At 44.8% G+C, this 71,551-nt stretch overlaps 2 protein-coding genes across 4 annotated transcripts; one reads left to right on the forward strand and one right to left on the reverse strand.

Annotated features, from left to right (window-relative positions):
- The first annotated feature begins 3,362 nt into the window (after nt 1-3,362).
- Nucleotides 3,363-5,831, forward strand: PSMB4 (proteasome 20S subunit beta 4). The gene is made up of 7 exons (XM_084865655.1): nt 3,363-3,551; nt 3,784-3,990; nt 4,239-4,385; nt 4,552-4,633; nt 5,044-5,160; nt 5,405-5,493; nt 5,715-5,831. Exons 1-7 carry the CDS (start codon nt 3,412-3,414, stop codon nt 5,725-5,727), a joined length of 795 nt encoding a protein of 264 aa, XP_084721781.1. The 5' UTR covers nt 3,363-3,411; the 3' UTR covers nt 5,728-5,831.
- Nucleotides 5,832-7,411: 1,580 nt separating this feature from the next.
- Nucleotides 7,412-47,331, reverse strand: POGZ (pogo transposable element derived with ZNF domain). 3 transcript variants are annotated; one of them, XM_084865657.1, is made up of 19 exons: nt 46,940-47,331; nt 38,464-38,588; nt 37,067-37,225; nt 27,777-27,952; nt 26,724-26,832; nt 25,296-25,586; nt 24,996-25,187; nt 20,586-20,692; nt 19,246-19,583; nt 18,708-18,862; nt 15,727-15,827; nt 15,111-15,257; nt 13,310-13,444; nt 13,046-13,215; nt 12,781-12,921; nt 11,802-11,858; nt 11,488-11,600; nt 11,211-11,235; nt 7,412-11,081 (listed from the first exon to the last, which is right to left on the reverse strand). In XM_084865657.1, exons 2-19 carry the CDS (start codon nt 38,585-38,587, stop codon nt 9,410-9,412), a joined length of 4,212 nt encoding a protein of 1,403 aa, XP_084721783.1. In that variant the 5' UTR covers nt 38,588; nt 46,940-47,331; the 3' UTR covers nt 7,412-9,409. The 3 variants fall into 3 exon arrangements, with proteins under 3 accessions (XP_084721783.1, XP_084721782.1, XP_084721784.1); XM_084865656.1 differs by having other exon boundaries at nt 24,996-25,214; nt 46,940-47,330; XM_084865658.1 differs by lacking the exon at nt 24,996-25,187 and having other exon boundaries at nt 46,940-47,330.
- Nucleotides 47,332-71,551: the final 24,220 nt, after the last annotated feature.

Below are 71,551 nucleotides of genomic sequence, written 5' to 3' on the forward strand. Positions count from 1 at the left end.
AATAAAAATATATTTTTTTAAAAAGAGAAAAAGATAAAAAAAGAAAAAAGAGCCATCTTAGCCCTGGCTGTATAACTGAGTGGCTTAGAGGCTGAGTTCTGGTGCCAGACTACCTGGGCTCAAATCTGGGCACCAACACATGCATGCCGGGTACCTCTCTGCTTCAGTTTCCACCCCTGTAAAATGCAGATAATAATAGCTCAGACCTCGAGTGGCCATTTGGGAATTATGTTAGTAATACTTGTAAAGCACTTAGGACAGGGTCCGGCATGTAGCAAACACTCTATAAATGTTAGCTATTATTAAGACACGGGAACAAGAGGAAAGTCATAAATACCAGTCAACCGCAGTATCAGGGTCAGTTGCCAGGATGAGAACAGTACACACAAAACCTCGTACGGGAATGCTTACACCACGTTCATTCATGGCAGGCAGAAACTAGAAAGAAACAAGGGTGCTGTCTCTCAACACGTGGATGATTAAACAAACTGTGGTACATCCGCACCATGGTGGTTATCCCGCAATAAACAACAACAACAACAACAACAACAATAACAAACCATCAGCAAAACGATGGGAACAAAAGAAAAATAGATAACTAGGACTATATCAAAATTCAAATCTTCTGTGTATCAAAGGACACGGTCAAAAGACAACCGCAGTTCCTGCCTTTTATTTATTTATTTATTTATTAAATATTTTTTATTGAATTTTTACAGAGAGGAAGAGAGAGGGATAGAGAGAAACATCGATGAGAGAGAATCATCGATCAGCTGCCTCTTGCACACCCCCTACTGGAGATGTGCCTGCAACCAAGGTGCATGCCCTTGACAGAACTCAAACCCGGGACCTTTCAGTCCGCAGGCCGACGCTCTATCCACTGAGCCAAACAGGTTTCGGCCTTGGTGGGTCTTTTAGTTTAGCCAGGCAGACAGTCTGCAGACAGGTGTGACGCATGCTCGGAGAGGATATGGTAAAACTGAATGACAGGATGTGAAACTGCACAGTCCTCAGGGCAGACCCGCAAAGCAGTGCAGCCCTGGGCAAGCTGGACATGTTTTCTCTCTCATCTTTTTGTTAGAGTCCCTGGGGCCAGGCTTCAGCAGTTCGGGGGAAAAGATGCTTCTGTAACTCTTTTGTAGCAAAGATTCATTTTTCACTTCTAAAAAACCCCAAAGAAACGGAGCAGTGGAAATGTTTGTGAGATGGAGGTGATAGTGGTTTAGTTTTCTTTCTTTTCTGAGAAGTTCAGGACATCTCCTATAACCAAAGGCATTCTGCATGTTATAAAACCAGTCCAGTCATTACTGATACAAAAGCTTAAACTGTGGTGGGAGCTAAATGCTAATAAAAATCAAAGTCATAGACAACCACAGGAAACTGAGCACACTTAAAAGTGTTCCTTCATACCGGTAATATCAGACTTGATTTAAAAAGAAAAGAAAAAAGAATATTCCAAAATTTCCCTTGTTGCAAGTTTAAGACTTTTTGAGCTCACCTCAGAACAGAACAGACGCGGGCCACCTTCTGAGTAGTGTGCACCATCAAATGTGAGTGGTTTGCTTTCTGTGCCCTCCTCTTCGGCTGGGTGATTCCAGATCCTTTCACTTTTCTGCTTTCAGACCCTATGGAATGTGGCTACCTGCCAGACCTCTGGAACTAAAACTGGCCCTATCAGAGCCTTAATCTAGAGACTTAAAAAGGAGTGAGACCAGAAACCAGCAACCCACCTCTGGCCACTTCTAAGCAGGGATATCGCCAGTACATTGCTGGCTGATTGATTTAAGTTCATATGATGAGGGCTGTAGTTGGGAAGAGGGAGGTATTTATGGGTTTTTGAGGAATCCCAGGAAGCCCATTGTCATCATATCTGAGCACGTTTTTTGTTCAAGTAAGCCGATGAATGGCCCAAAAGTCACCTGGAATTTGGGGCTTGGGGTGTGAGTGGCTATTAATTAAAGCAAAAAACAAAAACAAAAACAAACAAAAGAAAAAACCCCTGATTTTTCAAGATCAAAAGTTGATATAAAGAGTTGGGTGCCTCTAACATATAAAATTATTTTTTTAAAGAGATTAAAAATATATTTAAAAAAAATTAATTTCAGAGAGGAAGGAAGGGAGAGGTAGAAACATCAATGATAAGAGTGAATCATTGATCAGCTTCCTCCTGCAAGCTCCCCACTTCGGATCAAGCCAGCAACCTGGGTATGTGTCCTTGACCGGAATCGAACTTGGGATCCTTTAGTCCACAGGTTGGCACTCAATCCACTGAGACAAACCAGCTATGACCATACAACATTCTTAACCCTTCCCTTTCCAGGGTTTCATGATCGAAAATATTTTGCTTTTCAATAAGGTTAAAGTGTCATGGATGGCTTTGGTTCAAATCAACTCAGGGAATTAAAAAAAAACAAACTGATTTGGTTTCCTGCGGAGTTTTTTAAAAAAACAAAACCCTGACATTCAAGCTGTGTAGGGAGGACTGTCCAAGTAGTGTTTTAGGTTCTCCAGTTTGATTCCAGACGCTGCTTCCAGCCTAGACCACAGAATCCCAAGCGAAGCCCTGGAATTTAGTTTCACTCCCACAGTCAGTGGAATTTTTCTGCTGCTTAAGCGATGGGCCAGAGCATGTTCTCATAAGAAAACTTGCAGAGCCCAAACCGGTTTGGTTCAGTGGATAGAACGTTAGCCTGTGGACTGAAAGGTCCCAAGTTCGATTCCGGTCAGGGGCATGTATCTTGGTTGCGGGCACATCCCCAATTGGGGGGGGGGGGGGGGAGTGCAGGAGACAGCTGATGGATGTTTCTAACTCTCTCTCCTTTCCTCTCTGTAAAAAATCAATATATTTTTTAAAAATAAAAAAACTTGCAGATTTGCCCAAGGTCCTATGGAGTGAGTAATTCACGAGATATGCATAACTGTCCGGTTCCTTTTTACCTACTGGGTTTGAAGGCCCAGAGCTGCCATCCCTAGCTATGGGACCGGGTAAATCACTACCACCCAAGCCTCGGTCTCTCATCTACAGCATAAGCCGAACATGTCTGCCACATGGGGATGACACTAGTCTCCTGTGGGGCTTTTGATAAGGATCCAACATGGGCAGGAGAAATTCTGCCTCGGCGCTCAGGGGAAGCGTCTTGAAGGCCCCCTAACATCCCTTTACCTGCCTCCCACACCACCCCGTCCTTCCTTAAACCTGGGCTTCCGCAGCCCTGATTTGGTCCACACTCTTCCCGCGGGCTCTGCGGGCGTGGGCGCCGCCCCCGGAAGCGCAGTGGCCCCGAGTGACCTCATCCTCATGGCCGCCGGGAGCAGCTGGCAGGAAGAGGAAAAGTGTGGCACCGGAGGATCAGTTCCACTTCCGCTTCCGCTGGCGCAAGCGCTTTCATTTCTGCTGCTGCCGTGACTAAGATGGAAGCGCTTTGGGAGTCGCGGGCCGGCCTGTGGGCTGGGGGCCCGGCCCCCGGGCAGTTTTATCGCATCCCACCCACTCCCGGCTCCTTGGAGGACCCCGCGGCGGCGCTCCACGGGGGTCCGATCACGCGCACCCAGTAAGCTCGGGGCGCCCCAGCTTCCGCCGCGGTGGGGGTGGGCCTGCTGCGCCCGTGGGCCGAGGGTTCGGAGGGAGCGGGGGGAGGAGAGGGGCGGCGAGGGGCCCGGAGTCCTGGGCAATGAATGGGGCTCCGAGAAGACGAAGGTGAACGGTCCACCGCGCAGGGAGAGGACTCGGGCGCCCCCCGCCCCCGCGCCGCCCTGTAGACCCTCTACCCCCTCTGTCCCCAGGAACCCCATGGTGACCGGGACCTCGGTCCTGGGCGTGAAATTTGACGGCGGAGTGGTGATCGCAGCGGACATGCTGGGTTCCTACGGCTCCTTGGCCCGTTTCCGCAACATCTCCCGCATCATGCGAGTCAATGACTGCACCATGCTGGGTGCCTCCGGAGACTATGCCGATTTCCAGTATGTGAAGCAAGTGCTCGGCCAGATGGTGTAAGTCCTCTTCGTTCCCAAGCTTGGTACCCAGGCGGGCAGGGGAATCGCTGGTGTGTGTGTGTGTGTGTGTGTGTGTGTGTGTGTGTGTGTGTATGTGTATGTGTATGTGTATGTTTTATCTTCTTGAGAAGTTCTGAGATGGACGCACTCCAGGCCGCTGCAGGGGACGGGGAGAATTGTAGGGGTGGAAGATGGGGGATGGAGATCCCGCCTTTAATACTCTCACGCCCGTTTCTGTTTCGAAGGATTGATGAAGAGTTGTTGGGAGACGGGCACAACTATAGCCCAAAAGCTATCCACTCATGGCTGACCAGGGCCATGTACAGCCGCCGCTCCAAGATGAACCCCCTGTGGAACACCATGGTCATTGGAGGCTATTCCGACGGAGAGAGGTTGGTCTGAATACAGATTGCACCCCCAACCTGACCTGCCGTGTCACGTGTTGACATCTTTACCCCCTGAGTAAATCCCAGTTCCCGGGCCCCATGGCCCCGGACTTCAGCCAGGATGCAGAAACGTAAGATGACGTTAGTTCTTTGACCTGTTGTGTCTCTTTAGCTTCCTCGGTTACGTGGACATGCTTGGCGTAGCCTATGAAGCCCCTTCCCTGGCCACGGGCTACGGTTCCTACTTGGCTCAGGTAAGGAGTGAGTTGAGAGGGGGAGGGGGTGCAGAGGGGAAGAGAGCAGGCAATGGGGGCTGGTGGTTGTGTGCTTGCTTTTTATTTTACCTTCCAACTCTGACATGAGGAACAGGCTAAGATCCCTGTTGCTGGGCAGATGGTTGTCTTTGTGGTTCAGAGGCTGTAAGTGTGGCATTTGCATTCCAATGACAAGGCATGTTCAGGAGTTAGTAGGCATGTGCAGAGAGAGGACACTCTAGGACCTCCCCTTCAGGTGGGTCTTAGCACAAGTAAACAGTATTCCGGTGAGGCAGTAGGCGGAATGTTACTTTTCCACTCGTTTGTGCATATTACACCATGGGTTTGAGACAAAGAGCCAGGTGGTCAGCCCCTGATCATCTCCCATGTTTTTCCCCTAATGTCCTCAGCCTCTGCTTCGAGAAGTTCTGGAGAAGCAGCCAGTGCTGAGCCAGGCCGAGGCCCGAGAGCTGGTGGAACGCTGCATGCGAGTGCTGTACTACCGGGATGCCCGCTCTTATAACCGGGTGAGGAGGGGGGTGGATGACGGGTGAGGAGGGGGGTGGATGATGAAGGTGAAGGGATCTCATTGGCAGGGTCTCGATACTCGCCAATGTCAAGGGTTTCCACGCTTTGAAGGGCAGTTTGTCCCATTTCTGTCTCCTGTTTTCATATTTGGGAAAGACCCTCTTCTTGACCTTTGGCCAGGTCCCAGAGATTTCTTTCATGTGGGGTTAGGCATTTTCACTAAAGAGACCTGCTTTCTTTCAGTTTCAAATCGCCACGGTAACCGAGAAAGGTGTTGAAATAGAGGGACCACTTTCAGCAGAAACCAACTGGGATATTGCCCACATGATCAGGTGATTGGAATTGAAATTATAATGGGGAAAATAGGTGCTAGAAGAGTTGGGAGGCCCCGAGGCTTGCACTAAGCTGGGTTTTTTTTTGTTTTTGTTTTTTTTTTAAGTCTCAACCCCAAATTCTCTGGGTGGCATGCATTTTGGTCCAACAGAACTGCTTTTGGTAATTGATTCCTTTCCCTATCACTTCGCAAATCTATTAATGCTCTCTTCCTTTCCAGTGGCTTCGAGTGAAACACAGACGTGTTGTTTAGAAGTGAAGTTGTATTCTTCCGATTGAACTTGGGCTGGTTCAGAGGTAGATTTCCCTTTTGTAAAATAAATCTTTTGAAACACTTGCTGAGTAGTTGTATTTTGTCTGACTAGGTCACACCAAGAACAAAACCACTAAGTACTGCCATATGCCATTTCCTCCCTGATCTGAAACCTTTGGCTCTTAGTTCTTTTTTTTAATATATTTTATTGATTTTTTACAGGGAGGAAGAGAGAGGGATAGTTAGAAACATCGATGAGAGAGAATCATCGGTCAGCTGCCTCTTACACATCCCCCACTGGGGAAGTGCCCACAACCAAGGTACATGCCCTTGACCGGAATCAAACCTACGACCCTTCAGTCTGCAGGCTGCAGCTCTATCCACTGAGCCAAACCGGTTTCGGGGGCTCTTAGTTCTTATAGCAGATAGTTCTCTGCATGACAATACAGAAGACCCACCTGCTGTCTTCAATTGTAGAAGCCAGGCTTATTTAATCCCTGTGGGATAACCTAATTGGCTTTTGTGTTTAATTTTTTTCTTCAACATTTCCACCCATGCACCAGGTTCTCAAATAGTTTCTGGTTAATGTTGGCTGCAAATGTAGTTTTAGTTAAAACACCATTTTAAAGATAAAATGGAGCATCTAATGGAGTTCTTCTGTATAAGGCTACTCCCGAGCTGGAACTGACAGTCTCAACCCTCCCATTCCATTTAAGAAATCTAAGTAGCCCTGTCCGGTTTGACTCAGTGGATGGAGCATCAGCCTGCAGACTCAAGGGTTCCAAGTTCGATTCCGGTCAAGGGCATGTACCTTGGTTGCGGACACATCCCCAGTAGGGGGTGTGCTGGAGGCAGCTGATCGATGTTTCTCTCTCATCAATATTTCTAACTCTATCCCTCTCCCTTCCTCTCTGTAAAAAAAAAAAAAAAAAATCAATAATATATATTAAAAAAAGAAATACTAAGTAATTTCAACATTGAACTTAAATGCCTATTGTTCAAACCTACTACTAATTTCTAGCCCTGCCATAAAACTTATAAGTTTTGTGTGTTTATTAAAAGGTCCTAAGTGTGGCTGTGAGTCCAATCAATTGGGGTAACAGCCAAATTCCATCCCCGGAATGGTGTTAAACTCTTATTTAAAAATGAACACCTCCCAGCCGGCACCGGTTTGGCTCAGTGGATAGAGCGTTGGCTTGGGACTGAAAGGTCCCGGGTTCGATTCCGGTCAAGGGCATGTACCTTGGTTGCGGGCACATCCCCAGTAGGGGGTGTGCAAGAGGCAGCTGGTAGATGACTCTCTCTCATCGATGTTTCTGATTCTCTATCCCTCTCTCTTCCTCTCTGTGAAAAATCAATAAAATATATTTAAAAACAAAAAAAAAACAAAAAACGAACACCTCCCAAATAAAAAACAAAAATATAAAAATGAACACCTTAGGTAATTCTGATGCATATCCTCTCTAAACCTCTTTTTGAGAAAGCAGTACAGACTTACTACAGCAAACCCAAAAACGTACAGAAGTTCAGTGAGGTGAGAAAGGAGGGAGAAATCAAAGCATCGCTCTGCCCATGTCACCCATGATTACAACCAACCAGTATATTAAAGCAAAAGAAAACCATGAGCTTTCAATTTGAATATTCTATAGTCTCAACACAGAAAGTAGGCAATAAATACTTTATTGATTAAACTGAAATATATATAAAAAAAACAAAAACAAAAAACCCCAACCTTGTACTACTAAGCCAAGTGGGCAGAATCCACAATAACTTTCTGGCCAAAACTCAGCTGACCCACTGTTGGAAAAACGGTCTTAAAAAGACTGCCCCTCAGGAAAGTCACTCCACTAAGTTTGGGCTGCTGTGGAGACTACCAAAGAGAAGGATTAGGTCGTTGTAGATGGAGCTGACCATAGTTCTTGATCTTTCTGAAAGGCAAAGGATTGACTCAAAATTCCGTAATTCTGTCGAAATGGTACCAGGCAAAGAGCTGGGGAAGAGAAGCCCGGATGGATCTTCGGTTCAGTGTCTAGATGCCATGGGTTCACAAAGCTGGCCCCGGTGTTTACGGGAGGGATCCCTCCAGATCACTATCTTAGAGCCGTTTGGGGTTAAAAAACGAAAAGGGACAAACAGGGGTAACAAATGTCACACCTGTACCATCAGGCCCACATGCCAGTCTGTGAAAACCATTAGAATAGGGGCACCCAGGAAAAAAAGCATTGTTTATAAACTCATTTCCCTTCATTAAATGTCTCACGTACATTTTAAAGATGAACCAGTCACAGGCCTGTGCAGGTCGCCGTCCTGGCTCTAGGAAGGAAGCGTTGCTGAGACTCAGGGTGGACAGAAGGGGGTAGCTGTGGGAAAGAAAGGTGGGCCTGGATTTTTGCTCCTTTTCTCTGTTACAGTACATTTCAGTTTATAACCATGAGTACATACAACTTTTTAAAAAAAAAACCCTCATGCATCAAAACGTTCTCTTTCCTTGATGCTGGCAGTGAAAAATAAAGATTCGTGTCTTTTTCTCTGTGCACACCCCCATGTATTTCTTCTTCAGGTCAGATTCTTCACTAAGCATTAAGAGAAATAGGAGAAAGCAGGATTTCAGCAAATGGTCTGTCTTTTCTTTTTAAAGTTCAACGCTTAATTTCTTGCACCATTAGCTCCTGGCTGTAGGAATGTGGTCGCTTGGTCAGGCACTGTCCACTTAAGATGAAGTTCAAAGCAGGGACTGCCCTCGGAGGGTGTGCAGGACGAAGACCCCACACCGGGAATGGCTTCCGCCCTAATACTCTGATCGCCTCAGTACCTCTCGCTTGCTAATGACATGTATGATCCTTTGTCCAGAGTGATGGTGTGAGAATGGGAAAAGGGGGCCAGATATCCCAAGTGTTTCAAAGAATATTGGTTTTGTCGTGTTTTTTGTTGGGAGGGTGGTGAGAAAAAAGATCTATTCATCATTCTGGTTGGTTAAAGGTGGTTTCATGCATTTTTTAAAGCCACAATTTTATATCGAGTTGCTGTAGAAACCAACTTCTCTGGAGAGGGAAGGTAAGAAAGGAGAAGGAAGAGAGAGTTCAGTGGGATTTTTTTTTTTTCCATTTTCATTTTTATATAAAAGTGTTAAGACCACAATGAAAAAAGTTTATCCATTATATATAATAAACCAGTTCGTGAGCTACAATTTTTCTTTCCCATCTTCAGAAATGTTCTCAAATTGACAATGGTTGGATGGCACCATGCCCAGACACTGGCCACACAGTAAAACAAACCAGATGTACTATAATACAATTGAGGTAAAAGGGGAAACGAAAAAGGTAACATTCGTCCACAAAGGATTTTTTTTCTTTTCTTGTTTTGTCAGAAAAATACCAAACACAGTGATTTAAGTTTTTTTTTAAAAATCCACAAAAACCTGTTATCATCATAAATGAATGACCAATGGGGCCAGCTCCTCGGCTCAGATGCGATTACTATTGGTTTTCCTAATAATCCACAAATCCACAGGGAAGTATCAGTCAACATCAGGGGCAGTGGTGGCGTCAAATTAAAAAATATAAACCGAATACCCCGCCTGGTACACCCCCTTTCCCCTACGCCCCTCTGCCCTCCCTCACGCTGTCCCACCCCCACTCTATCCGCCCTCCAGACCCCGACACTCAAATCTCCATCAGGTCGAGGTCGGCTTCTTCAAAGCCATAGAAGGACTCGGTCTCGCTCTCCCCCTCGAAGAGCTGGTGGAGGCTCTCGGGGTCGGCTGTCTCTTCGGGGGAGGACCTGGGCCGGGGGGTGGAGGCCGGGTGCTCCTCGGACTGCTCCCCGCTCAGCTTCAGCTGCTCCTCCAGGGAGGCGATGAGCTCCTCCTGCATGTCGGCGTTTCTCGTGGGCGAGTTAATGTTGCCGTCGGGGCCCGGCAGGACGCTGGCCACGAGGAAGGACCGCTGAACCAGCTCCGGGCAGTCCCCGATCACGGCCAGCACCTCGGCCAGCCAGACCACCACCAGGTGCAGCAGGACGCCGGAGTCGCACGCGGCGTCCGCCATCTCCCGGGCCTGCTCCTTCCACTTCTTGTGCAGGAAGTTCTTGACCGTCCGCTTGATGCACACGTCTAAGGGCTGGATCTTGGAGCTGCAGCCTGCCGGGACCACGGCGGGCAGGGTGCTGGAGGCGCTCAGCAGCGCCAGCACCTCCTCGGACAGGTGGGTGCGGTGGCAGTCCATCACCAGCATGCCTTTGCCGCGCTGGCAGGCGGCGTGCTTCTGCCACACCCGGGCGGACCACAGCTCCATGATCTCGTCGTCGCTGTAGCCGCCCTCCTTGGCCTCCAGCAGGATGGAGTCCGGCACGTCGGCGGGCTGGTCCACGTGTCCTCGGTAGAAAACCAGGGTGGGGAGGACGGTGCCGTCGGCCAGGATGGCCAGCACCACGTCGCACCACGGTTCCCCGGTGCCCACCGTCTGCAGGGCGTTCTCCTTCCGGTCGTCGCTGCTCAGCACCTCCGTATCCAGGAACAGGGAGATCTCGTCGACGGCCACGATCATGGACAGGGGCAGGTCCTGGTTGTGGATCTGCCGCTGCACGAATTCGATGAAGAGCCCCGCGTTCTCGGCCACGTCCTTGGGCAGCGCGTGGGCCACGGCGCGCCGGGCGTGGGGAGTCAGGTGGTGCCGCAGCATGAAGCGCACGGCCCACTCGTAGGAGATCTTGAACCCCCCCTCCAGCGAGCGCCCGATCTTCGTGGCCTTCTGGAACAAGGTCTCCTCGTTGACCGGGAGCTGCTGCTCGCGCTGGGTGAGCACCCACTCGGCCAGCTTCTCCTCCGCCTCGAAGCTCAGGTACTTGCCCTCCAGGGCGTCCCACTGGGAGGCCTGGAAGCGCCGGAGCCAGCGGCGGATGCGGCGCTGCGGGTTCCGGAAGTGCTCGGCCGCCTGCTCCGTGTCACAGCACAGGGCGAACAGCACCACGCGCAGCTTCTTCACCGACAGCTGCTCCTTCTTGCCGCCCCCACCGCTGCTCCCGCCCCCGGAGGCGGGCTCGGGCTCCTGGGCGGCGGGGCTTCCTTCGTCCTGGTCATCCACATCCAGACACTCGGCCTCCCCCGCGGCCAGGGGCGGGAGGGCCAGCGGCGGGGGCAGCGTGGGGGTGGGCGGCGGGGTGGCGGTGGAAGCCGGTGACGGGAGAGCCTGGGCCGTGGGCGCCGGGAGCTCTTCAGGCTCGGCGGGGGCGGGCTCGGCGGGTTTCACAGTGGAAGCTTTATTGGACGGGAAGGAAGGAGGAGGGTACGTATTCTTCAAGTTCCGGTCATTCAGCCGGTCCCGAGTCTGGCCATGCCTACAGGGTTCGCAGAGAGAGGAAGGAGAACCTCAGTAAAACCAGGAATACAAAGTAACGGCAGGAATCGTAATAAAAACCAAACACACTGCAGAACAGAAATTAAGTCATAAAGTGAGTTTCTTTTACCTTGAGTGAGACATCCAAGAGAGGCCTATGGAGGAGACAATGAAAAAAAGTTAATCCAGTGAAGAAAAAAGCCTTCTGAAGACAATGTCTTGGGATTTCAATCAAAAAGGCAAATCTACTGCCTACTCAAGTCTTATAGAAACTTCAGGTTAGCATGCTTCCAAACAGTGGAGCAAGCCAAAAACAGTGGATGGGCTAGGGATGCTCCCGATTCATGGAACATCACTTGTATCCCTTTTTTTTTTCTTGTCCTGCTAATCCCATCTCTCCTACTTACCTCGTGGCAGAATGCTGCTGGATCTGTGAGAGGGATTGAATACCAAATGCTTGGCCATGGCATCGCCCACGAAGGTAACGAAGGTACAGGAAGTGCAGTACAGCTTGATTCCGCTGAGAAAGAGAGAGCCAGGAGCACAGAAGTCAAGTACAGCAGTGAACGAGAGAGTTAAGCCTTGAGGCTTAATAAAGGAGTGTCCTTTCTTCTCTCTCTCAAATTAATTCACATACCCACCCATCCCAAAGCAGTTTAAAGGATCTGATGTACCGGTAAAAACGTCTAAATTCAGAGATCATCAGCAAGTGTTTCCTTACCTCACAGAGTTTTTAAATAACGCCAAATACTTGGAGCTCTTCCGTGGAACATGATTGCTGAGAAAGACAGAGAGTGGTATGAGTTACAGGGTTCTGCTGGTGAAACAGATCACCAGCCGCTGACAAGGACCCAACAAAGAAGATGCCTTTTGCCCTGGCCGGTAACTTAGTCAATTGGAGCATCATCCCGGTTGGGGTGCAACTGATATTTCTCTCACATCAATGTTTCTCCCTTTCTCAAAAAAAACAAAACAAAAAAAACCCACCACCACCAAAAAAAAACCCCCAAAAAACCACACACAAAACACACACACACACACACACACACACACACACACACAACCCCTTCAATCCATCCTAAACTCAAATGTGCCAGTTTTCCTATTGGGGGGCGGGGGGGTGGAGGCGGGGAGGGAGGGTAGGAGGTTAGGATTAGGGTCTACGAAAATGCACATAGTGCCGAAACCGGTTTGGCTCAGTGGATAGAGCTTCAGCCTGCGGACTGCAAGGTCCCAGGTTCAATTCCGGTCAAGGGCATGCACCTTGGTTACGGGTACATCCCCAGTAGGGGGTGTGCAAGAGGCAGCTGATCGATGATTCTTTCTCATCGATGTTTCTAACTCTCTATCCCTCTCTCTCTTCCTCTCTGTAAAAAAATCAATAAAATATATATTTAAAAAAAGAAAAAGAAAATGCACATAGAGATCGCGAGGGCCTGGGGCTGGACCCAGAGCTGCAGTTCTAACAAGCTTCCGCATGGTGCTGTCGGTCCTGGAACCACAATTTGAGTGGAAGGTTCCACAAAGTCAGAGCACAGCCCATTGAAGTTAAAAGAACACGGGCTGGCCTCTCACTCTGCAAGAGACGGACGAACAGCTCTAAGAACTGAAGGAATAAACAAACTATGAACAGGGGAGGGGAGAGAGAGTTCTGCGAATCTCAACTCCCAGACAGGAACCGCGGTTTAACTGTGACTTACTTGATCATGTGATTGGCATAAGCTCGAGAACAGCAGGTGCTGTAGCGACACAGAGAGCAGTGGACATACGTAGGAAAATGGTTCGGGAAATCTGGGATCTCGAAGCTGCACTCCAGACACGTCTGCCGGCCCATGACACTCCTGTCGAGAAACAAGGAAGATGATCACAAACTGCCTCTGAGGACAGACCCTACTGAGGGCTGCCGGTCACACGGGGTGAGGGCAGCCGTGCCTCCCGCCCGGGCCTCTAGAGAAGGGCACTGACATTTTCCTAACGGCTCTCTTCTGGATGTTGCGCTGGACGGGGGGGTAGAGGAAGACTGGCAGAGGGTCCGATGACGAGGTCAGGGGTCCTGCCTCCTGCAAGGTGCTGGGCGGAGCGTCACCGGAGACAGGGAGACTTCGCGGCTGCCCTCGGGAAGCCCGGATTGTCACCTGGTGGTCAAGGGGAGGGACACTCAGACATCCGACACTGAAACTCTCTGTTCCTCTCCTGAGTCTGCAAAGGAAATGCTGACCACTCCGTTACCTTGGTGCCTGGTTTCAAGCCTTCCAGCTGCTTGGGTTTCCGGAAGGTCTTATGGTGCTGAAGCTTGTGTTCAATCTTGTCCTTGGCGAAGAGGAACTGCAGCCGGCATTTGTTGCAGTGATACACGTTCCTCTTCTGAGGGGGGAAAAAGAAACTCTTTTACCACCTCCCAGCGAATTTCCTTCCCTGAGGAGAAGGCAGATCAATGCCAACCAGACTACTCTGCTCATCTTTCTGCTGATGCACAATAGGCACAGCCTGCCACTGAGCATCATCACCTCCCGGTCTCCCAAAGAAAGGTGGGCTCCCAGCCAGGGCGCCTGGGTCCTCACACATCTCTCCCCGACATGCTTTAATAACTGGACGAGTGGCTCAGCTCCACTTGTCCACACTTTATAGTTCCAGTGTGGACAGTGCCACCTACTTCTGGGCATTGTTACTTCTTTATTTTTATTCATTTCAGAGAGGAAGGAAGAGGGAGAGAGAAACATCAACGAAGAGAGAGAATCATTGATCAGCTGCCTCCTGCTCAACCCCTGGGCTTGAGCCCGCAACCCAGGCATGTGCCCTGGCCGGGAATCCAACCGGGGACATATTGGGGTTCATGGGTAAATGCTCAACCACTGAGCCACATTGGCTGAGCTCTTTAAAAAAGAAAAAAGAAAAGAAAATGTACATGGTAAAAAAAACAAAACAAAACAAAAAAAACATTTTTTTTTACTCTGTAAGATTGTTTTCAACTCTGATCCTTAGTCCCTGTCCACAAAAACAACTTACCAGCTTCTTGGGTTTCTTTCACGGACAGCCATGCTACAAACACATACCTCTCCAACCACCACCTCCCTGTTTTTCCTTTCTTTGGCAACAAAAACGATAGTACTTTCCTAGACCTTGCTCTTTTTCCTCTTAACACATCACTCTGTACACATATGCCTCCCGGTGAGTCAGACCAGGGTGAGGGATCAGAGTGCTATGTACTGACGTCCTCTGACGACAGGATCCAAGCCTATGATTTTCTCCCCGAGGACAGGAGGCTGGGTAACGTCAGCTGAGTTACCAGTGGCAATCCCCACGCTGCTGTTTGAAAACACATTTGTGGTGGACTCTCAGCAGTCACTGCTGCGCAAACGAATGTCTGGGTCTAACAGGGTATTTACAAGTGAGGGTGTTTGTACACACCCTCATGTTTATACACATGTGTGAACATTTAGCACGGCAGTCCAGGACTGAAAAACCTCTCTGATAGCTTCCCAATGACTTATTTTCATGCTGAAATTCCTTTTCATGGCTTACCAGGTTCTCCATAATCTATCTGTTCCCTACAGCCAACCTTCCTGTCCCTACACTTCACACTGAATTTCTTTCGATCCCCTGACCCTCCAGCCTCTGGCTCTGTGCCTCTGAACACACACACTGTTTAATTCCACTTCACCTGCTCATCCTTCCTCAACCTGCAGGTCTACAAACATGGTAATGATATGCAAAAATATGCACACCCTTCTCCTGGAAGCTTACCAGACTTTCAGAATAGGTACATGCTTTTCTGTGTTCTGTATCTCCTCTAACACAACATTGTTCAGGCTTTACTGTACTGTTTAATTATCTTGTTTGGCAGTAAACTGCCAAGCCCAGTGCAATGTATATAAATGAAATTCGCTAAACTTACACACACAAACACACACACACACACACACACACACACACATTCTTTTCTATAAAAATAATTTGCCTAGCTCAGCTCGGGCCCTAGCAACCATACATTTAAAAAATAAGAGCATGGCAGCTGCTTGGTGCCGAGTACCTGGTGCCTCATGTAGTGCTGCTGGAATGCGTTGCCATTTTTGAAGACCTTCAGGCAGTACGGGCACAGCAGATGCCGAGTATCCTCGTGGATCATCCGGAAATGGACGTCTACCTCGGAGTAGAGTGAGGAGCGGTACTGACACACCTGAGTCACACAAGAGGGAAAGTCAGCTGAGGATGAAGCAAACGACTGGGGCCTCAAAAAAGAGGTGGCAACAAAGACGTTAAAATACGAAAATAAAATTCCTTAAATGTGTAGGTCAAATCGTATTTCTGACTTTCTGATCAATTCAGCCGTGAATTAAGATAAAAATGAGGACGGACAGGAAAGTCTGAGAACTATCTGTGTTCTTTGACTAAGAGGAGCAAGGCTTTCTCTGACAGTCTCCAAAGGGCAAGGTCAGCACCAGACACTCACTTAGTACATGTGTATGTGCCTTTATGCTTTTCTCCCGCATGAAGAATCCCAAAAACAGGACCTGTGTTTACTATTTCTTCTGCATCTCGCAGTGTTCCTAAAACTGAGTGTGTGTGGTGTTCAGCACTGGTCATGAGTGGGTTCTTTGTATTTAGCCTGAGAGCAAAATGGCTAGAACTCTCTACAAAGATAATACCTGGCAAACATAAGGCATTTCTCCAGGCTTATGAGTATCCTTCATATGCTGCAGAAATAGTGGCTCACTCTCAAATGCCCACTCACAGATCTTGCACTTGGCTGTAAGAAGAAAAATAATCAATAAATTTACCTGAAAATAAGACCATGACTTATTCATAAGACCATGATTTAATATAAAATCGTGACTTATTCTATTTTCTGAGTTCTGTATCTTCCTTTTTCCATAGTTAGAAAATCGTTTCTCTTTCTTTAAAATGGTTCCACCTTAATATATGTGTGGCTGATAAAACTAACCATATCTCAAGCTCAGACTTCTTACCAAAGCTCCATTCTAGATTTTGAATTATCTGTTAAGACCTTTCTAATTGGATATTCTAACATCAACTCTAACTTAGAGCAGCATTCTGCTGCTTCCCATTGTTGCCCTTCTCACTACCCCACCTCTTCCTCAGCTCAAAATCCAGGCCCTGGCTGGTTTGGCTCAGTGGACAGAGCATCGGCTTGTGGACTGAGGCTCCCAGGTTGGATTCCGGTCAGGGACACATGCCTGGGTTGCAGGCTCAATCCCCAGTAGGGGGCGTGCAGGAGGCAGCCGATCAACGATTCTCTCTCATCATTGATGTTTCTGTCTCTCTCCCTCTCACTTCCTGTCTGAAATCAATAAAAATGTATTTATTGATTTAAAAATTTAGACACCATCTGACTCTATACTCCTGTTTTCACCATTATTTCAAAATGCATCTAGGAATTGTCACTTCTCCAATCTCATAGGCAAAAACTTGGTAGAAGCCCATATGATTTCCTACACTTATCAGCTAAATTCCAATTTCACCAACAAATACAAGATCTATTTTTGCATATCATTACCAAATCAATTCTTTCAAAATACTACATTACTTAATTATTTTGCACAAGGTTGGACAATGATTATCTCTAATGAATAATTAAACGAACATTTATTGAACATCTTAAATCAGTACAAATAAGAATTTGTCTTAAAAAAAAAAAAAGACTCATGAACAGAGTTCTTAACTTGCTATGAGTTATTATAGTAATAACAAATTTAAGATAACTTTGCAATTGCCCATTTTGTCAGGTTTATAAGGCTGCAATTCCACACCAGCTGGGGCTATTTTACTTCTCTCTTTCGTTTTTTTTTGTTGTTGTTGTTGTTTTTTAATTTAAGTATACTAGGTATACAATATTAGTTTCAGGTGTATCATATAGTGATTCAACATTTATATACCTTACAATGTGATCATCACACTAGATCTAGCAATCATCTGTCATCATGCAAACTTATCAAAATATTAAAAATCTATTCTTTAATAGGAAAAAAGTTACTAACATCTCATTAATTTTAAAATTGTGATTACATGCTTAACTATTTTTGGATATGAGTTAAATAAAATACACTATTAAAATTAATTTTAGGTTTTTAAAACTATTTAAAATGGCTATTAAAAAAAACTTAATTATATGTGTTGTTCACATTATATTTCTTTGACCAGTACTATCTAAGCCACTCATGGCAATCCCATTGTCCTTGCAAATATAACCAAGGCCAAAGAGATATAAGGGAAAGCAATTCTGCCTTGTAAGACATAGATTCAGGGAAGACACAGGAAGATATGGTTTCTTCTTTATCTGCACAATTTGTGTCTGAATGAAACACCTGAGACTAACACAGCCAGAAATAAGAGAAATGTTAAGAAGCAGAACACTCAAGTTCTGGGCCTGCAGTTCTTTCAGTTAAAATGATAGAAAGGATGTCCTTTTTGTTCAATTATTTAAGTCAAGGTTTTTAATTTGTAGCAAAAGCATCCAGATCTTCATGCGTATTTCTGGTCTTTATGCCTTTGCTTGCTTTTCCCATCATGTAAAAGTTTTCCTTACTAATTATCATCAATTTAAATCCTCCTTGTATTTAAAGATCCCAAAAACTTAAGATGACTTTCTGTGATCTGGCCATAAGGATCTATCTGTTCCCTTTTCTGATCTATTTCAGTTACTCTTGATGAAACATATAAAACATATTTATAATAAATATACTATGTTGTGCCCACATTTCCCTATATTTACATAATTTTTATATCTTCAACACATCTAGAAATCCCTTAAAGGATACAGGAAATATTCTAGAAGACTGGGATCAAATTCTCACAATGTCACCTTACTGAGGTGTATGGTCTTCAGTAAATAACTACATTTTTTTTTTTAAATATATATATTTTATTAATTTTTAACAGAGAGAAAGGGAGAGAGATAGAGAGCTAGAAACGTCGATGAGAGAGAAACATTGACCAGCTGCCTCCTGCACACCCCCCACCGGGAATGTGCCCGCAACCAAGGTATTGTACATGCCCTTGACCGGAATCGAACCTGGGACCCTTCAGTCCACAGACTGACGCTCTACCACTGAGCCAAACCGGCTTCGGCAATAACTACATTTTTTAAAAGCACTGTCTCAATTGTAAAGTTCTTTATAATAAACATTATCTTTTATCTTCCGTAAAATCTATCAGGGGACAAACTAAAACGAAGGTTCAAATATAGATGCTCCTTCTATAAAATAAACCCACTACATGTATCTCTCTCCAGTGGTCCTAAGCCAAAGTCCCTAATTGAGGATCTAGCATTGAACTCAATTCATGCTGATCAGAATATAACCCAGGCTTGAAAGAAAACAGGGCAAACAAAGTAATAAAATGACTACAAATATGCAAAGAGCTTCCTCTACCCTGTCACCCACACATAAATAAATATAACCAGCTCCCCCTAGTGCCATCTATAATACTAAAAGCATAATATGCTAATTAGACCAGAAGGCTGAACAACAGAACGACAGTCTGCACACAACCTTCCAGATGAAGCCGGGGCTGAGGGCCGAGCCCCTTGCATGAATTCCGTGCATCGGGCCTCTAGTACAATGATAAAGAGCTAAGTATATCCTTAGGATTGAAGAGTTTCCAAACTTACTAGTTGATTCATAAGGACTATGAACATTTTCCAAGTGGCACTGGAGCTGGAAGGGAGTGGAAAACTGGCGGTAACAGTGTTGGCAGATAGTATGACCATCCACTTCACCATTCTGCTGATCAAGTTCTACATGGTGTTTCATATGGTTCATGAATCTGCAGCACAGCGCAAAGGGAAAGTACAGAAAACATGTGAAACCAGTAAGTAGCCTTGGAGACATGTAACAGCAGAATCACAGCACAGATATTACCTGCTCCTCCTCCCTCCACTTCCTCTGTTAACCCAGAAAAGGGTTCTTGAAATTAAGACTTCTGTCGAAGGAGACACACTGGTCTCCCTTATCTTTTAATTGGTCTCCCAGTTATCTTTTATTTATTACCACAATATGCCCTTCTATAGTATTAGCTCTTGATTTAATGCTAATCCTTAGCCAAGACCGGATAATAGGACAATTCTCCAAAAGAAAAAGACTTGAACATGTAAGAAAATTTCAGTCTTGTCTTGCCCAAGGTAACATCCAAGGCTCTTTAACACCTACCGAATGTTGTTTTTTAGCCTTTTGGTACAATGTGGGCATCGGAAAGATGTGGCGACCTTGGGGAAGTTTGTGAGCTGGGCTACTTTGCCACCGTCCCGTCCGTAGTAGAAGTCATCCACGAGCATAATGAGCTTGGTCTGGACAGCGTCACCCGCGCTCTCATTTGGCTCCGGTCCTTTGGTAGGTGGTGACAGAGCAGGAATTGGTGTTGAAGAGGGTGTGGAAGCAACGGGAACTGTTTTCTCAGGGGATGAGGGCTTGGCTGCGGATGGGGCATTGGGTTCTGAATCCAGAGACTTCCCTTTCTTGTGGAATTCAACCATTTCTGGGCAGCAGTACTATAAAGAAAGAAGACATCTGATCATTCTGGTCATCCAGGGAACAGGGTGTGCGAACTCCCCAACTTCACTAGCAGTCATTGGTAAGCTGGGTTCTAGGTGGTCTCATCCAGCTTTCACCCTCAAGATTTCTATAGCATTTCCCAGTGTCACTCTTTTTCTAGTGTACTAGAGGCCGGGTGCACGGATTTGTGCACCGGTGGGGTACCTTGGTGTGGCCTGGGGGGGGTCGGGCCAAAACCGACAGTCCCAACAGCGCCTGCAGCTCCTGCCTGCTGCTCCCGCTCATCTCAGCCCTGCTGTGCCTGCCAGGGGCTCGCACCCAGTCAGTTCCCACAGCGGCGCTCGCCAGCCATGAGCCCTGCGTCAGTCAGCTGAGCGGTGCCCCCGCTGTGGGAGCACACTGACTACCAGGAGGCAGCTCCTGTGTTGAGTGTCCGCCCCTGATGGTCAGTGCATGTCACAGTGACCAGTCAACTGGTTGTCCGGTCGCTTAGACTTTTACATAGACAGATACGTATTTACAGCCACATGCCGCTCCAAACACCTTATCTTGCACTTCTTCTTGCTTTCGTTTCTTTAAGCACTCACTAACATAACTTGGTCCTAAGCTCTCTGGCAGGAAGATGCTCCGACCTTTCCATCAGGACTAATACAAAAACCCCAGAAAGGTTAGAAATGCGAACTGATTTAACATCTCCTGCTTCATCAATGACACATAAGCAGAAAATGAACCGAGGCCAAGTTGGTTTGAGGTCTGGTTATCTAACAAACCTGACCTGTGCAATTTCAAAATCTAACACAACTAAGGAATTAAGGTTGCATATGTTCGGATCTATTTGAGGGACAATAAATGTATCCTATGACATCCCATAGCATATAACTCTTCTAGAACAGTCCAAAAGACAAAGCAGCACTTTAAAAAGCTTCCAAGTCATTTTAAAATCCCTGCTTCCCAAGCTCCCATTGTGACAGGAGGCGTACAGTGATGATATCACTTACACACATGTGACCTCTCAAAGCTTCAGTTACACGGAATTGAGCATTACACCGTGGACACATTTTGCGGCCACCATCTTGAAGATCAAACGCAGGGATGGAAGAGGTCACTGGAAGAAGAGAGAAGCATTGAAAAGCTTAATCAGATGATACTGAATATTACTGGCCTTTTGGGAAAAGGTTACATCCCCTGAGATGCATAGTAAGGTTGGTAGGCAAGCATGAGAGATCACCATGAGCGTCATTTCTTGTACCATTCTTCTAACTCTAGGTCACGGGTTAGCAAATTATGCCTGGGCTCATAGATCAAATCCAGCCAGCTTTAAGTTTCTATTTGGTCCATGAGCTAAGGATGATTTGTGTGTGTTTTTTCTTGATATGGTAAAAGACACATAACATACAATTTATTTCCTAAGCAATCGTAAGTGTACAGTTGTGTTAAGTACATTCCCAATGTTGTGCAAGCAATCTCCAGAAGTCTTTTCATCTTGCAAAAATAAATCTGTATACCCACCAACTCCCCATTTCCCACTCTGTCTAGTCCCTGGCAACCACCATGAACCTGACTATTCTAAGTAAGCCACGTAAGTGGAATCATACAGTACTTGTCCTTTTGTGACCGGCTCATTTAACATCATGGCCTCAAGGTTCATGAATGTTGTAGCATTTGTCAGAATTTCTTCCTTTTTAAGGCTGACCAATATACCATTTTACATATATACCATATTTTGTTTGTTTATTCATAGGTTGAAAGACATCTGAGTTGCTCCCACCTCTTGGCTATTATAAATAATCTATCTATATAAAAGGTTAATGTCTGTCCTACTGGCACACCTGATGTGCACTGGCGCATGCGCGATACATATAAACCTCTTGCTAGTGCCAATCACATTTCAATGTCATTGTTGATCGCGAACTTGGTTGTTTTTATTGACTTTCAACATAAACCACATCGTGATTTAGTCATCAACCATCACACTGACTGGCTGGTACATACGACACACACTGGTAATTTAACGGGATCAGGCCGAAACTGGCTCTCTGACATCCCCAGAGGGGTCCAAGATTGCAAGAGGGTGCAGGCCAGGCCGAGGGATCCCACTGGTGCATAATCGCATCTGGGGAAGGACACAGGATGTTGGCCAGCCAAGAGAGACCGCAGAGGACTCCAGGGTGTGTCCAGCCCGTCTCACTCAGTCCTGATCAGCTGGACCCCAGCAGCAAGCTAACTTAGCTGTCGGAGTGTATGCCCCCTGGTGGTAAGTGCACATCACAACAAGTGGTTGAGCAGCCTTAGCATATTATTAGCATATTATGCTTTGATTGATTGAACAGGCAACTAGACTACTGAACAGTTAGCATATTAGGTTTTTATTATATACTAGTGGCCCAGTGCACGAATTCCTGCACATTGAAAGAAAACTAATTAGAATAAATATTTTACTATCGCTATTCACCCTTTCTCTGTAATAGAAGTGTCAACCAAATTCAAGATCGACAAGGACAGATCGAAACATATGCATGCGATTGGTGTCAATCAGAGCTTTATATGTATTGTGCATGAACAAGTCAACTTAGCCTTTTATAGATATAAACTTACTTAATTAGACCTGCTTTCTGATTTAGCTAAACTTTTTCCAGCTTAATGAAGCACCCCAACTTCTCTTTCAGGTAATTGTCAGCAACACAGCAGTAAATATTAACATGAAGCAGATTACAGGTCATGCAGGGAGAACAAAGGGTAAAATATTTAGCTACAGCATTTTGACTGTGCAGTGAGAAAACCTGAAGTTATTTTCAAGGCCAACCATTTCTTACTCCTTTTCAATCGGGTCAGGTTTCTAAACTTTCTAAATCTCCGTTTTCTGGCTAATGAAAAGAAAATAGGATTCCACTGAGTCTCCTATCTACCTACTCCAGGACTTCTGTAAGAATCAAATGAGATGAGGCATGGGAAAACGCTTCACAGATATTTGGTTAAAGTGTGAAATGTTTCCACCTTGGTGTTCCTGGGCTGACGAAACTGCAAGGAAGCTAGTCGCTAGGGAGAGAAGCCGGGCACTGCTAAGTGTTGGTCATTACCCGGTGCCCACAGCCACTGTTTCGGGCTGAGCTGGGCTTGGGGCCGCATTTTGCACCATGGCAGTGTTGGCTGCAACTTGGTGGGCTGTCGCTCCGGGGTGGTGGTGGGGACTGTGTCCCACATGGGGGTAGCCGAGTGCTGCTTTGCTGGCGCCAAGTCCGCACTGCTGTTTCTGTGTAAATAGCCAGTGCGTGTCATGGCAACTGGTTGGACGGGCAGAGGGACACTTAGCATACTATATAAATATATATATATATATATATATATATATATATATATATATATATATATATATTTTTTTTTTTTTTTTAACTAGAGGCCTACTTTGTGCACCAGCGGGGTCCCTTGGCCTGGCCTGCGGGATTGGGCCCAAACTGGCTCTTGGGGGGTCCTGGATTGCAAGAGGGTGCAGGCTAGGCCAAGGTACCCCACCGGTGCTCGACGGGGGCCAGGGAGGGACATGGGAGGTTGGCTCCAGAGCATGTCTGCCTCTTCTTGGTCAGTCCTGATTGGCTGAACTCCAGCAGCAAGCTAACCTACCAGTCAGAGTGTCATAGCAACTGGTAGACTGTCTGCCCCAAGGGGTGGCCAGTGCAAGTCATAGCAAGCAGTTTAGTGGCCCTAGCATATCATTAGCATATTACACTTTGATTGGTAGAATGGACGGCCAGACACTTAGCATATTAGGCTTTTATTATATAGAATAGATACTATTTTGACATGTAATTTTTTGCAGTAATATTGTTACTGCATGAATCTTTCTTCTAATTAATTTCCTTTCAATATGCACACATCTGCCCTGGGCCACTAGTGCTGCTATAAAGATGTAGAAATGTCAGTTTGGATCCATGCTTTCAATTCTTTAGATATATTTCCCCATAAGGTAATTTTTTAGTTTTTTACTGATTTTAGAGGGAAAGAGGCAGGAAGAGAGAGAAACATTGGTTTATTTTTCTACTTACTTATGCATTCATTGGTTGGTTCCTGTATGTGCCTTGGCCAGGGATGGAACCTGAAATCTTGGTATATGAGGATGATGCTCTAACCAACTTAGCTGCCTGGCCAGGGCTCATATGGTAATTTTATGTTTCTTTCTTTTTTGTAAATATCAATATCAATAGTAAAAATCACGCTATTTTACATTCCCACCAGCACTGCACAATGGTTCTAATTTTTCCACATCTTCACAAGTACTTATTTTGATTTTTGGATAACAGCCATCCTAATGGCTGTATAGTAGTATTTTACTGTGGTTTTGATTTATATTTCCCTAATTATTAATGATGTTTAGTATTGCTTCATGGGCTTAGTGGCCATTTGTATAGTATATCTTCTTTGGAGAAAGGTCTATCCAACACCTTTGCCCATTTTTTAATTAGGCTGTTTCTTTGTTGTAGTGTTGTTGAAGTTCTTTATATATTCTGAATATTAACCCCTTATTGGATATTTGATTGTAAATATTTCCTCCTATTCAGTGGCTTGTAAGAGTCCTTTGTTGCCCTGAATATTTTAATTTTGATGTTGTTTTACTTATTTTTTCTTTTGTTGCCTATATTTTTGGTATCATATACACAAAATCAATGCTAAATTAAATGTCATAAAGCTTTCCTCTATGTTTTCTTCTTCGAGTTTTATTCTTTTAGCTCTATGTTTAGGTCTTTGAATCACTGAGTTAATTTTTATATATAAGGGTCCAACTTTATTTTTTTGCATGTGGATATTTGTTTTTTTCCAACACTATTTGTTACAGGTTTTTACATTTTTAAATGGTTGAAATAAAGGCAAAAAGAAAGAATAAGATCTTTGGACACATTAAATTTAAAAATTCAGTGTCTGTGGATAATTCTGATGGAGCAGAGTCATGCTCCCTCATTTACATTCTGTCTGTGGCTGCTTTTGCACCACAGCGGTAGAGTTGAGTAGTTGTGACGTAGGTTTAATGCTCAATGTCATTTACAGAAGTTAATTTAGACTATTAAAAACTCTCATATTCATACCCTTCTACACTTGCAAACCTCTCTACCAAATCCTGACTTTAAAACCTTGTTCACAAATCCATCTCATCTATGAAGCCATCTTTTGATTGTCCCACCCAGATCTGATCAATCAATCCATTTCACTAATCCACAAAGCACAATTATAGAATTGCTTGAAGCTGATTCAGTTACACTTCGCACAAGTGGTTATCCCATTTACCACGCTAAAGCTTCTGTGAGAAGGGATTGTAGTAACTATATCCTATTTTACTTCTCTATTTCATAGTATAGAGTTCTGATACAACATCAATGTTTTGAATAATTGGCTGCTCAGAGTCTTTCAGGTTATTGTACCTTTCATTGAAGACTCAGGTCCGCTGGTTCTCTGAGAGCCCTGGGAAGAGTTGTTGTTGGATACCACCACTGGCCCGGGACTCTGGCCCAGGGAAGGGATGGTGTTAAGGGTATTCACCAGTTTGGCCACGTCATTGCTATTTTCACCTGTAACCCCAGGTCGCTTCACAGTGACAAAGCTGGTAATGCTCACTGCAGGTGGAGAGGGGAAGGAGGGAGCTATGTTGGCCATGTGATAATCATCTGTTCTCCACCCGCCTCCCCGTCCCAGCTCTGCCACTTCCTCTTCCCAGACCTCACCTAGCTTGGGATTCGAGGTCTGGTTGGCTTGGCCTGGCGGCTGAACAGCGAGCTGCCCCAGTGAGGCTGGCTGTGTGGCTGTGGGAGTGGTGGAAGTGCTGGGGGTGGACTTGGCCTGCTGGGCCTGGGACTGGGGGACGGTGCTGCGAATGGTGAGCGTGGCCGGGATGACGGTGGTGAAGGTGCTGGTGGTGGGCCGCACGGGCATCGTGGAGCCGGGCCTCACTGGGGTCATCTGGGAGAGCACTTGTGGGACTCCAACTGTCGGCTTAACAAACTGGGTACCCGGGGCTTCAAAAGAGAGACAAAGAAAAGTGCCAAATCTTGGTCAATCAGCTCACTTATAATACACTGCCCCTATCTTTACTGGAAATACTGGAATAGAAAATGATCATTTCTCCAAACTGACTGGTGACCATCAACGGTTACCAAGAATAGTATAGATTCTAATATCTAAGAAGGCAATATGCATGCAAACCGATAAACAGAAATTGGTCTAGGTAATCAGCCCTAAAAAGATTAAACTGAAGAAAAAGGATTCCTATCAACTCCTCCCCACTTTACCACTGGCCTTGGTACTGGAAGAGAAAGAATGGGAACAGAGTGAGAGGCAGAATGGGTATTAGAGGCCCCAGGGGCAGATTTGGAGCTGAAAATAAAAACCTTTCATTCTCAGAATACTAAAGGAGCCTTCCTTTCTCTTATATAAAACTCAAATAGAGGACCAACTATGCCAATCTACCAGGATGTCCCAAAGACGAGAGTCTCCTGGCTCCGCCATAGACAATTCTGCTGACATATGTTTAAGAAATATCAGAGAGTTGATAAACTCAACAGACTGAAGGCCAAAAACACTCTGTGGGCTCCGAGAACAACAACAAAAAGTTAGGCCACAGAGATACCTTTAAAACAACTCAATTAAGATATTCTTTGTTGGCCTTTATTACAGCAAAGTTAGATACTGAGTAAAGAACTAATCATTGGCAATATTCATCCTCAAAGGATATGTAATTTGTTTAATTTATATCCAAAAAAATCTATACTATAAAATTAAAGCAAAACAGTTTATAATCCCACCATGTGTGTGAACAGAATTATAAAAAATATGGAACTGGGAGTTTGCGTTAGGAATAATCTTCCAGAACAAATTTCATAGCTGACTAAAACATAAGAAACATAAAAATGACTGTATAAACCCTCTTTCACTACTTCATAATGGGTGGTAAAAAGTTAATAAGAAAAATAAATAAAACCACTACCCAGGCCAAAGGTTAGAAATAGTTTTTAAAAAAATGGTCTTAAATCAAAATGGTTTTATTTTTACATTTTCCTTAAATACACTTTTAAATGACTCACAGTGTTTTGAGACAATAAAAACAAATCTTGAGGATGCAAGCTTATTCCACATGGACAAACATGTTTCCTTACCTGGGACTAGTGTAATTGGTCTAACCGTTTGGCCTTGCTGTACGTTCAGCACAATCCCAACCTGATTCATTGCATTTTGTACAGGCCGAACATTTCTTACAGGAAATCCCTGTATTAAAAAGCAAAATGATCTTTAACATGGAGATCAGCTAACACTGGCAGAGATTGCAGTAAGGCCTAGATCCAAAAAAATTCCCACACTCCTACCTAACAGTTCTCTCTCTCTAGAGTTTGAGTTTTTAAATGACTAAGATGGAGAAACTTAGGAATATTGGCAAACTTTTGAGTGACAAAATATCAAAACTGAAGAATAAGCTTTGGTACACAGGAGCAAAATGAAAACCTACTTCCTGTCTTAAGAAAATCTCAGCTTAAAAAAATTCAACCAAAGATTGGCTCCTAAACTGCTAAAGGCATAGAAGGGGGGGAGGGGAGAAGATACTAAGAGTATTCGCTAGAGTGATTCAACAAACAATTGTACGAAATTGTTCCCAAAGTCCATTTCAAAGGCCATAATCCCTAGCAAATTTCTAAGAAAAGAGTTTGTAACTCAGGAAGTCAAAGTCAAAGAGGAGGATTTGTCTTTACATCCCATATTCAGCATTAGGCTTTCAACTTTGACCACATTACATAACAAATAAGTCATGTTATTCTCTTCCAAAGATCTGCCCGCACTTCACCAATTGCACATATAAGACTTCCAAAAATCAACTTACCCCATTTTAAGAGCAGCCCAAGCAAAAAAGGCCAAGAAGCCTTGAGGGCCATGTGTTAAGGTTTCTGAATCCAATATTTCCCACTAATTTCTGCCCAGACCTCAAATCACTTAATAGCCCTCTAAGGGGTTTGAAGTGAAATTAACCAGCTGTAAGCTTGTTAGGCTTTTTACAAAAGTCAGCATTATATTACAAAACAGCAAATGAGAAAACCCGGTTAAAAAATAGGACTTCAGGCCATTTCTAACGATGCTAAAGGCCTAAGGTGGAGCCTCCAAAAGTTCACATGGTCTTTCCCTCCTCTCTACCGGTCCCAGAATTCAGAGTCCCTACTCACCTGAGTAGTGATGAAAATTGGTTGTGAGGCCACAGGAGAACTAGTCACATGATTGGCATTCTGCATGACCTGGACAGGCCTCAGTACTGGTTGACTGACCATCGTGCCCAGACCTGGGGCTGGATTCTGGGTTAGGATGAGCGGCTGTCCACCTTGTTGGACCAAAGAATTGCCAGCTAAAGTGTAAAAGGGAGGGAGAAATATGAATGCAATAGAAAACAAACCCACATCTTATAAGATTGTGATTTAAATCAGAAATGGTATCCTAGGTATCAAAATATCCAAGACTGTCCCACGGTTCAGGTTTAATGTCACCAAACTCACCAAAAATTTAAGCTTCACCCAAATCTACAACTAACAGAAAAAACAAGGAGATAGGGAAGTTCAGTAACATCTACCTTAGACATCTTAACTAGGGATGTCTCAACACATTATGACTTCTATATGTCTATACTTCTACTCATTAAGTGACAACACAATCTCCCCCTACCAAATCAGCAAAACAAAGTAACATCTTTCTTTTTCTTACAAATAAAATAACATGTTTTCCTTAAAACAAAAATCAAGAACACCATATTTTAACTAGGCAACACCTATTTTGTCAGAATGCAATTTGCTGCTAACCCACCTTACTTAAAAAAAAAAAAAAAATCTTTATTGTTGAAAGTATTACATATATTCCTCCTTTCCCCCACTGATCCCTTGTAGCCCGAGCCTACTACCTAATTTTTTTTTTAAATAAGATGAATATTCATCAATAAGCATTAACTCAGCAAGTACAGAGACTTTCAAGGATGGCATCTCACCCGGCTGGAGCGGCTCAGGGGTTAAGCATCGACTTATGAACCAAGAGTCACGCATGGTTCAACTCCCCGGTAAGGACACAAGCCTGGGTTGCGGACTTAATCCTTATGTGGGGCACGCAGGAGGCAGCCAAACAATGATTCTTTCTCATCATTGATTGTGCATGCGCTCTCTCTCTTCCTCCCTCCCTTCCTCTCTGAAATCAATAAAAAAGTTTTGTTTTTTTTTAAATGGCATCTCTTCCTAGGGAGTCAAATATCAGAAATGCAAAAGGATGCCGGGACCGGTTTGGCTCAATGGATAGAGCGTCGGCCTGCGGACTGATGGCTCCTGGGTTCGATTCCAGTCAAGGGCATGTACCTTGTTTGCAGGCACATCCCCAGTGGGGGGTGTGCAAGAGACAGCTGGTCACTGTTTCTCTCTCATCGATGTTTTTAAGTCTCTATCCCTCTCAATTCCTCTGTGTAAAATCAATAAAAATATATATATATATTTAAAAAGAAAAAAGAAAAAAAAAGAAATACAACAGGCTTTCTGAACAACCATAGCATTCAGTATGGAAACATGGAGACTGACAGGCTGCCTTCTTTCGCTTTATGTCATCAAGGCGGATACACAAAAGACCTGGTCAAAAACTAAACAATATTAAGTAAAAATGTTAGCTTAATAAGGCAATGATTCATTCATGAATCAATATTAATAAACACATACTAATAAACTGGGCTAACTGTTATTGAGTTATTTTATATTCCTTTTTATCTGTGAGAAAAGCAATTTTTAAATGTTTTTAAGTCCTCTAGATACTACACTTGGCCAAAATAATTCTCATTACTATATTTTCTAATTCAGAAATATTCTAATACCACACAGAAAACTTGGGAAAGCCAATATACCTAAGTCAAAGATAAAATCAAAATATTGCCTCAACCTTTTTACCTCAAATCACCAGAATAAGATGGACTCCTCTGAAATGAATATTCACTGCAGTTAGCTACAAAGCGAAACCAGCAGAGTGGGTAGACAGGGGGCTGTTCATGGGCCAGCAGTGGTTTGTGCCAGTCTCCGAGAAACTGAGAGCCCAGCGGTGGACTAGACCCTGACAGCTACCAGGCCAGCAGAGTAGTGATTATAGAGGTTGACAGGTAAAAAACTCCAACAAGTTATATCTAGGATAACTATACTGGCAACTTACTGACTGTACATATTTTAAATTTAAATGTTTGATTATGGGAAAGTTAAAATATATATAAAAATGGAACATTATAATGAATACCATGTACCATCACTGAGTTTCAATGATTAGCCAATCATGTTTCATCTATACCTTTCACCCACTTACCGGCGCCCTTATCATTCTGAAACAAGTTCTAGATCATATCTTTTCACCTATAAGTATTCAATACTAGTGGCCGGGTGCACGGATCCGTGCACATAGGAAGGATATTATTAGAATAAATATTTTAATATTGCTATTCACCCTTTCTCTGTGTGTGTCAGAATCGAAAGAAAATTAGTGCTTTTCCGTCGGCAACAGACAGAGGAGTCCGCGCGCGAGCTACCGTGAGCCACGCGGTTACCATGGTGGCCAGGGTGCAGCGCCCACGGGCGTGTCCCCAGGTTTTCCCAGACGCGACAGAGCCTATGAGTTGAAGATGAATAAAGGTGATGATGAATGTTTTCCAAAAACTTATAACAGGATGACCAAAACCCCAGGAGCCCTAATGCATGTAATAAGCATATAGGTAACTGCAAGTGAATGAACGTTCAAGTTCTTAGCTGTGTTGTTTAAAAATTCTTCACTGCCTCCGGTGTGGCATATGACATTTTTGGGAGGAAAAACAAAGAACTGATCAAGAAGACATGAATTGAAGCGAATGAAAAGTAATATTTTATTTAACAGTGATCAACGAAATTATATAGAAAAAAAGAAAATTAGTAAAATGTACATGAAAATTATAAAGTGAATAAATAAACAATAACAACAAAGACATATGAAAACAACCAAAAGATGATCTAAACCCAACAAAAACATGATATAAAAACAACACGGAAAAAAAAAAAAAAAACACGGATAAAAACAAAGACTGATAAGTTGATTGAACTTATTCTAACATCTCCCCGTAGACCACAGGAGGAGTAAAAACGCTTTCAGAGTCCTTGTGATGAGGTATTTAGAACTTGAACATCGCACGCTCTTTGAAGTGCAGAGAGAGTTAACATGGAACTCCATTCCATCGGACACATGGAGGGCCGGGTGGAACTGACATGTGACGCCACACGCGTTACATTCCACCACCACCACCGGGTTGGGTGATCGCGTCCTCGTTCACTTCGTTTCGCTAGGAAGGCGGTTCCTACCAGGCCTGGCAGCGCTGGCGGACGCCTGTTCGTACATCCTCTGCCGCCGGCGCCGCTTCCTCTCGGCCTCGTAGGTGCGCTGGGCCAGCAGCTGCGCCTCCGACATGCTCTGCCGCCGCCGCCGGCTCCGCTCGGCCTCGCAGACCCGCTGCGCCAGCCGCTCCTCCTCGGACATGTTCTGCCGGCGGATCCGCTTCCTTTCGTTCGCAGTGACCCGGTACGCCACTCGCTCCTCCTCGGACATGTTCTGCCGGCGCCGCCGCATCCTCTCGGCGTCGAGGATGCGCTGCGCCAGCCGCTGCTCCTCCGACATGTTCTGGCGGCGGCGCCGGCTCCTCTCGGCTTCGGAGATGCGCGGCGGCGGCGCTGGCCGGTCTTCAGACTTGTTCTGTCGAGGGGGACGCGGCTTTCTTCCAGCTTCAGAATGTCAACAGAAACAACCACATTTACGATCGGCAGTGACAGATGGAAACGCACGCGTGCGGTTGGCGCCGGCGAGGATTGTGAAAGAGACAGGTTTAAAAAATTTTAGAAATTAAGGGGGCCGTGGAGGAAGCACGGGGCTGCAGGGCGGCAGAGGTATGTTTCCACAGAACAGGCAGCTGAAAAGCTGTGACAGGCACATTCCCATAGCATGAGGGAGCCGGGAACAGCAGAAGGTCTGTATTTACTAAGTAAAGGGAAGGAGCCTCTCATTCAGAGGATGGACGAGGAGGCCTTAAAGGGGATGGGAAAACACTAAGGGAGAAGGGGAGGAAAACCTCACAGGTCCCACGTGAGGTTTGACCTTGAAACTCAAAAGTTTCTGTAGTAACCGGTCTAAGGAAACAGTGACAATCAGAAGGGATATCAAGGCACAGAAACAGGGAAGCTCAGGGGGACCCTTTCCCTCTCCCCACGTGGGAATCTGTACTTGTTCTTCAGTCAATTTCCAGCTTTGCTCTACCATCTTCCGTCCGTGGATTCATTCTTCGACTCCGACGGACAGAGAACCCGGGAACCATGTGTTTCAGTCCAAAAATCCCGCTTCAGCTTTATATGTATCACACATGTGCGAGTCAACTTAGCCGTTTACATCTATACTAGAGGCCCCCGCGCACGGATTCGTGCACTGGTGGGTCCCTTGGCCGGGCCTGCAGGGATCGGGCTGAAACCAGCTCTCTGACATCCCCCGAGGGGTCCCGGAATGTGAGAGGGCGATTCTTGGGTGAGGCACCGCAGACCTGGGCTCCCTCATCTCTGTGTCACCGGAGAACCACAGCTGCCAAGTCACTGAACCACAGCTGCCAAGTCACTGCAGCTAGCTGCGTTGAGCATCTCCCCCTGGTGGTCAGTGTGCATCACAGCGACCAGTCAGAGGGAAGGACTGACACTTAGCCTTTTATATATATAAGTAACTTTAAAAAAAAGAGTGAATATCCACACCATTATCACTCCAAAAAATATAAGTCTCTGACTATAGTTGATAAATATAATTGAAGTTTGCTTGGAGCAGAACTTAAATGTTCTCACTCATTCCCCTCCAAGAGATAAATATATAAAGTGATGGATGTGTTAATTAACTAGATAGTGGAAATCCTTTCACAAATGTATGTCTAATCACCAGGATGTACATTTAAATATGTTGCAATTATATTTGTCAGTTATACTAAAGTTAAATATGTAATACTTAAATATCAAATACCAAGTCAGAATACAAACTGATGATTGTAACTTTTTTTTAAAGAGTTTGTTTAAATCAGGTTACAAAAGGGTTCTCATAAAGTCTAACTGATGGACATAAGCCTCAGTCTCTTTTAATCCATACATTCCGCATCTATCTCTTTTATGCCTTTCCAATTTATAGTTGAAGAATATTGGCTAAACAAAATCATGTATTTTCTATTTATTATTTTCACTACTAGGGTTAAAGAAAATAAAGTGTTATTTATTTAAGCCCACTTAAGATAATGACTGAACTCTACATTCCAACTAAATACAGGAAGGAAATGATGGAAATGTTTTGCATTTATGTGAAATCAACTGGTATTTGCAAGTCTCATAAAATCTGCACAAGCTCTACTGCTATAAAGAGTGCTGTCCTGGCTGAACAGCTCAGTTGATTAGAGTGTCCTCTTGATACAACAAGGTTGCCAGTTTGATTCCTGGTCAGGGCACATACAAGAAGCAACCAGTGAGCCGGGCCAGCATGGCTCAGTGTTATGCATCGATCTATGAAATAGAAGGTCAATGATTCCCTCTCATCATTGATGTTTCTGTCTCTGCCTCTTCCTTCCTCTCTCAGAAATCAATAAAAACATATTTTAAAAAATAAAAAAGAGCCGAAACCGGTTTGGCTCAGTGGATAGAGCATCAGCCTGCGGACTGAAAGGTCCAGGGTTTGATTCCGATCAAGGGCATGTACCTTGGTTGCAGGCACATCCCCGGTAGGGGGTGTGCAAGAGGCAGCTGATCGATGATTCTCTCTCATCGATGTTTCTAACTCTCTATCCCTCTCTCTTCCTCTCTGTGGAAAATCAATTTAAAAAAATTTCAAATAAATAAATAAATAAATAAAAAGAGCCAAAACCGGTTTGGCTCAGTGGATAGAGCGTCAGCCTGCGGACTGAAAGGTCTCAGGTTCAATTCCAGTCAAAGGCATGTACCTTGGTTGCGGGCACATCCCCCATAGGGGGTGTGCAGGAGGCAGCTGATCGATGTTTCTCTGTCATCGATGTTTCTAACTATCCCTCTCTCTTCCTCTCTATAAAAAAAAAATCAAAAAATATTTTTTAAAAATAAATAAAAATAAAAAAGATCTAGAGTGAAGATTAACAAAAAAACCTTTATTTTAATTATAATTTAATATTTGATCCACATAAAATCTACTGTAATAAAAGCACAATATGCTAATTAGACCAGATAGCCAGATGACCTTCCGGAAGACCTTCTAGACGAAGCCGGGGCTGCGAGGGCCGAGCCCCTTGTATGAATTTTGTGACCGGGCCTCCAGTATTACGTATATTTAAGTTATAAAGTATAATGTTAAAACAAACAAAACCCAGTTTAGGACTAGAGCATTATAAATACTATTAATGTTCTCCTACTCTTCCAAACCCTGGCTTCCCTCCCACACGTATATAAATGTTTCTTAAAGTCAAGAGTCAAGTAAATGCTTCTTTATGAAGAGAGAGCAAGGAAAATAAGAGAAACAGTAAATTATACAGGTCAATCAATGCCCCCTAAAGGGACAGCCTTTTAAAACATAATTACTGGAGAAGGTGGATGTTGATAAGTAGGAGCCAGAATGGTTTTAAAACTGGTCTAAAAGGAGGGTGCAGAGTAGGAAAACAAACATTTTTTTAGCTTTCTAAAGAACCTGGTACACTATGTGAAACAATATTAAATTGCTTAAAAGTTATTCTTTGCTATGTTAACAATGTAATAAGTAGACAATATACCAATATAATTAAACTGAAGGCTAATGGGAACTGGGTTGCTAGGAGGGAACATTTTTTATCCACTCTACTGTGATGACTAATCCCTAACTCATGCTACCATTCTACGAGTATCTGATAAAAAGGGTACAGAAAAAAGGAAAGACAAATTGGACCCATTAATGGGCACTTATCCATGCATGAACAGTTTTTGGAAGAATACACAGATATGTAACTATGGTTTCCAGTCTATACCCATTTTTTTTAAACCGTAAACTTGGATTATTTTATTTATAATACTAGAGGCTTCTGAAATAAATAAAATCAATTTATATATGTTGTATATTTATAATTTTGTACACAGGCCCTAGGTGGGCTCAGAATGGAGCCCATTCAAGGAGTCAAGGAGACTAGATTATGAGATGCTTATCAGGGGCCTTGGAACGCTCGGATGAAAGTAAAATTTAGCTAAACTGATTGCTAACAGAACTTGGACAATTATGATGAGAGAAAACTAGAAAAGCAGTAAAATACAGGGGAAAGGCCACAGGCTTTGAAAGCTAGATAAGTCAAATCTAGTTTAGTCACTTACCAACTATTTGACCTTAAGCAAATTATTTAGACCAGCAGTTGCCAACCAGTGGTCTGTGAGGTCCAAACGGTTGGCGATCGCTGATTTAGACTATTTTCTAGGTAATGGTTCCTCGTCTTTATTTGAGAATCCCTATATATAAGTTAGGGGGGGGAAGCAATGGATTTTCCACATGATAGAAATAAATTTTCAGTACCCAAAGATTGAAAAAATACCTATGGAAATTATAAAGATTTCAGTTGAATAACATTTAAAGTTGGCAGTCACATGGGGAAAGAGCTACTGGTGGGCACTTTTTTTTTTAATTGATTTTTGATAGAGAGGAAGAGAGAGTGATAGAGAGCTAGAAACATCAATGAGAGAGAATCATCAATCAGCTGCCTCCTGCACACCCCCCACCAGGAACGTGCCCGCAACCAAGGTACATGCCCTTGACCAGAATTGAACCTGGGACTCCTCAGTCCGCAGGCCAACGCTCTATCCATTGAGCCAAACCGGTATCGGCTAGTGGGCACTTTTTTAAAGCCACAAATTAGGGCAACTTGACACTGTCCACCAAATCTGAAATGCCTGATCTAGCAATCTCACTTTATACTGCAGATATGTTTATATAGTGAGTGATATAATGCCTGAGAATGTTCACCATAGTCACTGTAATCACAAAAAAATTAGAACTGTAATAAACATTAGGGAAATAAATGATTATATCCAAAAGTAAGGATGCTAAATGCACTTCTAATGGAAGTATTAACTGACACAACATTTCCAACCCAGGAAAAAGAATTGACCAAAATCCTTAAAATTGTGACGATCTTTGACATTTAGTTCTGTATTCTCAGAACTAATGATGTGAGAATAGAAAGACAGAGATGTTTACAATAGCTCTTTAAAAGAACAATAAATCCTCTTCTAACCTATTGTTAATAAAAGTTAACCTTGCAAAAGAAAATAGTCATCAAAAATATGTCAGATAAATATTAAGTAAAATGAGAAGACATTTATTACATACTGAAGAAAAAAAAAGCAGACAAAGAGTAATATAGAGTCTGTATGTTCCATTTTTGTAAAAAAGTAAGTCACTACATATAGCATATGGAAGTATACAAAAAAAATACATATATATATATATATATATATATACAGAAAAAGTTACAAATTGTTATATCCAGAAAGTGGGATTACAGTTTTAAAATGTTTCTTTCTTTATTTTTTTTCAGCCCACTTTTTCTATAATTCACATACTATTCTTATATAAATAAAGCTATTTTATTTTAAAATAAAATAAAATAAAATAATTGAGAACAAAATCCTTGCATATTAGCATAACCAATGGATACGGACTCTAGGGTGGTGGAAGCTTGTCCAGGGGAGTGGGAGTGGCCACGGAGGGGGGGTTTATGGGGGGGGGGGGAAGGAGACATACGTAATACTTTAAATAAAAAATACAAAGAATAAAGTCCTTTGCAGCAATGCAATGATCCTATGAAGTTGCTTATTCTAGTTTTTAATCTTGAGCTGTAACTTGCCAATAACTCATCTTCAGAGTATAGAAACAGTTACCAGAAATGAAATAAAAACCAACACTATATAGTCTCTCTAGTTAATAAATATACTGAAAACACTACTCTTTCACCATTTCCTTCCGGTAGACAACAGTCCTGTCCTATTTTCCATGCCCAGGACCCAATAACAAAATGAATCTACCAGAGAAAAAGACAAAACCAATCTGCTCTGGGAGGATTCTTAACCAACTAGTGGGACTCTTCTCGTTAAAAAACAACAAACAATCAAACTATAACAACAACAAAAACTCAGCCCACATCTTTTCAACGGTTACACATTTTGAGTTTATTTTACATCTTCTCTCCTAGAAATGTTTAGCAGCAAGAATCGGCTGCACTCGGGCTGGAAACGCCGTCGTCAGTTCAGCACTAACTCAGAGGGAACAGCACCACCTACTGAGTCACTTGCCCAACGGAAAACCGTGACTAAATTCACTCTCCAACTACTAACACCACTTCAGTACCTCAAGCTACACAGGTAGAGCTAGCTGTTCCTAAGACTTTTTACATCCTCTCTTCCCTCTGACCCAGGAAGAACTCCCCAATAATCCCACTTACCATTGTTGTTGGCAATTAGTGTGACAAGAGTCTTCTTGGTGCTGTCGCTGTTCTGTGCCCCGCTGCTGCTGACGGTGGTGGGTGTGGAGAGGTGCCCAGCGACAGAGGCATGGGCAGCGATGGGCACTGGAGCTGAGACTGGCTGCTGGCTCGCAGAAACTGTGGGGAAGGCAGGCACAGTCACTCGAAGGCAGGGACAGCTGACACGAAAGGATACTGTTCTAATCTTCCCCTTTCATCTTATTGCAGGTGGCTATGCCCAAAAGCTTTCCTGCTTTATTTGAAAATCCAACTGTTAATCTATTTCTCCTCCTATTTGTCCTTCACTCTACCAATAAGACACAAGGCCACCTTTTCTGTATCTCATTTCCTAATTGATAAAGTTAAATCACAAGCTCCCTGAACCGGGATTTAAAAATATATATATATATATATTATTGATTTTTTTTTTTTTTTTTTTTTTAACAGAGAAGAAGGGAGAGGGATAGAGAGTTAGAAACATCGATGAGAGAGAAACATCGATTAGCTGCCTCCTGCACAGCCCGCAATGGGGATGTGCCCGCAACCAAGGTACATGCCCTTGACCGGAATCGAACCTGGGACCTTTCAGTCCAAAAGCCGAAGCTCTATCCACTGCGCCAAACCGGTTTTGGCTGAACTGGGATTTTAATGTGCTGCTTATACAGGTCAAGCAAACCTCTAGGACACAAAGCTTTACTAGCACCACAACCAGTATTCATAACCACGCACAGAAAGTCATCCACAAGATGCTAAACTGTGTCCTGTTTCAGCCCAAATCAATGCTATCTTCAGCTCCCAAGGCAAGGAAGATAAAAATAAAGAGAGCAACAGGCACAATCTGGCAGAGGAGGTGTGGGGAGGACTACCACCCACTTTCTGAATTCAAGGCTAAAACTTGACCTTGCAACACCACCTTTTTGAAAGAGAAGCTAATAAGCCTAAGTTTGTAAACTGTCCTTGAAGGTAGATACAAAGTGAATTCTACTCAGCTCACAAGTGAAACTAAATTCAAGTAAAAGAGAAAAAAGCCAATACCGTGTGAACTTGTTTCTGGACTGCATGCATAAATGGGCACTGACATACATCATTAACTCTGCATTCTTGTTTATACATCATTTGGTAAGAGGACTGCTAGATGTTTGGTAAATATTGGTTAATACAACTCTCAATGTTTTTAATGACTTACATACAGTGTGTCTAACTTTAAGCACGAGGAAATGGCAGCACATTCAAATTAGACACTGGGAAATAAAGGAAGCATCCGTGCCACAAGGAAGCGTTCCTGGATTATTAAATCCTTCCCTACCTCACACTTGCTTAACAAAAATGTCCTTCAATTAAGACAACTTAATGTGAGATCAAAGCGTTTCTGTTACCTGTAGTCGTTTTATCCACTGAATTATAATCTTCAACTACAGAATCCTCAATGACATCGCTGATTTTCTGCCATGGCTCCAGCTCCTCCTCCTCACATTCCATAAACAGGTCGGTGTCCGCCATGCTACAAAAAAAACAAAACAAACAAACAAAAAAAGTCGAGTAAGATATTGACCCCAGAATGGAAAAAAGGTGTTTTATACAGAACACTGAATCTGACTGTTGAATCCATTGGTAACATATCCCCTTGTACTACTCTCTACCATGTCCTCTAACCTCCCCTATTTCCAAGGGTCCAAATTATTATACATTAAATACTACTTTCTTTATTACTGGGCCTTTTTGCAAACTCTTAAATTTTGAACCCAAGATGAGAATCTCATTTGTCTCACACTAGTCCCAGCCCTACTACTGTTTAGTACTCCCCCACAGTCAGCTAGCTACATGCTTCATTTTAATTTTCCTTTTTTGTAAATATATTTTTATAGATTCCAGGGAGGAAGGGAGAGGGAGAGATAGAAACATCAATGAGAGAAAATCATTGGTCGGCTGCCTCCTACACATGCCCTATTGGGGATTGAGCCCACAACCCGGGCATGTGCCCTGACTAGGATTTGAACTGTGACCTCCTGGTTCATAAGTTGTTCATAGGTCGACACTCAACCACTGAGCCACACGGACCAGGCATCAGCTATGAGCTTTTTTTAAAAACAAAGTCTACTGTTACATCTCTGCAATGTAAACAAAGAGTGATTGCTATTTTTCTGCCCTCCGATATTAGTTGACTAAAGGTCAATTTCTCTGACTGGGAATGATGGGAGTAGCATTACTGCTCAATGTTCAAACAAAGCCTTCAATGCAAAGGTTCTCAAGCCCTTGGTATCTCAGTAGAAATTTCACCACATCCCCAAGCCAAAAATGAAACAAAGCAAAACCACCAGCCTGAGTTAAGTAGTGAGGTCCATACAGTAAAATAGCATTAGTTTTCGAGATGCCCAACTAGATGGCATTGTTCTCGAAATTTTAAAAAATCCAGGCAATGCCTCAGGGGTTACCTAGCTACCGCCAAGTGCCCAGGTTTAATGGGTAAAGTGCTTACTAATTTGCTTCTAAGTAGTCTAATATTCTTTTAAATTATGTTTCCCCAAAACCACAAAAGGGAGAAGGAATGAGCAAGAAAAGAAAAAGATCTAAGATACCAACTTAAATTTTATTAGTTTCATATTTAATTTACATATATTAAAGACAATGCTAGCCATAAACTGAATTAAAAAGAAACCAAGGCCATATCAGTCATTCTTTGAGCCAAGACTATACACAGCTGTATTTTCCAGTCTAGTAATTCCACTGAGAAAGGTAACACTCTAAACTTGCCCCCCCCACGACTTTTTTTTTTTTTTTTTTTTTTAACACACCCTATTGATTTTTTACAGAGAGGAAGGGAGAGAGACAGAGAGCTAGAAAGGTCAATGAGAGAGAAACATCGACCAGCTGCCTCCTGCACACCCCCACAGGGGATGTGCCTGCAACCAATGTACATGCCCTTGACCGGAATCGAACCCGGGACCCCTCAGTCCCCAGGCCGACGCTCCACCACTGAGCCAAACCGGCTTCGGCACTCCCCCACCAACTACTTTTATTTGTTTTGTTAATCCTCACCTCAGGATATTTTTTTCTACTGATTTTTAGAGACTGTAGGGGGGGTGGGGGGAGGAAGGGGGAGAGAGAGAACGTAACAGAGACACACTGATTGGTTGCCTTGCGAATGCTTCCCCTGCAACCCAGGTCTGTGCCTTTGACCAGGAATTAAACCTGGCCCCCTTCAGTGCACAGGCTGGCGCTCTAATCACTGGGCACACTGGCTATGGCCCTAACTACAGTACTTAATTTTATACATAGTTCCTTACCGTATAACTTTCTGAGGGCCACAGGCAATAGATGATTAACCAGGTGGATAACCTCTATAGATGGTTTTAAAGAATCTTCTTTCATGCCCTAACCCGTTTGGCTCAGTGGCTAGAACCTAAGGGCAGTCAATTAGCATATTCCCTCCTTGTCGTCTGTGGGTGCTACCATCTTTGAGGGTGGGACAGACAATTGGCATATTCGGCTGTGGCACCACCTTATCGGCTGTGGGCACCACCATCTTTGGGACAGTGTGAGGGTCAATTAGCATATTCCCTCTTTATTAGATAGGACAGTCTGTCATCTTTTTGCCATTTACTAAGTCTAACTGGTAGCTTTGTTGGTTGGATTTTCTGTTAACCTGTTCTTATTTGTAGAAGCAATTTTCATACAGATTACATGCACATTTCTTAAGATATAGCACAATAATTAACATTAGAAAAAAGAAATTAATCTAGCCAAAACCGGTTTGGCTCAGTTGATAGAGCATCAGCCTGCGGACTGAAAGGTCCCAGGTTCGATTCCAGTCAAGGGCATGTACTTTGATTGCGGGCACATCCCTAGTAGGAAGTGTGCAAGAGGCAGCTGATCGATGTTTCTCTCTCATCAATGTTTCTAACTCTCTATCCCTCTCTGTAAAAAAGTCAATAAAATATATTTAAAAAATGAAATTAATCTAAGTTTTGTCAGAGGTAGGGTAAAATGAGATGAACATTGCCATGTCCCATTAACCCAATTCCCCCCATCATTTTGTTGTTGTTAATAATCACCCAATAAAATTTATCCATTGATTCTTTAGAGTAGAAAGGAGAGGAGAGACAGAGGGAGAGAAACATCAATGTGAGAAAGACACATTGATTGGCTGTCTCCAGCACGTGCCCCGACCAGGGATGGGGATTGAGCCTGCAACCGAGGTACATGCCCTTGACTGGAATCATACCCACAACCCTTTAGCCCAACACTCTATCCACTGAGCCAAACCGGCTAGGGCCATTCATTATTCGACATCTTGGTAACATATATGGTTTCTGTGGTTTACAGAGGCCCGGTACACAGATTCATGCACATTGAAAGGAAATTAATTAGAAGAAATTTTAGAGGCCAGGGAGGGACTGCGGAAGGTTGGCTCCAGGGCATGGCTGTCCTGTCTTGCCCAGTCCCAATCGGCCGGACACCAGCAGCAAGCTAACCTACCGATTGGAGCGTCTACTCCCTAGGGGTCATTGTGCATCATAGCACCCAGTTGAACAGTTGGACAATTAGCATATTAGGCTTTTACATATATATATATATATATATATATATATATATATATAGAGAGAGAGAGAGAGAGAGAGAGAGAGAGAGAGAGAGAGAGAGAGAGAGACACACACACACACACACACACACACACAAAAGGTCAGGTGCACAAAATTCGTACATGGGTGGGGTCCCTAGGCCAGGCTGCCGATCAGGGCCAATCAGGTTCCCCACCTTCTCCTTCTCTAGCTGCCTGCATTTGCCACCACTCAACTCCGGTTCCCGTCCCAGCCCAGGGGCCTGGCGCTGATTGGCAATCAGGGCCTGTGTGCAGCTCCTGTGCTGAGCGTCTTGCCCTCTGGTAGTCAGTGCGAGTCATAGCAACCCGTCATTCCGTTGTAATGGTCGCCTAGGCTTATACATAGAGATTGTACTAGCAAACGTGATTTTGGGGCACTACGGAAGCTTTACTCAGCACTGCAACTCACACAGGACTATCAGCAATTCCTGCAGTCTTTCAACACGTTAAGCGCCATGCCAGTCACCGGTGATTGACACCATACTTTCCGTCCGGACCACGGCAGTCTCCAGCGGCCAGCATATAGGTGAAAATGGATATCATGGGCTAACCAGAAAGAGGACAAAACAGGCTTGGTGCTTAACGTGTTAGTATTTGGAATTCTTCCTTCCATCCATATGTGGGTTTACCAGGTACAGACCTTTCGAGGGAGGAGTAAGGCATATATGGCATTCTATTTTATATTCAGGTCCTATATAATCAACTCATCAGTAAAAGCTTACATAATTGAAAAGGCAAGGTACAAAGGTCCTATTTATAAGTGAAGTTATTTAAAGCAGCAAAACGAATCCTGCAGATATATACCTGTTAGTCTACCTCTGAGGTATTTAACGGACAGCAAATGTTTACCTATCTTCATCTCCAATAAGATTAGAAAAACACCTGTTTTCTACCAAAGCTCCCCAGACAGATTTGGTTCTGAAACTTCAAATTCCTTTAATTTGTTTGGTTTTCCCCCCCCCCTCATAGCTGTAAAGTCAATTCCAGGAACAAAGAATACAGAATCTAAATTTTCAATTCACTGCTAGTACACACTAGCTCATAAATCAATATACAAAGAACATTTGGAACAGAAAAAATGTCTTAATTAACAAAATAGTTTAAGACCATCACTACTCTCTTCCTGTAGGACGAGAAATAAACAAGTTACCTCAATTTGGAGCTTTAAAAAGGACTCACTACCGAAAACCTACAGGGCTGACTCCTTAAGATGGCTATAAAATGAATTATTGTTAAACCTGTAATAAGCTTTTATTTATTCAATCCTTTGCATGGCCCATTTTATCCCTCAAAGGATCTGTTACATGTAGTCTTCACAACAGATTCTTAAATAGTTTTAATAATCTGTCTACTGTTCCCAAACATAAAATGCTTTCACCTTTTGTGACAACAAATCTCCTATCAATAAGCACCCAAATATTAAGTTATATGTAAGCATATAAATTCCCTATTATCAAAGGGTTTAATGTTCAGGAGTCCCTCTGGCAATAAAAGTTTTTCTTCACGGACAGTTGTATGTGGTCTAAATTTCATTTTTGGCCCCTCAACTGCATTTAACTCTGTTAAATATTAGCAAAACATTAGTCTATTTCCCTCCCCGTCTCCTCCCCAGAGTTCCATGTAAAAATGTTTTTGTGGCTATGCCTTAATATCAGAAACTGAATGCCAAAGGATCTATCAAATTTGTACCATTTTAATGTGACAAAGCACCAACCCGCTCTAGGGTTTGTAATTTAAATCAGAGGTCTCCACCTTCAACAAAAACATATATGGAGAATAAAGAGGCATTGTCTGGAAATATGTTTTATTTTACTGTGACATAGCCAGGTATTATGCACTTTACATTCATTATCTCTGTGATTCTCACAATTTTTTTGTCCTAAGTAACTACATTTTACAGATGAGGTCAAAACGGAAGTTTAGTGAGATTAAATAACTCACACATGGTTCCAATTAGTAAATATCCCTCCTACATACCCCCTAACTGGGTGTAAGCACAAAACTCGGATATATGTCCTGATGGGAAACTGAACCATGACTTCCATTCATAGGTCAACACTCAACCACTGAGCCACACCAGCTGGGCAAGCTGTCGACATTTGAGAATTCTAATTTCACTTTCAAATTTTTATCACTGTTAACAAATGATGTCAACTGTTTCCCTCTGACAAGCTCACTTCAAGAAAACATCCACCGCCAAAACCGGTTTGGCTCAGTGGACAGAGCGTCAGTCTAAGGACTGAAGGGTCCCAGGTTCAATTCTGGTCAAGGGCATGTACATTGGTTGTGGGCGCATCCCCGGTTGGGGGTGTGCAGTAGGCAGCTGGTCGATGTTTCTCTCTCATCGATGCTTCTAGCTTTCTATCCCTCTCCCTTCCTCTCTGTAAAAAAATCAATAAAATATATTTTTAAAAAAGAAAAAGAAAACATCCACCAAACACTCAAGTATAAAACACGAATCTGTCAGTCATTCTTTCAATGCTGTTCCATGAAACAATGCTGCTCCACAACTCAATCTCACAAGTACTTTTCCTTACGACACGGATCAGACCTTGTTAGGCAATAAGTACTTTAAGCATACTTCCCATTTGGTCACAGATACTGAAAAATTAAAAAGACTTGAACTCAATGGCTGATATAAATTTTTTAATCTTTATTGTTGAGAGTATTACATAAGTCCCCCTTTTTTTCCCATTGACCCCCTCTGGCCCGCCTCTGCTCCCTGCCCCAGGCCTTCACCACCCCACTGTGTCCACAGGTTATACATAGATTAGAGGCCTGGTGCACGAAATTAGTACACTTGAGGGGGAGGGTGCTTTAGCCCTACCTGCACCCTCTCGCAGTCCAGTCCGGGAGCCCAGTGATTGATCGCCCCACAGAAGGAGGTCCCGCCCACCACCACCTGGGCCTCCCTCTGCGGGGCGATTGTGGGGCAATGGCGGGGGTCCCCTCAACCAATCGCATCGCACACACCTCGGCTGCGGCAACCTGGCGTTCGGTTGTCCATTCTGTCGTTTTGGATGTCACGGACCCTGGCTCTTTATATATTAGGATGCATACAAGTTCTTTGGTTGATTACTTCCCACCCACCCACCCACCCATCCCCTCCTTCCCTCAGATTCTTCACTCTGTTTCATGCTTCCATGTCTCTGGATCGATTTCCTTCATCAGTTTATTGTTAGATTCCACAGGAGTGAATCAACCCCAGGCTTCAGATCGCCTTGTCTTTCTCTGACTGACTTATTTCATTTAGTGTGATACTCCCTCGGTCTTAAGGTCTGAGATTTAACCATTTTTATTGCTTCATCAAAGACATTCTCAAGTAAGGATTGTAGTGTTTCACTCAACTTCTTTGCTTTGTGCTAAAACACCAACAGCAGTTTTACCCACCCTTGCTTTTGGAAGAGTGCAAACGTCAGTGAAGAAGATAAACAGCATTTTGGTGTTATTTTGGAAATAGTTATAACCTCTTTAAGGGTCTGAGGAGATCCCCATGTATCAGTGGATCATACTTTCTGAACCGCTTTCCTAGATTATACCGCCGGTTCAAGGTGGGGTGAAAACACTAACAAAACCCTGTTCACCCCCAGAGTCTTCCTTCTGTTGGTTCATTTAGTCTGAGATACACACCAACACAGGCAAGGAGCAGGAAACCAAGGACACAGATTGCAATTTTGTTTTAAGGTTTTATTCTGAGCACCTTCATGCTGGACCAACCATTCTCAAGGAGGAAGTTACCTTAATCAGTCTCAACTGAGGACAGCAGTGAAACATGTACAGAGGACGCCTGCCTCGCCATCAGGCTTGGGGATGAGACCCTACCAGATTGCACTTCTAGCAATTTCCAAGTTACATTTCATGAACTCCAAGAACTGCACTAAGTGGATCAAATGTAGAGTCCAAAGCCCAGTCAGTCCCAAGAGCAAGGGCGAGAGGGGTGTCGCAAAACTCAAAGCGGCCTTCCCTACTCCTTTGTCATTGGTTCATTTCTCCAGTTTGGTTTGAGCTAACAACCCCATCAGAGCTGGCATGTGGGTTTTGAGCTGCGGTGGTAGGCGTCAACACCAGAACTGTAGAGAGCTGGGCCCTCCAGTCCGCAGCAGGAGGGCTGGGACAGGACTACTGTCCCTCCATCTCCATCTCCAAAAGCCAGACTGGGCCCTTTGCAGCTCTCCCTTTTTGAGCTAAGACGGTTCAGGACTCAGTGAGCAGAGGAACGTCTAGGGAAGGGGAGGGAACCCCGCGTCTAACGGGAGCAGCCACCAGGAAAACTCCCAGAAAAAAGGAGAGGGAAGAAAGCAGGTGCATCTAACGAAAATCCACTCCTTTTCAGAGTGGGCGCTGAGGACCCAGAGAAAAATAGTCCCTGGGATAAATATGGCGCCCACCGCGGCGTAATCTGTAATCGCCAGAAAATATTTCTCCGCCCCGTCCCATTTTATTCTAAGTCTCCTTCCCAAAGAAGATGTGGGGCCGCGGGAGGGGACTTGACCAACTCCCTGCAGAAGAGCGCGGAGGCTCGGGATGCGCTCCTGGACCAAGGGGGGGATTACATAACCCGGGGGGAGGCCGGGCCATCCCCCCCTTCGCCTCCCCGCACTCAAAAGGGGCGCCCGGCTCTCTGCTCTTTCCCGGGAGCGCGGGGAGCGGGGCAGGCCCAGCACCCCCAACCCGCACCCCGGGGACGTCACCCCGCCCGCCTCCCCCAGCGCAGCCTCGCCCCCTGCCCCGCGCCCGCCCCTCCCGCCGCCGCCCGCACCCCCGCCACCTCCCCCGCGGGCCGCTGCCCGCACCCGCGCCGCCCGCCCGCCCACTCCTCCGAGACGCCGCGCGCCGCGCCGTGCGTGGGGACGTCGGGTGCGCGGGGCCGTGGGGCCCGAGTGCGCGCGCGCGCGCCACGGCGGCGGCCGCCGGGGGGCGGGGGCGCCGGCGCCAGCAGGCAGGGGCCTCCCCCGGCCCGGCCGCCGCCGCGCGGCTCCGGCGGGGCGCACGCCCTCCGGTTCGCGCCCGCGCGCCGCGCCCCACGCCCGCTGCCGCCGCGGGCAGTGCCCCGACTCGCCACCCGTGGGGGGGCGGGGGGGTCCGGGGGGCGCGCGCCACCGCCCCGGCCCCCTCCCCCGCCTCCAGCCTGCGTACTCGCCCATCCCCCCCTCCTCTCATTGTCTCGCCGCCGAACGCCCCGCCGAACGGAAAGATAACGGAACCCCCGGGGGAAGGGGGTGGGGAGAGGGGAGGCTCGCCCGCTCACTCACCTCCCGTGGTCGTCGCCGCCGCCGGTAGTCTGACCCGGAGAAGGCGCCGTCGCCTTAAAGGGACCTGCACTCGGCGGCGCCGGGGAGAAGGGGGTGGGTGCAGAGGGGAGGGGACGGGGGCTTTGGCGGGGGTGGGGGGTGGGGGGAGACGGCGGAGAAGGGGGAGCCGTGGAAAGCTCGTCTCCCTGAGGGTGCGAGGAAACCTCCCTCGTGTTCGAGTGATTGGGGATGGATTTTTTTTTTTTTCTCCCCGAGGGGGGCGGGGGGGCGCCCCGAGGGAGGGGGGTGGGAGGGCCGAGGAATGCGGCTCCGTGTACAGGAGCTGGCGCGGGGGAGAGAGGCGCCGACTCCCCCCTCCGGCCCTCTCGCCCCGCGCGGAGGGATACGGCTCGTCACTTCCGCCCTCCCCCTCTCGCCGCCTCGCCATTGGCTGGGCGTGGGGCGCGTCATGGGCTCAGCCTAACCCCCCGCCTGGGCTTCTTTTTTTTTTTTTTTTTTTCCTAATCAAGTTCGTCTGGGCCTGCAAATAAATAAATAAATAAATAAAAACAGTTATTATTTTTAAAAATGTGAAATAAAGAATAATGCACTCCAGAAGCAGGCTTCTAAAGAGTATAAGTTCTGGTGGGTGAGGGAAATGGAATTGCCAAAGGAAATGATCCCCCAATTCACTTGCCTGGACTTTGGAGGACAATTTTTGAGGGAAATGTCCCCACTTTGCACTCAAGGCTTCCAAACCTCATCAGGAGGAAGGGAAGCTCCTGTCACAGGCCAGATGGTGAGGCCCAGGGACCCCAACCACTGTCATGGGAACAAAGGCAGCAAAATGACCCTCTTTCCTCAAGAGACAGTCAGCCAAATAGCCTCATGGCACAGTCTTAAGTGGAGAACTTTTAAAAGCCATTTTACTCCGAATCCTTGTGGATTCTGAGAATCGCCCATGATTGCTTATCAGGGGGCTTCACCTATGAAAATGGCTTTGAAATCACTGTGAAGACACTCAGTCAAGACACTCAATTCTAAGAAGCCATAGACTCCATAACTCTGCTTTTTGCTGCAATCATGGCTGAAATGGTTTTGGCTCAAAAATATTGGTTAGTCCATTGAAGAGCATCCACTTGTTATTTCCCCCCCCCCCCCACCCCAAATAAAAACGAACCTCTTTTCCAGGACGCTAAGAAATTGTGTCCTTTATCATCTCCCAGGAGGATGAAATGTTAATATTTTCTTGAGATATTTGAGGATATTTGTTGTCATTTAGCTCCATAACTGTGGGAGCTTCTGATATATCCACAGCGTGGGTCACCTCAAGAGGCCATTACTGAAATATTTGGAAAGTCAACAGGCGTACCGTGTTTCCCCGAAAATAAAACATCCTCCGAAAATAAGACCTACTTACAGGTTTCCTTCTGAGTGAAATATAAGGCATCCCCCCAAAAATAAGGCCTCCCCTTATTGAGAGATTTGGTCCACTGATTCTGAAAGAAATGGAGTCACAAGAAATTCACCAGGAAATTGAAGAATTGGATTGTTATGATGATGTTCCAGAAGATGATGACATGATTGTCATTGAATAAATGAGTAAATTCTTGATACTGTGTCTGGTTTGTGTTAACTACCGTACTACTGTACCATATACAGGTAATAAATTTCCTTTATTTTCATTTAATGATAAATGTGTACTATATTCTTCTTCATGGAAAAATAAGACATCCCCTGAAAAAGAGACCTAGCGCATCTTTGGGAGCAAAAATAAATATAAGACACTGTCTTATTTTCGGGGAAACAGGGTAGATGAGGAGACTGGGGAGGAGATAGGTACCCCACCCAACCACCTCTCCCTTGGCTTCCGTGGCCCCCGTTGCTGCTTCCTCAACAAGGGTGTGCTCTCCCAGCCATGGCCTGATGACCAGCTCCCCTCAGTAGCCCATCTCCAGCCCAGTGGTCCCTAACCCCCCAGTTACAACCCTCCCAACGGGGTACTTAGAAGATGAGTGTGGCCACTCAATGGATATATATTGTATCTCCAGATCCTGATTAGCTGCCTCCCCACCCCTGACTCCAGAATGTTTGGGGGTGGTGTGTGGAGGATGATGGGAAGCAGATGACTAAGGAAAGGATGGACTTTTGGTAGTGTTTCTTTAAAAAACAAACAAACAAAAAAAAACACCACACACATCCAGCTGGCATGGCTCAGTGGTTGAGCATGGACCTATGAACTAGAAGGTCACGGTCCAATCAATGATTCCCTCTCATCATTTATGTTTCTATCTCCCTCTCTCTTCCTCTCTGAAATCAATAAAAATTTGTATTTTTTAAAAACACTTTAAGGCCCTGACTGGTTTGGCTCAGTGGATAGAGTGTCGGCCTAGGGACTGGAGGGTCCCAGGTTTGATTCCAGTCAAGGGCATGTACCTTGGTTGCGGGCACATCCCCAGTAGGGAGTGTGCAGAAGGCAGCTGAATCAATGTTTCTCTCTCATTGATGTTTCTAATTTTCCATCCCTCTTCCTCTGTCTTCCTCTCAAAAAAAGTCAATAAAAATATATTTTAAAAAAATAAACACTTTAAGTTTTACACAAAACAATAAAGTTCCTATTTTTTTTTTTCTTCATCCCAAATGCTAAATCAAGAATTTGGTGCAAGATTGGGGAGATTCAGAATCATATTTATTCTTCCTCTTTATATACACACTCCATTCAAACGGCCAGACTATGAAAATAGGCAGTGGAAGTATGCATTCCAAATTGTGTACTCCTATACCACCACCCATTTTCATCCCACTTCATCCCATTTCATAGCAAAAATGTGATTTCAAGTAGTCATTCTTAGAAGAATTTCATTATTTGAATTGGGAGAATCACTAATCCTTTTTAAAACCCTTCTGAAGTCTTTCCAGACCAGATCGGGAAAAGCCCATGGTGAGTTTATGGAATCAATCAGCAGAAAACAAATTCCACATGAAGTTCTAATCCTATTTTATGCTTTCCTGCAATAATTATTGTAATTTATTTAATGTTATTTGCCTCCAAAGTGTTCTTGTTGAATCATATATTTTGCCATGCTGCAAGTGCCAACTGTGCTCTCTGCCAATGAGGTGTAGACCACATACTGTTGACCAATAATCATTGCCATTCCATACTGAACATGCATCTTGCATCCATTCATTCAAAATATATTTATTGAGTGCTTGCTATAGGCCAAGCACTGCTTTCGATGCTGGGAATACAGCAACAAAGAACACAAAATCCCTAAACTTGTGAAGCATTCACTGGAGGGAAGAGATGCATACAGTATACACATACACAAATTGTCCCAACATCTATTGTTAAGTAACAAGTAGCTCCAAAACTTAGTGGCTTAGAACAATAACCATTTTATTATCTCTCAAGGTTCTAGGAGTTGATTAGGCTAAACCAGTGGTCGGCCAACTCATTAGTCAACAGAGCCAAATAGCAACAGTACAACGATTGAAATTTCTTTTGAGAGCCACATTTTTTAAACTTAAACTTCTTCTAACGCCACTTCTTCAAAATAGACTCGCCCAGGCCGTAGTGTTTTGTGGAAGAGCCACACTCAAGGGGTCAAAGAACTGCATGTGGCTCACGAGCCGCAGTTTGCCGACCACACATGAGGCTGAAGTAAACAGTTCTCACCTAGAGTCTCATGTGGTGGCTGAGGCTGACATCAAGGCTGAAAGTGGATGAATGTTGGTTTGCACAGCAGCTGGGACTGTTGGCCAGAACTGCTGGCTGTGGACCGACCACTCAGTGTGGCCTGGGCTGCCTCCTATCATAATAGCTTAGTCCCAAGATTGCCTGCTCCAAGAAGACCAGGCAGAGGTTGTATGGCTCTTTGTGACCTAACTCAGAGGTCCCATAGCATCCGTCCACCACAATTACAGGCGCACCTCAATTCAGGGTGGGTGGGATGGGGAACATCTCTCAAAGGGAGTAGGAGGAACATCCCACTGTAAGAAAAGTACGTGGAATGGAAAATCTTGTTGTGGCCATCTTGGAAATAAGACCTGCCACACCTTACAGAAAGAGATATATAATACTATAAGCCCAGTGCATGAAATTAGTGCACTGGTAGGGTCCCTAGGCCTGGCTGGCAATCAGGGCCGATCTGTGGGGTTGACCAGCAGGGTGACCAGTGAGTCCCCACTGGAACCCACTTTGGCCAGCCTGGTGCCATTCACTCACCGGCCCTCCCACCCCTGCTGGCCAGTCACCTCCCTCTGCTGGGGGTGGGAGGGGAAGTCAGGACCCCTGCTGGTACCTGCCTTGGCTGACCTGGGGCCTGCAGGCTGGGGGCAGCTCCTGCATTGAGTGTTTGTCCCCTGGTGGTCAGTGCATGTCATGCAACTGGTTGTTCTGCCTTTCAGTCAATTTGCATATTAGGCTTTTCTTATATAGGATGTGATATGGTGTGTGGTGCTATGGATGGGGAAAAGAGCAGGATGGGGGAATTGGGAGTGTGGTGCAGAGGTGGGGGTGGTTGGAGGAGGCTTCATCCTTAAGGTGACATTTGAGCACAGACCTGAAGACAGGGAAGCCAAGTTGCAATAATCCAGGTGAGAGGTGATAGGGGCCTGGACCAGGGTGAGAGCTGGAGAGCTGCCACCTCAGCTACCTGAGTTCTTCAGTGTGTTGTTTACTTCTCTTTGACCTATTTTTCGGTAATTTAGTTTGTGTTCTGGGAGATTTGGCTCATGATTGACAGCAAAATGTGTATGAGTGATAGTGCCGTGCCTGCCCTCAAAGAAATAAAGGAAGCATATCAGGCTGAATGTTAAAATGGGAATTTTGTGGGATCCCGGGTTCGATTCCGGTCAAGGGCATGTACCTTGGTTGCGGCCATGTCCCCAGTGGAGGTTGTGCAGGAGACAGCTGATGGATGTTTCTCTCATTGGTGTTTCTAACTCTCTATCCCTCTCTCTTCCTCTCTGTGAAAAAATCAATAAAATATATATATTAAAAAAAAAAAAAAAAAAAAACCAATATTACTTGTGGCCTGGCTGGTGTGGCTCAACGGTTGAGCATCGACCTAGGAACCAGGAGGTCCCGGTCAGGGCACATGCCCAGATTGTGAGCTCGATCCCCAGTAAGGGGGCGTGCAGGAGGCAGCTGATCCATGATTCTCTCTCATGGTTGATGTTTCTCTCTCTCTTTGAAACCAATAAAAATATTTTTGAAAAAAGGAATATTATTTGCGGCCCTAAGCGGTTTGGCTCAGTGGATAGAGTGTTGGCCTGCAGACTGAAGGGTCCCATGTTTGATTACGGTCAAGGGCATGTAACTTGGTTTCAGGCACATCTCCAGTAGGGGATGTGCAAGAGGCAGCTGATTGAGGTTTCTCTCTCATCAATGTTTCTAGCTCTTTATGCCTCTGCCTTCCTCTCTGTAAAAAAAAATCAATAAAATATATTTTTAAAGAATATTATTTGCTATCTCCTAATGTTTAGAGGAGCTAAGGACTTTGCTGGGGGGCTCAGAAAATTTTCAGGAGCCAAAGAAAGTTCCAGACTGGGTATCTAAAAGAAGAGTTCCTCATTCGTTTCCAGGAAGAGGCAATTAAAGGTTTCTGTCTTCAAAATTTATTTTGTAAGAAATGCAGAGCAACTATTTCATCAGTCATCAAGACTTCTGTGTGAGCTTCTGTGTGATTTCACAGAAGATAATAATTTAGTTAAACTTTGAATTAAATTAATATTATTTAAGAGACACTCATTAGCAAAGCTGTACTTGTTTTATCTAGGTTGTTGCTACAGGGTTGAGCAGGTATAATTACAAAGTAACTGAATTGATTCTATAAAGCTTCATGGAAAAATGAGTTGGATTACTTTACAGACACACTTGTTATGTGGCTTGTTCATTATAATGAATTGCAAAATAAAATTTAATTAAAACTTCCTTTTTTTCCTCTAGGATTCATTCTTTTCTAATTTAGCGGTGTTTGTATTTCATTATAGTCATGGATAATCTCCAGAACAAAACTGTGGACATTAACTTACTGATCCATTCTTTTTGAGGACATGAGAATTAATATAATTATTTTACAGATGAGGAGACTGGGGTATTCTCCTGAATTACGTTTTAAAGATTTCTGGTGTAGATAAGTGGTAAGATCCTTTTGGGTCTTTTATTTTTATTTTTTAATCCTCATCTGAGGATATATTTTTTAGATTGATTTTGAGAGAGAGAGAGAGAGAGAGAGAGAGGGAAACGTTGTTGTAACAGAGAAATAGCTATCTGTTGCCTCCCATACACGCCCCAAATGGGCATGGAACCCACAACCTAGGAACCTAGTTATGTGCCTTGACCAGGAATTGAACTCACAACCTATTGGGTGCACGGATGACACTGGGTCAGGACTGGGTCTCTTCTTATTGTGGGGCCTGTACGGTAAGAGTGAGAAGTAGCAAGGAGGCTATCTCCTATGATAGTCAGGATTCATGTTTAGTGCCTTTACTATCGCCTGAAACATAAAGGCAATAAAATCTGAAAATGTGCAGGTGCCAAGATTCAACAATTTAAAGTCATTTTATAGGAGGAAAATGATTTAACCTTCACTTATCCAGGTAATAATTCACATTTCTGCTATTCAGTCGTTTTGCATTTTAGCCTTTTATTATATAGGATCATTAAAGTACTGATTGATGTTATTATTACTATTATGTATTCTTATTCTTATTATTAAGGTACTAATTGTTATTGCTATTATTATTTTATATCTTCCTTTATCTTTGCCCAAGATGTTCTTCAATATCTGGGATAGTTCAGGAACCTCTAAAACCAGGAAGACAGACAGCTACCTTGCCTAGTTGAATTGATACTACTGGAATTGAGTTTATCTCTGATTCTCAAATCCTGAAAAAGAGAGACCCTCCTGGCCCTACTTCACCTGATTCATTAGCTGTGGCTCATTGAATATTCATGGCTCTCTACATTTCCCAGCCTCCTCTGCAGCTATTTTTGTTAGGTAGGGCCTCAAGATGGAATCCTGGAAAATGGGAAAACACAAGTGCCAGTGAGCGTTACTTCCGCCCTCCCTTCCCATTTAGGGAGATTTTAGAATCACAAGATGGGGTGGATCCCTGAGTCACCCCAGGGAGGAGAACTGAAGTAGTGAGTTGCCCACTATCCAATGGACTTTACCAGAACAACAACAACAACAAACCTTTATTATGCGAAGCCACTGAAACTGCTTAATTTGTTAATTCAACATAGCTTAACTATGCCAATACATTGGTATAAAGATTGGATTAAAAAAATTTCTGCACGCCGAAACCGGTTTGGCTCAGTGGATAGTGCGTCGGCCTGAGGACTGAAAGGTCCCAGGTTCGATTCTGGTCAGGGGCATGTACATTGGTTGCGGGCACATCCCCAGTAGGAGGTGTGCAGGAGGCGGGCTGGTCGATGTTTCTCTCTCATTGATGTTTCTGGCTCTCTGTCCCTCTCCTTTCCTCTCTGTAAAAATTCAATAAAATATTTTTTTTAAAGAAAAAAAATTATTGCACAACCCTTTCATGGTAAAGAGTGGGAGGTGGTATGGCTAACTGGGTAGAGCTTGATATTGCCTACATTGTATTACAAATATAATACATAAAATGCATAGGACAGAACCTGACTTATATTAGTTACTCCTTAAATGGTGGCTTTTATTATTAGCTCTTAAGCTATCCTAAATTATAATGTAAGTATTTTATGGGTCATGATAAAATTTGACTATACTCATGAATGACAAGCTTCCTATTCTCATTCTTTCCCAGATTTCTCACCTGAGCATAGCTCTTCTAAATCATTTGAGTCTTGGAGTCAAACATCTTTTATGAAATTTCTAGCAGTAATAACTTCCAATAAATAAGTAGTTTATTGTATTTAATCAGACAAACACTTAATAAAAGCCCATTATTTCTTCTACATGGTAATTAACAAAATAACAGGTAACATAACATTGCTAAGTGGTAATTTAAGAGATCCAGACAATTAAAGGATATGACATACAAAATGATGCTGTGTGAGACAGATAGCACGTTCTGGAAAGAGAAAGGAAAGCTCTATGCAGGCTCAAGTCTTCAGTGAGAACTTCTAGCGGGGAGTGGAGTTCGGGTCTTGTCTTGAAGCTTGGGTAGGATGTGGGAAAAGGAGGGAGAGGAAGGAAGGCACTCCAGGTGGACGACAGAATGATCAAAGGACTGATCAAAAGAAAATATTAGGTTCTCTCGGGTCCTCATTTCCAAGATGACCAAGAAAAGAAGGCATAACGGTCGTGCCAAAAAAAGCCAAGGCCGTGTGTAGCCTATTTGTTGCACCAACTGCACCCACCCAGTGCATTCCCGAGGACAAGGCCATTAAGAAGTTTGTCAGAGATGGTCGGACCTGCATCACCACCATTTGTCCACCATCCAGAACTGAAATATCATGGCTGACATGTACACATAAGAAACTGTTTGACATTGAAATTGGGACTCAAAAGAACTGTTGGCCCAGAAAGAATCTCACTACAGACGGATTCATTTGCCTCTCAGCATAACCATTATGGCTTGTCTCGTTTTCGGTTCTTATAAGTGTATTTCTGGTATCACATGATCTCACTCATCCAGGGGAAATAATAAACAATATAAACTGATGAACAAAAACAGACCCAGAGACGGAAGCATCGATCAGACTGTCAAACCTCAGAGGGAAGGTAGGAGAGGGTGAGGGTAAGAGGGAGAGATCAACCAAAGGACTTGTATGCATTCATATAAGCCTAACTAGTGGACACAAACAACAGGGGGGTGAGGGCATGCGTGGGGAGGGATTTGGGATGAGAATGGGGGGATAAGGACAAATATGTGATACCTTAATCAATAAAGAAATTTTAAAAAATAAATATAAATTTAAAAAAATAAGTTTGTCTTCGAAACATAGCAGAGGCCGCAGCCCTTAGGGACATCTCCGAAGCGAGTGTCTTCGAGGCCTATGTGCTTCCCAAGCCGTATGTAAAGCTGTGTTACCGTGTGAGCCGTGCCACTCATAGCAAGGTGGTCAGCAACGGTTCTCATGAAGCCCAGAAGGACCCAACACCCCCACCCTGATGTAGACCTACAGGTGCTGCCCCAGGACCTCCACCCAAGCCCACGGAAGGAGCTAAGGGTGAAAAGCTCTAACCGGTGTGGCTCAATGGATAGAGCATCAGCCTGTGGACTGAAAGGTCCCAGGTTTGATTCCGGTCAAGGGCATGCACGTTGATTCAGGAGGCAGCTGATTGATGTTTCTTTCTCATCAATGTTTCTAACTCTCTATTCTTCTCCCTTCCTTGTCGTAAAAAATCAATAAAATATTTAAAAATAAATAAATAAAGAGTGAAGAAAAGTTCTCTGGGGGAAAAATAAATGGAAATTGTACTTTCTAAAACAGAAAATATTAGGTTCGATCATGTAAAATTGTTGGGGGCAGGTGGTAGGTCAAAAAATCTAATATTGGCAATTTTGTGTTCAGCCTAATAAGAGTGGTATTTGTGGATTGATAGCCTGGTAGTTTCAACTGTATTGATGAGGTTTTATTTTTTTTATACTGAGTGGGAGGTACATAGGTTCCTTGTATTACTCCTTATTTCTGTAGTTCTTACATATTTCATAATCATCTCTAAGAAATAATGTTTTTAAAAATATTGTTTTATTGATTTCAGAGAGGAAGGAAGAGGGAAGGAGAGATAGAAACATCAATGATGAGAGAGAATCATTGACCGGCAGCCTCCTGAACTCCCCACACTGGGAATCGAGCCCGAAAATGGGGCACGTGCCCTTGACTGGAATCGAACCCAGGACCCTTCAGGCCCCAGGCCGACACTCCATCCACTGAGCCAAACCAGCTAGGGCTAAGAAATCATTTTTTAAAAAGCAAAAAAAAAAAGGGGGGGGTTAAGTTTCATCAAATAATATAAACAACCCATTCAAGTAACGCTCGTTCTCTGTAGGAAAGTAATGCTTGTTTTTCTCAGCATTTTCAGACGTTCACCCTTTTCCCCAGCAGCCGTGTGACAAGAGAGAGCCAGAGCCCCTAGCGCAGGATTCTTGGGCTCCTCTGGCCTTCGGGGCAATGGCTTCTCCACCCCCTGGCCCTGCTGGTATTTGCAGCTGAAGTTTGTGGTTCCAGACCGTGTGGATGTAACTTGTGAGTTGGCCTCCCTTAGGTTGTCCAGGCCTCCTGGCTCTTCCTCAGACTCCTGTTAGCTTTCTGGCCCTGAAGATCCCATGATGGTGTCTAAAAGGCCTATGTGACCTGGGAAGGTGGTATGGGTGGTCCACTCTGCAGTCCTCACCACTGTGCCACCTTGCCCCTCTAAGGTGACTCCTCCAGCCAGCTCCTCTGCCAGTCATTCACCGTTGTGGCCTCCCTGACAGCGCCCGGGAAAGCCAGACCTCAGGCCCCCTGCCTGACTACAGGGTGCTTGTGCTTTCACGCCAGAGGAGGATACAGAGCATCCGGTGCCTCCTCCCCGGAGCCCAAACGGGAGCAGGTCCCCACTGCTCCTCATCGGATGCCTCTCATCATCTCCAGACCGAAGCCCGAGAAGAGAAATCAGGACCCACATCTAACAGTCCTCCCTTTCCTCCTCTCTCTCCCCCTCGACTTCCCGTTACCTCCAGGACCAGAAAACAAAGGCTTCCTCCACTCCACGTCTCTCTCCCTGGCAGCCGCAGGCTCTGAGGCCTGGCAGCCCCATCAAATAAGAACTTTCTGCGTTAAGTCCTCCACGCTGGACGCTTGAGGGAGTTACAGAAATGCTTTTACATCTGAAAAGGAATTTAGGAAATCTTTCAAGCCACTTAACCTGGCTTAGGAAATGCTTGTCTTGCGGTAAAATCCTATTTTGAATGCCAGAAGCTAAATATCTCTGTATCTTCCTCCCTCCCCCTCCTCCCACCCCTCCCCGCCCCATTCCTTCGGTAACAAATCCTTATCTTCCTCTCAGGCAGGTGGAAGCCAAGGGCCAGCTAAGGATAAAGTCCTATTTAGAGAAGGTAAACACGAAAGCATGCCATTTTACAAAATAGTACCTTTCTCGCTGCATTAAAATGCGCCCCCTCCCCTGTTCCCCCTTCCATAGAGCTGCGACAACGGCCCCTAACCCCCCACGGGTCAAACTCCAAGACTTATTGCCAGGTTGATACTCAACATGCAGAACAGCCCAGCTGCATCGCAGCCCTGACCCACGGTGAACACGCCGAGGAGATCAAACCAGTTCAGTCAGTTCTCGGTGTTTGCGTTTGCTCTCTCCCAGGGCACATGTGTGTCCAGCCTTGTGAGCATTTTACCTCCTCAGTCCACCTTGGCCATGACCCCTCCCGCCTGCTAGGGCGACCTGTGCAGTGTGCCCGGTGCACCTGCACCGCCAGCCAGCAAGGCATGACTTCATGAACAGAAACCTTCTCATTGCTTTCACAACTGCCTTGTAGGCAGGAGGTCTTTGGGGGGAAATGCTCGGGCCTAATACTCGGGGAGCGAGTGAACAACCTGAGGGAGAGCCTGGTAGCCCATGAAGAGTCCCGCCACGCATTCACTAGTACATTATTATTATTATTATTATTATTATGTGTTATTGATTTTTTTACAGAGAGGGAGGGGGAAACATCCATGAAAGAGAAACATCCATCAGCTGCCTCCTGCACACCCACTACTAGGGACGTGACCGCAACTATGGTACATACCCTTGATCAGAATCGAACCCGGGACCTTTCAGTCCACAGGCCAACACTCTATCCACTGAGCCAAACCGGTCAGGGCCACTAGCACATTACTGAACCTCGTCTAAGCTCAGTTTCTTCCGTTATGAGACAGCGTTATGAGGAGACTTCACTGACCTAATTAATGCATGTAGGATGTCTAGCACAGGAAAGGGTTGAGCAAATATTATTCACAGTTGATTAATAATACTGTGAATAATAGCTATACTGTTGTTTTTTGTGGGGCCTGTGGCCCACTATTGACAATGAGGACTAGTTCCCCTGCTATTAGCAGAGACCTCGCCCGCACATACACTTGGGCCTTCTGATCTGGGTGTTGAGCTAAGGAAACTCACAAGAACGAAGTTAATGCGGGCAGTTGGAGCACAGGGGGCATACAGACAGAAAATTCAGTCAAAGGCGGCAGCTCTGGTTAGAATCAAAGAGAGCTTCCCCGGCGGAGAAGGGACAAAGTAAAACCCAAGCATTTCAGGCCTTCGTGGTATCTATACAGGAGGATAAAACATTTAAAATAAGGGAAAAGAGAAATATAAATTTTACAATTGACCCTTGAAAACACAGGTTAGAACTACATGGCTCCACTTATAAGCAGATTTTTGTTTTGTTTTTCCTCAGTTGGCCCTCAGTATTTGAGGGTTTCTCATCTGTGGCTTCAACCAACTACGGATCCAAAACGGTATTTTCTCGGTTGAGAATCTGACTGTGTGTGTTGTTCTCTGCCACTTTAGTAAAGGGACTTGAGCGTATACAGATTTTGGTATCCACGGAGGTCCTGGAACCACTTCCCCAGGATACGAAGGACACCTGGGGAGTCAAAAGGTAGGAGGCATGAGTTTCCCACTGAGACAGGGTCGGTGCTCCTCACCTCTCCCTTGTTCAAGGGCCAACGAAATAAAAACCCAGTAGATCCACGGGGATGCTAGGTCACATGATACTGCAGCAACCCAGGCTTCCCGGACCGCACCGGAGACAGCTCTTTTGGACACATTTGAGATGTGCCTGTGGCCCCAGGGACCCGGGGTAGAACGGGAGCCATTGGGGGGGAAAAGAGGGGTGGGGGTGTTTGAAAGATTTGCCTTCATACTTTACACTATAGCTTTATTAAATTCATAGCTTTAATGAGATAAATTATTCACTAATCATTACTAGCAGATGTTGAGACAGGAAGATGATAAGCAAAAAAGATAATTAAAAGCCTGCCCTGTGTTTAAAATGACATGTACGTAGAGAGGAATACATTAGATGACTTTTCAAACCTTCCCAAACCTAAAATAATTCCACGGTTTAGTGTAGTGGTTTTCAAACATTTTTTTTTTTTTTACAGCAACCTACAGTAAGAAATATATTCTACATCTCAACTCGGTACATGCAAGCACTCATATCCCTCCTGACACCGAGAGAATATTCATGAAAGAACATTCTTTACTATAAAATATTTTTCTATCCTTTTATTCTCCCTTTCCTTCCTTCCTTCCTTCCTTCCTTCCTTCCTTCCTTCCTTCCTTCCTCCCTCCCTCCCTCCCTCCCTCCCTCCCTCCCTTCCTTCCTTCCTTCCTTCCTTCCTTCCTTCCTTCTTTCCATTTTTCCTCCTTCCCTCCCTCCCTCCCTCTCTCTCCCTCCAGCTCCTTGTCAAGCTGATTTTTGCCATTCGCAATTTGAAAAGTGCAGGTCCAGAGGGTTTTTTCCTAATTATTAAATATTTCTGCAGGCCAGTTTACCCATTCTGAAAACGGACAGAATTCAGCAAACCACCCCCCAAAAAGCTATTCCCTGGGTTGACTTTGTCTGCAGGATTGAAGAAGTCATTTCCAGGGGGCCCTGTGCTCCCACCGCTGAGCGCAGGGCCGGGGAGCTGCAGGAGGAGGAGGAGGAGGGAGGGAGGGAGGGACAGATAACGCGAGAGCCTGCAGGACGAACCATTCATTTCGGAAGACAAGAACCATTTTCTTAGGGCAATCGTTTCTATTGCAATTTAAAAAAAAAAAAAAAATCTCCATCTTAAATACTTAGCATCACCATGCACCTTTTACCCTGTAAAAAATCAATAAAATATATATATTTAAAAATCCAAACACTCTAACTGGGGGAGCCCGATGGCTCCTCTGCAGGGGAGAGACCTCCCCGAAAAGCGGGCTCCCCCGGGGGCCCCCTCCGGCCCCGGGTAACTTTTCCCTCCAGTTTGGTGGAAGGTTACGTTAAGCAGAAAATAGTCCCTACAGTCTGGAAACTTTTGGGGGGGCGGGGGGAGCGGGGACGAGGGCGTTTGACGTCTGGGCGGGTGGGCAGTCCCGGCCGGGGCTGCGGCGGCCGCCGGTGCCCCGGGCAGCGGCGCGTGGGTGCGGAGGCTGGGGGGTGGGGGTGGCGGGGGCGGGACGAGGCGGGAAGGAGGAGGGAGGGAGGGAGGGAGGAGGAGGAGGAGGAGGAGAAGGAGGAGGAGGAGAGAGCCCCGGAGTCTTGGGAAGAGCCCTGGGGGCCCGCGATCCCCTGTTGTGCGCCCGCCGCCCGGGAGGGGGCGCTGGCGGCCGGGGAGTTGAGGACGGGGCTTTGAGGGCTCCCGCACCCAGGAACGGGCTTGGGTGGACTGTAGAGCCTCCTTTTCCTCCTGCATTGATGACTTCTTTTGTCATCATGGCCTATTATTGGGCTCCGGCTGCGTTCGGGGAGCCATATTAGGAGCGCAGGAATTGAGGTGGACCTGGAGAAAAATATGAAATGCGATCTAAAGAAAGAGAGACAATTTTTGCTGACTTTTTTTTTTTTTTTTTTGATCTGAAATGAATCCGAGATGTAAAAGGCCCCAAGATCAGGCTCCAAGGCTCTTGTCTTCTGCCAGGCTCTTAGAATCAGGGTTTGGTGGGATGATGGTTTTTGCCAAGGGGAGGTCGATCACCCTGGTGAGTGGTGAACATTTCCAAGGTGATGTTCATTCTCATACATGTTTCTGCTTCAGGTGGGTAAGATGATACCTGGCTCGGTCCAGGTTTCATTCAGATTATTATTTTTCAAAGATCTCAGTGGTGGGTAACTTACCTAGTTCCTGCCCATTCAGATGCAGGGATATTTACTTTCTTGCTACATGTATGGGAGGTTATCTTCTGCCATGCTGATCTTAGGGTAGAGAGAAAGCAGCCCGTCTATCTCCCCCTCTCTCCTGATTGGCACGGTCGGCAAAATATCTGGGGAGGGCTTAGTGTAGGATGCTGTTGGGCACTGCAGATGAAACCATCGGTCATACCTGTTAATGTAATCAGAAACAGCATTTTGGATGCCATAGACATACAGTCTATACCCTGCTATATCCCAGAAGTCTTCGTGAAATGTAAACTGTGAGGACCTACTGTTTTCTTCAGTGAAACAGAGTAATTTCCTTGCACTATCGTGCATTTTAAATGCTCTAGGATAGAAACTAATCACATTAAATCATAATTATTAATATTATTTATCTTGCCCTAACCAGTTTGGCTCAGTGGCAAAAGAGCCTCGGCCTGCAGACTGAAGGGTCCCACGTTTGATTCCGGTCAAGGGCATGTACCTTGGTTGCAGTCACATCCTCAGGAGGGGGTGTGCAGGAGGCAGCTGAACCAGTGTTTCTAACTCTCTATATCTCTTGCTCTCCCTTCCTCTCTGTAAAAAAAATAAAAATAAATCAATAAAATATATTTTTAAAGTATTATTTATCTTGATATCCTCCAAAGTGATAACCTCCAAAGTGCTTTCCACATGGCAAACACTCAATAAATATTGGTTAAATGAATGCACATGCCACATCCCATACAATACACAGGGGAAATACCAGGATGGGGACCCTGTGGCAAAATGACTTCCTTTCATCCATAAATAAAGCTCCCTGTGGAGTTCTCTGTCCTAGGGCCCTTTTACCAGCTGTAGGCTGGCTCTCTTGACCTTGGAATGTGGACAGTTACAATTTAAGGGGTGCAGGGGTGGGGGGCTGTGGGGGGGGGGGGGAGAAGAGTGCTTAATTTAACTGGTAGGGCCTCACCTCTTGTCAATATGGAACTTGAGACGTTGGTTTAAATATAGAAAGCTAAGCTCACTTGACACCGATCAGGGGAAAAAAGGTTTCTACACATTATTCAAGTTGCTCGTGTCTAACGCGATTGGCGGGCCCAGCTTCCATTACATCATTCCGTGGGGGGGGGTGCGGGGGGGGGGGGAGCTCCAAGCCATATAATTTGATGAAGGAATTAAGATTGAATTTCCTTTGTGTTTCTGCCCGTAGCCATGTTTGGTTTTTCGTATGTTTGGGGAAAAACTAACGCAGAACATGAAGATCTAGTTTATGTTAATGCTGCCAGACTGCTAAACGGTGGAAACTTTTTGGAGAATTTTTAAAATATATATATTTCATTGATTTTTTTTTTTACAGAGAGGAAGAGAGAGGGATAGAGAGTTAGAAACATCGATGAGAGAGAATCACCCATCAGCTGCCTCCTGCACAACCTCTACTGGGGATGTGCCTGCAACCAAGGTACATGCCCTTGACCAGAATCAAACCTGGGGCCTTTCAGTCCACAAGCTGAAGCTCTATCCACTGAGCCAAACCGGTTTTGGCAACTTTTTGGAGAAATTTGCTGAGCTGTTTCCTTAAAGACCTCGGCGAATTGATTAAAAGGGTCATACAATTGTTCTTCCTGACCGATGTGATAGGGAGCACCGTGCAGGCAAGGCCGCAAGAGCTGTGCTGATGTGTTTCAAGACATGACAGCGTTTGGCTGCCACGGGCTGTGACCTGCCAGACTTCCTTTTCCTCAAGTGCCTGTGCTCAGTGGGAGTGCAGACTTTGGCCAGGTGCGAAAGCGAAGCCAGAACTTCAGAAGAGCTCCGCAGAGGCTGAGGTGTGGGCGTTATGGTTCATGTGTTAGTTGTTGCTAAGTGCTCACACCTTAAGATGGTCCTCAATGACGGAGCCATATCTGTGCCACTCAGTCTCCGGAGCCATTGACTGAGCGGAATGTTTACTATGTCTATTTGCTGTCTAAATGTTCGTGTTTCTTTACACACAGAGCCCTTATATATTTTTTTCTTATATATGTGTATTGATTTCAGAGAGGAAGAAAGAGAGAGAGAGAGAGGGAGGGAGGGAGGGAGAGAGAGAGAGAGAGAGAGAGAGAGAGAGAGAGAAAACATCAATGATGAGAAAGAATCATTGATTGCCTCCTGCACGGCCCCTACTGGGGATCGAGCCTGCAATCCAGGCATGTGCCCTTGACTGGAATCAAACCTGAGACCATTCAGTCCACAGGCCAATGCTCTATCTACTGAGCCAAACCGGCTAGGCAAACTCTTATAATTTTGATAGTAGTGATGTGCCGAGCTGAAAACCACATCTTTTACACCCCACTGTAGATGGGAGAAGCAATGAGCTATGGGTGGGAACATTTAGATAAGGCATGATTAAGTCTGGGAGGAGAGGCTGGCTTTAGAATAAAGGGCAGATGATCATCTCTTTGAGACCACAAGGAAGCGTGAGGAGCTAGAGGTGGGGAAGGAACTCAGGCCTGAAGCCCGAGGCTGAACGAGTAGCCAGGGAGAATGAACGTCAGGAAGACAGGCCTGGGGGGAACTGAGGGCCCCAACCCCCTGCTGCCCCATACAGGGCAGCCAGGAGCTGGCGAAGACACCACTGGGGCATGTTCCCAGCACTTCGCATTCCAGCTGAGCCTTGTGCACAATGAAGAAAGGGAATGGAAGAATGCAGTGACATGATTTAGGTTAATGAACTACTGATCACCTGCCAAGTGTGTGGGAAGTTGTGTTTCATTCTTCCCACGTTTGTACAAAAATTTTTTATGAATGATTCATCTTGTCTCATTACTCAGAATACAAATTTGTGAGCTGGTAACAAGAAGTTAAAACCTAGGGAGAGCACATCCATATAAAAATATACATATATGCCGAAACTGGTTTGGCTCAGTGGTAGAGCCTCGGTCTGCGGACTGAAAGGTCCTGGGTTTGATTCCGGTCAAGGGCATGTATGTTGGCTGCAGGCACATCGGGGATGTGCAGGAGGCGGCTGGTTGATGTTTCTCTCTCATCGACATTACTGGCTCTCTATCACTCTCCCTTCCTCTCTGTAAAAATCAATAAAATATATATTTTTAAAAAAATATATACATATAGCTGAAACCGGTTTGGCTCAATGGATAGAGCATCGGCTTGGGGACTGAAGGGTCCCGGGTTCGATTCCGGTCAAGGGCATGTACCTTGGTTGCGGGTATATCCCCAGTAGGGGGTGTGCAAGAGGCAGCTGATCGATGACTCTCTCTCATCGATGTTTCTAACTCTCTATCTCTCTCCCTTCCTCTCTGTACAAAATCAATAAAATATATTAAAAAAAATATATATATACATATATATTTGTATACATATACAAATATATTGTATATATTTATATATATATTCACACATTGAGTTTGGCTCAATACAAATATATATATATTTGTATTGATTTCATAGAGAAAGGGAGAGGAAGAGAGAGATAGAAACATCAATGATGAGAGGGAACCATTGACTGGCTGCCTCCTGCACATTGGACCGAGCTCGAAATCCAGGCATGTGCCCTTGACCTGAATCGATCCTGGGACCCTTCGGTCCACAGGCCGACACAACACTCTATCCACTGAGCCAAACCAGCTAGGGCCTGGCCTCGTCTTTAATCAATAAAGTTTGGGTCTAAAAACTGACTCAGGCTGGGGGACTGCCTCAGGATAAAGGATCATGATTTTTTACGAGGAATCCATCCTTGGGTTCCTGCTCCTCTATCTTTGCTTTCTGTTGGTCACATATATTCAGCAACACTCCGGTTTTTGTTGTTGGTTTGCTTCTTCATTTGTTTTGTTTTAGCAAAACTCTTGTTTTGACTGGGCATCCATTTTGCCCTGAGGCATTCCATGTTCTACTAACCATCTACACAGCTCTTTGTGTCAAGCTCCCTGGGCTGCACTCTGACCTTGCTAGTTATTATGATCATTGTTAACCCTCAGGCTCCTGGCAGCGAAGTGCTGCCACCTGGCCTCTATTGCCACTTATCCCCGTTGCTATAATAGCGCCAAGCTGTGGCAGCATCTCCTCTCATGGTTAGCTCTGGCTTACAGAAGAAACTTTCTCAGCAGCACATTCCTGATGGCCTTGGTAAATGGGGTTCCTCTAGATCAGTGTTTCCCAAACTTCTCTCATGATGAGAATCACCTGGTGGAGTTGTTAAAACACAGATTCCTGAATCCCAACTAAGAAGTGCTAAACTAGAATTTTTGGGAACATACAGGTAAAATTGTATACTTAACTAGTGCTCTAAGACCTTTTGTGGAGCGTCCTTTGATAGGGTTTCTGGCCCCTTATAACTGACGTTAGCTTGCCTACGTCACTGAGCCATTCAATCCTTTCTTTCCCCAGTTGCCTGGGCAATTCAGGTAGTTGAACTTCACTCAGCAAAGGTTATCATTTCCTCCATGTTTTAGGAGCCACTGCGGCAGGTCCTTACCGGGAGATAAATTCTATTCCTAGACAGGGAGCCCCCGTCAATAAACTCTCCCTTACCCAGTCCTGTATTTCTGCCCCTTGATGAAGCGCCATCATAATCCAATCCCACAGTTACTCCCCCAACTCTCACCAGTACATGTTGGTTAGTTCTTGTAGCTACTTTGGGTCCCTCATCAGGACCAACACATTTTCTCTGGACTCTGCTGCAACTTAACCCTGATTAAGATCCTAGCAGGCCCGGCCAGCAAGGTTCAGAGACTGAGTGTTGACATATAAACCAGGAGACCATGGTTCGATTCCTGGCTGGGGCACATACCTGGGTTCTGGGCTTGATCCCCACTGTAGGGTGGGGCGTGTGGGGCATGTGGAAGGCAGGTGATTGGGATTCTCTCTCATCGTTGATGTTTCTCTCTTTCTCTCTCTCTCTCTCTTCCTCTTCCTCCCTCTAAAAAAAAAAAAAAAAAAAAAAAAAAAAGATCCTGGCAATCAGGAGAGGGGTGAAGGCAGATTCTGAGGGGGAGAGGCCCCTAGAGCAGTGGTTGGCAAACTACGGCTTGCGAGCCACATGCGGCTCTTTGGCCTCTTGAGAGTGGCTCTTCCACAAAATACCACAGCCTGGGCGAGTCTGTTTTGAAGAAGTGGCATTAGAAGAAGTTTAAGTTTAAAAAATTTGGGTCTCAAAAGAAATTTCAATCATTGTCCTGTTGATATTTGGCTCTGTGGACTAATGAGTTTGCCGACCACTGCCCTAGAGTGTCTTCCCACAGGTAGGGAGTGCTAGCTCTCAAGAGGGAGAGGTGAGCCCCCTTTTAAGTTCTGAGGGTACAGAAGAGTATAGAGAGCCAAAATCTTGGGGGCACCACCCAGATTTCCATTCCATGTGTCAGATTTCTGAGTTCCCCAAACCTGAGGCCTTGGCCTTGATTGCATATCTGCCTTCTGGAACGCTAAGTCCTGAGTTTGGTCTTCAGCTATTTTTGCTCTCCCACTGCTATAGATAAGAGCCTCTTTGTAACCCATCAAAGAGGCTCTCTGGCCTTCACAGTTAATTCTCAATGTTTGGTAATTGCTCTCAGCTTTTCATTATCTCTTGGCAGGGCTCAGTGCCACGGAACAGCCAATCAATTCCATTGTCCCTGTATTCACTGCTCCCCCTCCAGAGGGCCTCCTCAATATGCCTGAAAGGTTGCACCATAGGAACATTGTCCCACTTGCCTATCAGTGAAAGTTTTAGCAGCTGGGTCCGTGTCTTGTCCCAGAGACTGTCTAAGAACCCAGGAGTGGTTCTTAGTACAAGCCAGGTGGTGAGTAACGCAGACCTCAAACCCTGTCTGACTGCCTGCTCTTGCTGACCACTCCTGGAAATAACTGAGTCCATTCGGGCAATCTGGGAAGCAGATGCTGAGATGAAATGAGGAGTGCAAGAGGTTCCTCGGGTTGGTAATGCCTGTGAAGGGTCAAGGGGGAAGGACGCAGGAGTGGGCAGGAAAAGCCTTCAGATAGCTATGCAGATTAAAAAAAAATTAAAAATATATATATTTTTAAAAAATATATTTTATTGATTTTTTTTTTTTTTTTTTAACAGAGAGGAAGGAAGAGGGATAGAGAGCTAGAAACATCGATGAGGAGAGAGAAACATTGACCAGCTGCCTCCTGCACACCCCTTGCTGGGGATGTGCCCACAACCAATGTACATGCCCTTGACCGGAATTGAACCTGGGACCTTTCAGTCTGTAGACCTACGCTCTATCCACTGAGCCAAACCAGCTTTGGCAGCAATGCAGATTTTTTTAAAAAATATTTTTTATTGATTTTTTTTACATAGAGGTAAGGAGAGGGATAGAGAGCTAGAAACATCGATCAGCTACCTCCTGCACACCCCCCACAGGAGATGTGCCGGTAACCAAGGTACATGCCCTTGACCAGAATTGAACCTGGGACCCTTGAGTTTGCAGGCCGACGCTCTATCCACTGAGCCAAACCGGTTTTGGCAGCGATGCAGATTTGATCCCTGTGAAAAGAAAGAATAAGGAGCCAAACTGGACAAGGATAGCCTCACGCTGTGATGCAGATCCTTTTCAAGTTGCAAACAACCCAATGGAAAGCTCCAGACTAGCACAGAGTGTCCTGTGGAGGAGTCCAATGGGGGAGGAGAGGGGAGGCGGCGCGACAGGGCCCTCATACCCACCCTGTGCCTGTCCCAGGCTATAGGGCCACCCGGGGAGAGTGACACCTCGGCCCTGACACTGTAATGGATCTCAGAAGTGATGGAGCTGGAGGCGGAAAGCTAAGTGCACGTTGGCAGTTGAATGGCAGATTCTTTCTTAAAGGAGATCTGAGCTGCGCATCTCCTCGGCTGCCGTATCAGGTATTTTGTCTTTGAGCCCAGTGCTAAGTCCATATATCACCTTCCTCCTCCTGTATTGGAGACATTGCTTTGAGAAATAAAACTCAGATAAAGAAGCTAAGGAAACCAAACAGTGGGACCGCGGGAACTCTTTGCCACAGTGGCCTGCGAGAGAACGTGGGCCCTGGAAACGTGTGTATGTGTTTACGCTGCCAAGCTTCTCCTCCTTCACCGCTGAGGAAAGGAGAGGGAGGTGGGAGGTCGGAGGTGAAGTCAGTTGTTGTTTGGGTGTGTGGAGGAAAGCTGGCTCTCTCCTCAGAATGGTGTTTTAACAACTCAGGGAGGGGGAAAGTATGAAGGAATCGGTTCCTTGTAATACCCCCTTGGAATTGGAAATATGTGGCCTTCCTACTGCCTCTGCCCCCCTTTTAAAAGTATGTTTTTATTGATCTTTAGAAAAAGAGGAAGTGAAAGGCATAGAGAGATAGAAACACCTAAGGGAGAGGAACATCATTGATAGGCTGCCTCCTGTATGCTCCCTACTGGGGATCAAGGGAATTGAACCAGTGACCTCTTCGTTCATGGGTCAATCAATGCTCAATCACTGAGCCCACCATTTGGACGTTTTTTTCCTTTAAAATACTTTTATTGATTTCAGAGAAGAGGGGGGAGGAGATAGAAACATCCATGATGAGAGACAATCATGGATCGGCTGCCTCCTGCACACCCCACACTGGGGATCGAGCCCGCAACCGGGAGCCCCGGCCAGGAATCGAACCTGGGACCCCCTGGTTCCTAGGTCAACTCTCAACCACAGAGCCATGCTGGCCGGGTACTATTTTTTTTTTTTTTTTTTTTAATGATACTCTTATTTTGAATGCTGGAGATGTTGAAAATACTGGTATTAGGTCTAGTAATAATTAATGTCGTTTTCTAATACTTTTTTAAATCGAATTTATTTAAACAATACAACAAAATTTAATCAACAATATAGTTGCCGTTGTTTTCTACTACTTGTGCCCAATGCTCAGGAAGCATTTTAATCCCTCTGTTGTAAAATTCTTGTGATTTTGATGCAAAAAATTCAGTCAATGCATTTTTGAGGCATTCTTCATTATTAAATTTTTTTCCAAGAAGAAAGTTTTGCAAAGAACGAAACAAATGGTAATCGGAAGGGGCAATATCAGGAGAATATGCAGGTTGAGGGAGAACTTCCCATTCCAACTGGCGCAGTTTTTCAGCAGTGATTCTTGCAGTATGTGGTCGTGCGTTATCGTGGTGAAGAATTACGCCCTTCCGATTAATCAGCGCAGGTTCTTTTTCTCTTAAAGCTTGGGCTAACCTTTCCAATTGGGCACTATACACTGCACTTGTAATGGTTTGGGTAGATGGTAAAAGTTCATAATGAAGAATTCCTTTAAAATTCCACCAAACACACAACATCACTTTTTTCGCATGCAAGTCAGGTTTTGGCGTGGGCTGCGGAGCCTCATTTTTGTCCAACCATTGAGGCCGCCTTTCCAAATTAACATACAGCACCCATTCTTCATCTCCGGTAACAATTTGCTCTAAAAACGGCAAACGGTTTTGACGAGAGAGGAGCGAACTGCAAATTGTGACTCTTTGATTACGGTTGCTGTCGGTCAACTCATGAGGAACCCATTTTCCAAACTTTTGGACTTTGCCAAGTGCACGCAATTGATTGGAAATTGTTTTTTGTGAACAATTTAAAGTTGTCGCAAGCTCTTGTTGGGTAATTTGAGGATTTTGCACCAAAAGAGCTTGAAGAGCTTCTTGATCAAAATTGGACACACGGCCTCGACCACTCTTGTCATCTAACGAAAAATTTCCCTCGCGAAATTTCTCAAACCAACACTGGCATTTTCTGGCGCTAACTGCATCTTGACCAAGAGCACTACAGATGTTTTTTGCAGCCTCACTTGCTTTTCTTCCTAATTGGAACTCGTAAAGCATGCAGTGCCGAATATGCTCTTCATCCGCCATCTTCTTAGCCCTAGTTCTGCAACAAAAACCAAACCAAACACAAACTTTTTCAAGCAAAACTTGTTAATTGCACTTCACACGTTCTGTAGATACCACGTGTTTGAAGGTTATGTCAATACAAGTCAACGCCAAGCAAGATTTTAAACTAATGTTTAAAAACGACATTAATTATTACTAGGCCCGATATTTAGTTGCTCTGAGTATTAGAGGTGGGTCAGCTGGGATGATAAAGGAGTTAGAGGCTGTGAGGAGACTTGAGGAGCTTGGGGAAGAGTCTTTTCCTTGACAGAGAGTGACTGACTAGGCCAAAAAGGTTGCTTGGAATTCTTTGTCCTAAACAGCCACCCGGTGTGTACCAGAGATGGTTACACATACTCATGTTCCTAGCTGAAGATACAAGGAGGAGCCAGAAGACAGAGCCTGACCTTTCCCCCACCAAGAAGCCCAAAGGAAACCATATAATTGTGAAATCCCGGGGTCATCTTCTTGATTTCTCACAGGAAACTGAATTCCAAGGATTTCCAGACACTTGTTCAGCGTGATAGTTTTCCTCAAAATAAAATCGGAATATAGGTCTCTTGACTCCTGACTCTGTTCTGAATCAGTGGTGTCCACTCACAGAATCTCTGTGGCTCTGCCTTCCTAGGCAGACAGGAAAGCATGGAGGACATGGGTCACAAAGAATAAAATATCTTGAAGATCCTGAACCAAGGATCAGGTGAGTATATAAAGTATATCAAATGAGTATATAAAGTGGCCATTTCTTATTATCTCCCCTAACAATACCTATAATGGCCATTTTAGTTGACCAGGAAAAGCCCCAGGCAATAGTAGTATAATTACATATTATTATTGCTGTTGAAGAGCAAAGTATTGAGACAGAAATGATGAGTAATGTGCTAAAAGGACATCAGGGTGAATGGTCCCTTTCTTTTCCTTCCCTTTGCCACCACCTCACCTGGCCATTATATTGTCATATTGACCTAGATCAGCTTCCTGAAGTATTGCCACCTTCCGGCTCTATA

This window comes from Pipistrellus hanaki (assembly GCF_964339955.1).
Source record: "Pipistrellus hanaki genome assembly, chromosome: 18".
Taxonomy (NCBI): domain Eukaryota; kingdom Metazoa; phylum Chordata; class Mammalia; order Chiroptera; family Vespertilionidae; genus Pipistrellus; species Pipistrellus hanaki.

What these genes read in the sequence shown, in the direction of transcription:
- PSMB4 (XM_084865655.1), top strand. Translation starts at nt 3,412, where the DNA reads ATGGAAGCGCTTTGGGAGTCGCGGGCCGGCCTGTGGGCTGGGGGCCCG. An exon ending in GGCTATTCCGACGGAGAGAG is followed by an intron (nt 4,386 to 4,551) that starts GTTGGTCTGAAT and finishes GTGTCTCTTTAG; the next exon opens with CTTCCTCGGTTACGTGGACA. An exon ending in ACGGTTCCTACTTGGCTCAG is followed by an intron (nt 4,634 to 5,043) that starts GTAAGGAGTGAG and finishes TAATGTCCTCAG; the next exon opens with CCTCTGCTTCGAGAAGTTCT.
- POGZ (XM_084865656.1), bottom strand. Translation starts at nt 38,587, where the DNA reads ATGGCGGACACCGACCTGTTTATGGAATGTGAGGAGGAGGAGCTGGAG. An exon ending in ACTAATTGCCAACAACAATG is followed by an intron (nt 27,953 to 37,066) that starts GTAAGTGGGATT and finishes TTTACACTTTAG; the next exon opens with CTGGCAATTCTTTGGTCCAA. An exon ending in CTTTGAGAGGTCACATGTGT is followed by an intron (nt 19,584 to 20,585) that starts GTAAGTGATATC and finishes CTTTCTTTATAG; the next exon opens with TACTGCTGCCCAGAAATGGT.